Here is a 72,089-nt window from a genome sequence, read left to right as displayed (position 1 = left end):
GGAAATAGATGTTCAAAAATTGGAAAATAATTAAGATGTCTAAAAAAACTTGTTCAATAGGATATTATGAATCCATTAATACGATGACAACACATGAAGATGCTCATGAAAAAATGTGAAATGAAATGGCAAGCTATAAAACACTATATGGGTAGGATCTCATTATCTTTGGGAAAAAATTCTCTACACACTCCAGGAATTAAAAATAAAAGCCACTTGACCAAGATATTATTGATGGTGTTGATATCTAGGTGTTTGTATGATGGCTGGTATTTATTTTCATTATATTTTTATGTATTTGCGTTTCCCCCAACTTGAGTATGAAAATACTCAAACATAAAGGAAACTTGAAAGACTAACAGTGAATATCCACGTACTCTCTACTAAAAGTCAGCAAATGTTAATCGTTTCCTACATTTGCCTGATATTTATCTATCTACCTACCTACCTATTTATCCTCTAACATCAATGTATCTCTCTGTTACATTGAGTTGGTGAACTATGGCCATGGTCAAATCTGATTCATCACCTGTTTTGTACAATCCCGAGTTAAAGTTTTTTATTTTTATTTATTTATTTTTTAAAGATTTTATTTATTTATTTGACAGACAGAGAGAGATCACAAGTAGGCAGAGAGGCAGGGAGAGAGGGGGAAGCAGGCTCTCTTCTGAGCAGAGAACCAGATGCGGGGCTCGATCCCAGGACCCTGAGATCATGACCTGAGCTGAAGGCAGAGGCTTAACCCACTGAACCACCCAGGCGCCCCAGTTTTTTATGTTTTTAAGTAGCAACATTTTTGGGGCACCTGGGTGGCTTAGTCAATTAAGCGAATGCCTTCTGCTCAGGTCATGATCCCAGGGTCCTGGGATGGAGGCCCGCATCAGGCTCCCTGCTCAGTGGGGAGTCTACTTCTCCTTCTGTCTTCCCCCTCCTCCCTCCCCCACTTGTGTTCTCTCTTTCTCAAATAAATAAATAAATAACATTTTTTGAAAAAGTAGCAACTATTAACTGGCTACAGAGTTAATCTACAAAATGTCCTTGATTTTGTTTCTTGGTCTGCAAAGTCTAAAACATTTATTATCTTGTCCTTTACAGAAAAAGTTGGTCAATTCTGGATCTACACACACACACACACACACACACACACACACACACAATAGCTGAACCACTTGAAAGCAAGTTACAGATATTATAACATTTCTCCCTTAAATGCCTTATTATGAGTTCCTAAAAATAAAAAAAAATCTGACTTAATCATAACACTATTATCACACCAAAGAATGAATAATTATTTAATAATATCATAAAATATCCAACCACATGTTCATTTATGTGATTGTATTTGTCAATTTTATAAAATGAAAATGCATAATTTTATAAAAATAAAAAATTTCTGTTTTGGAAATTAGATTTGTATATTCATCAATTTTTATTATACAAGGAATTTAGGAAAACTGGTCTATGCAGCCACTCCACTGGGCATGTGAAACAGCTCATATTCTGCAAAGCATTCAGTGTTGGTGGTGCTGTTACTGTTTGCTGCAGGTGCAGACGGAACAAAGTAGGATGCTCTATAATTTTTTCTTTGTGTTTAAGAATAGAGCTGCATGATACATGGGACAGCCCATGAACATGGGAGTTGGTTATACTATTCCTCCTACCGTTTTTGTGTGTGGTTGAAGATTTCCAAAATAAAAAATACATGTATGTATAGATCACTATACCAATAGACTTGGTTCCTGACCTCCATGTACTAAGACAAAGTTGCATTTAAACTGTGTCAGACCCCTGTGTGTGTATCAACCTCTTATTTTAGAATAGGAAACATGGTAGTTATGTCAAACAAAACATAGGAAGATTGGCTTAAAAATTTGAATGGATTTGAGAAAAGGCTACTTTGTCCTTTGGGAGTTTTATTTTTGTAAACATTTCATTTTTTGTGGGATGTGAATCATGTGTTGGAATCACCTGATTTAGCTGTGGTATAACTAAGTCTGGAGGGCTTAGGGAAGACTCTGTTTTTAAAATTCCCCACCACCAATCATGATTATGGTTACATGAGATTCGTGTCTTGAAAAAAGAGATCTGTGTCCCAAAGCTTTGGAATTATTTATACCATGTACTTTGTAAGCTCATCTTTGTTCTGTTTGAGCCATAATGTTATGTCTGCTTTTACCACAATCATATGGATAAGAAATTGGCAGGTCAGGCCCTTTCCCATCATTCCACAGTGTAGAATCTGCTCTATAAAGTCAGTATAAAGATCAAACGAATTCTTCTTCTTTTGCTTTATGAAGAGTTTGGAGATAAATATTGCAGTGCACTTTTCTTTAAAAGTGGACCCAAACATGCTGTGTTATTTAGTAAGAAAATATTTAATAATAAAAAAATTGGAAGAGTTATAGTGAGAGCTTAAAAACTTCTGTGTTTCAAAAAATGTGATACCATTATATTTTTGCGGACATAAAACATACAGATTTTTAATGTGCTCAATGAGGTACAAAGGGAAAAGCTATTAACTATGGAGTGTTAAATTCAGGGCAACCAGAAATGCTTGAATTTGTATAATAAATATTCATTCTTTTGGAAAAGAAATTGTCACAGAACATTTCCTTCCCATTCACTGGAAATTTACATTTATTACCCCTTCCCTTTTGTGTGTTCTCCTTATTATATAATAATCAATTTTCTGCCTATACGACACAATCTGACACTTCTTTAGTATATCAATACAAAATTCTCTCATTATATCATTTTGGTTTCAGGTGGGTTCACGAAACAGCTTTTCATCTGTTCATTTCATTTCTCCAATGGATGTCTTCTTTCCTTCCTTTTTAAAATACACTTATTTACGACCTACTACAGTTGATTCTTATTAGTCACAGTCATCATGTTCTACAAAGTCACCATGAAGAGTGAACTAGCAGTACCAAAGCATTGCTTCTAGGGGAAAATACAGGGTCAGGTTCCTACCAGTCTTTGGGCACAATGTTTTTGTAAACCAATCAATACATAACTTGTTTTACATATGTTTTTGTGTAAGGACACCTTATTTAATACATACCGTTGACTTAATAACATTGAACTCACAGCCAACAGTACTATAACTCATGCCTGAAGGAAGCTTATCTAACACACATATTTTCTCTGGAAGACCCATCCCAGCCTTCTCGGGGTTAGGAATACCGCGCAGCACTTCAGTTCTATGCTTGTGGGCCATTTTAAACAGTGAAGCCACCAAAAAAAGGTACAAAATTGTTAAAAAAAAAAAAAAGTGGCACTATTTAGACCATGAGAAGGACCCTCGTTTACAATCTGAGAGCTGCAACAAAAAGGCAAGGAAGTGCCTTTGGCCCTCAGCTTGGAATGGGCACATGGGGTGACTCCTACAGATTTTTCATCCTCTGCGCATGCGCATGTCCACAAAAATGCACTTAATACTGATTTGGGGATGACGAGTGAATGTCAGCAAATTCTCAAGTATGGAATCTGAATAATGAAGACTGTATTTGCAGTTACTCTGCTGAATTCTGGGGACTCAAAAATAAGCATGACTTTATTCTTAGGCTTGAGTAGCTCAAAAATCCATCACATGGGGGGGGAGATGTGAAGATAACTATGATACAGAGTAATAACCATGGTATTTGAGCTTAAGGAAGATGTTACCAGAATTTTATGGAAAAAGTACTGACTCTCTTAGGACTCACTGTGGAACAGTGAAAAGACAAATCAACTTTGAAGTCAGGTTCGGGCACATATTCTGACTCTGAAACAGCTGTGTGACAATTTCCAAGTCATTGAAAACATTGAGTCTCAGTCTACTCATTGGAGAAATGAATCCTACCTTCCAGAGCTACTGTGAGGAAAGCATGTTAACACTGTGCTTGAAAAATAGGAAGTACTCGATTGGGTACTTAGGGTAGCTTAAGGAGGTCACATTTGAGCTGTGCCTTGAAGCACGAGAGAGGTGTCCCCAGGTGCATTGCTGATAGAGGGGAACATTGGGTTTCTAAGCCCCTTGTGGTTTTATATGCTCCCATCTACTCAGGTGTGGGGCTGGGGACACAATAGTTACTCAGTTAATAAATGTCAATAGATTGGTTTGGTCGAACGAGTGAAAGGTAAAGGATTTCCAGCACCCTCCTTCCCCTTTTCTTTGAAGGATCCCTTTTTGCTCTTTTTGGTGTCTGCTTCTTTGCTAAGCCATCTATTTTCATAATGAAACATATTTTGGGCACCTTGATGCCAATCTCTGGAGATTTAGTCTGTAAGTAACTGAACAAAAGAAGGTTATGTACTTCAGCTAGGAGTTGTATAATTCCAAACTGATTCTGAGCAAGAATGTGGCTGGAAAATGAAAGACCGGAAGAAAATGTATGGGTATGTGTGTGTTGTGTGTAGATAGGTGTGTGTGTGTCTGTGGGTGGGTGTGGGAAGGAGACAAGATGGGGGTCACATGCAACTGTATAGATAAATCTTAGCAATGTAACATTAAGTGAAAGAATAATTTCCCTCAAACATATATAAACCTACTGTCTGGAGATGCCAGGCAGGAATGTAACAAAGGGATCAAAGCAAATATCACCAACTGGGGGGCCTCTGGCTCTGATTTACTAAGAAAGACATGACACATAGCATCTACCAAAAATGAATAACCTGAATGCAATCAAAAGGGAACATTAGAAGAATCCAAATTGAGGGACATTAATAAAATCCCAGGTGTACATTAATGTCATGAAAAGCTCTAGAAACTTTCAGATTCAAGAGGACTAAAGAGAAACAATAACTAAACACAAGGTGTGATTCTGAACCAGACTCCGTACTGAAAAAATTGCTGTAAATGTTAATATTGGGACAATGGACAAAACTTAAAAATGTTGGTAAGATACAAGTGTATAAGTGTGGTATCAATGTTGACTTTCCTCGTTTGTGGTTATGTAAGAGAATATCCTGTACTTAGGAAATACACAGTAATGTATTAAGGGGGTAAAGAGGCAAGATATAGGAAACCTATTTTCAAATGATTCCGAAAATTTTAACCCTCTCTCCATGGAGAGATATAAACTATATATCAATAAGTCTATATGAAATTTGTGTAAGGTCCTTGAAACATTTCTGTAAGTTCAAACTTATTTCAAGATAAAAATGTCTGTAAAATAAAGCTAAAACAAAGAAAAAGCACTCATCTTTTCATTAACTTAAAAAAGTAGAAAAACTAATCTTTCATAAACTTAAAAACCTAGAATGAATTTTTTTTTTTTTTAACACTACACATAGACACCATGAATCAGTATAAAAAGAAAGGAAGAAACAATGCCCTGCATTCTGCATGGTAGCTACCTTGGTTGGGGTAGCCGGGGGTGGTGGGGTAGTGGGTTACAAAATTGTTTCCTGTAGGATATTGTTGTGATCCCCCTTTTTGTTTCAATGATTAGTAGATTCTTTGGTGCTTATTACATAAAAACAAGTAATTAGAAAAAAAAAATGAGCCAAACAAAAGAACCTCCTGAGCAAGTCATGAAACACACAATATGATTAATGTTTTTGTTTTCATCTGAGGCCAATTAAAAAGCAAAAGAAAGGGAGTGGGAGAAGAGGGAGGGGGGCCGAGGGGAAGAGAGAGAAATTGAGAAATCAAGGAGCAGGGAAAAGAAATGGACGTCAGGTCTTTTGAAGGAGAAGAAAAAAATAAGAGAACTTGGGAGAATATAATCTGAAGAAATGAGTGAGGAAAGACTGAGCATATGCCCAAGAGAAGAGAAGAATGGATTGGAAGAAGCTGAAAGAATGAGAAATGGGAATGCTGAGGCAGGAAAAAAAGCCTAAATGGTATTTTGGAGCCGCAAGAGGGACACTCTGTCTCCACAGAAGAGTGTCAGCCAAAGGGCTAGATTCCAGGAAAGGGTGATGTGGTTAAACAACACACCAAGGTTTGGTCTAACGGAAGGCTGACACTCAGCCAGCTGGGCTTTTCCAAAAACTCAGAGTGTTGTGGTCACTTCTGGCTTCTTCAGCACTCCAGGCTATTAATTAGGAGGAACCACTAGATTAACCCGTGGCCATAATCACCTATGATGAGAGTTTATGCCCAGATACTCGTGGGTAATTGAGGGTATTCCTCTGGGAGCTGCCATCTTGGTTTAGCCCTTCTGGTGCCCAGTGTGAGAATAGTGCATGCTGGGAGCACGCCAGGGAAACTGGGCTCATGCAAAGAGTAACTGCATTTATTAAGGACATGGGTCACTCCTAGTTACTGTAGCCTCTGGGTGCTCAGTGATAGCTCACCAATGAATGACTGACCTTGTCAACATTAAAATTACTAAGATACTTTGGAACTATTCAAGAGGTCTCAAAGGTTCAGTCCTTCCCCAGTTCTGCTCTGTGGCCTTTGGAAACAAAACCAACCAAAGAAAATGCCTTTGCTGGAGTGGGGAGGAAGATTCCCATATGTCAGGTGATTCAGTCTGGCCCAGGGAAAGGGGAAAACAATGCTCTCTGTGATTTGGCTCCTGTTCCTCTAGACTTTTCTGTGCATCACCTCAGGTGTGTTCCTATTGTGCTGAGCTGATCACAGCTCCCTAAACAAATGATGGTTTCCCCTCATCACTCCCTCCATTTGGAATATCTTATTTCTCTCAACCCCGGGAATGAATTTCTTTTTTTAAAAAAAGTTACATGAACACTGTGTTCTAGTGGTACTTTGTCCATAAAACTTTCTCTGATGCCCTGTATCCCTGCCCTGCCTCCCCCTCCTCCCCCCCCACCCCCCCGCCCCTGTAGGGTCTTTCAGCCCCTGGGAATCCCTCTTGTGCCTTTTGGATGTCTTTAGAACACCAGAGGACTCCACTGTATTGCTTTGTTTACAGGGCTTCCTTCTACTTCTGTCCTTCGGAGGCAGAGAATTAAAATCAGTGTGTGTTGAATGCTAAGCAGCTCGATGAATGAATGAATAATAAGCACTTTTTACAGGCCATGGAGGCGCTTTACACATCGTGCCACATCTCAGCATCTCATCCTTCAAAGATGGTTACAATTATTAATCCTGTCTTTGCAGATGAGGAAACCAAACTCACAGAGGTTAAGACATTCCCCCGGGATCATAATATTCAGCCATAGAAGTTGGATTTACACCTAGATATTCTGACTTCACAATTCTTCCTTTTACCCACTGTGCACAAGTGTTGCCTTCTGAACAGTCATGGCATGTCATGTCATAGGTCATCAAGGTATGGAGCATTTCTACCCCCACCCCCCCCCCCCCGCCGTGGATGGGATTATCTTCAGGTTCAATGTAATCACGATGCAATGTCTAGGTGTGTTGCATGTTCACGACATGTAAGACACGGGCTTTGCCTCAAGGAGTTTGACCCACTTGAGAAACTTCAACTAATATTTGGAGCAACTTGTGAACAATGCAATATTATAAGCACTCACCTCAATATATATATATTTTGGTACCTCTGTGTTCAAAGCATGTTACTATAGATTGGGTGAGCTAAAAAGAAAAATGAATATAACTATACCATCCCAATTTTCCAGAATGAGATTTTAAAAGTGACAGCTTTATAGAAATATAATTCATATACCATAAAATTCAGCCATTTAAAGTCTACAATTTAGTGGTTTTTAAGCACATTCACAGAGTCATACAACCATTACCATTATCTAATTTGAGAATATTTTCACCACCCCAATAGGAAATCCTATGCCCATTAGCAGTCATTTTCTATTCCCCTCTGACAATTCTCTGAATCCCTGATAACCATGAATCTACTTTCTGTCTCTATAGATTTGCCTATTAGCAAAATGGCATTCGTTTCTATGAAACCTATTCAATTTGCAGAATGGACAAGCTGATGATCCTAAAACTCACATGGAAATGTAAAGGACCCCAAGATAGCCAAAATAATCTTGAAAAAGAACAAAGTTGGAACTTTGTCAGTTTCTGCAAAAAGAAAAGATTTCATAGAAATGTCATTATAAAACATGTGACCTATAATATCTGGCTTCTTTCAGGTAGCATACTGTTTTCAAGGTTCCTCCATGCTGTAGCATATATCAATAGCTCATTCCTTCTTATTCCAAACATATTTCATTGTTTGTTTTGTTGATCCATTTATCTGTTGATGGACTTCTGGATTATTTCTACTTTTTAGCTATTATAAATAATGCTCCTATAAGCATTTGTGTGTAGTTTTTGTGTGGACATATGTTTTGATTTTTTGTAAGTACATACCTAGGAGTGGAATAGCTGGGTCACATGGCAACTCCATGTTTACCTTTTGAGGAACTGCTTTGGCAGTTTTTCAAAGTGGCAGCACCATGTTATTTACCCACTAGCAATGCATGCCGCTCCCAATTTCTCCACATCATTGCCAACCCTTGTTATCATCTATCTTTCTGATTACAGCCATCCTAGTGGGAGTGAAGTGGTATCTCGTTGTGGTTTCAATTTGCATTTCCTCGTTGCCTAATGATGTCGGCATCTTTTCATGTGCATGTTGGTTAATCGTCTATCTCCTTTGGGACCATGTCTGTTCAAGCCCTTTGCCCATTTTTAACTTAGGTTGCTTGTCCTTTTATTGTTGAGTTGTAGGAGTTACTTTATTGCACATTCTAGACTTTTATTTGATAGATGATTTACAAATATTTTATCCCATTCTGTAGGTTGTCTTTCACTTTCCTGATAATGTCTTTGATGGACAAAAGATTTTAATTTTGATGATGTCCAATTTATAAATCTTTTCTTTTGTTGTTCATGTCCTTGGAGTCATATCTAAGAATCTGTTGCCAAATCTGAGGTCATGAAGAGTTACCCTTAGATTTTCTTCGAAGAGTTTTACGGTTTTAGCTCTTCAGGTCATTGGTCCATTTTCAGTTGATTTCTGTATATTGTGTGGTAGGAGGTTCAGTTTTATTTTTGTGTGTGTGAATATCCGGGTGTCCAGGAGGAAGAAACTATTCTTTCCCCAGTGAATTGTATTGGCACTCTTGCCAAAAATCAGTTGGCCATAGATATATAGGTTTATTTCTAATGTATAAACCAGACTTATGGGTTTATTTATTCCATCAATCTATATATTTAGCTTTATGCCAATACCCCATTGTTTTGATTGCTGTGGTCTTGTAGGAAGTTTTGAAATTGAAAAGTGTTTGTTCCTTCTCAAGATTATTTTGACTGTTTTGTGTCCTTTGCATTTCCATATGAGTCTAAGTATCATCAGGTTGCCAGTGTCTGCAAAACAAAGGTAGCTGGAATTATGAAAGAGATTATGTTGAGTCTGTAGATCTGTTAGGGAAGGATTGCCATCTTGGCAATATTAAGTCTTCCAACCCATGAAAATAGGATGTGTTTCAGTAGGATGCTCTTTAGCCTCCATGTATTTGAATTCTTTCCAACTTTCCTCTTGTGATTGAGTTCTAGCTTCAGAGCATTGTGGTCTGAAAATATGCAGGGAATGATCCCAATATTTTGGTACTGGTTGAGACCTGATTTTGACCGAGGATGTGATCTATTCTGGAGAATGTTCCATGTGCCCTAGAGAAGAATGTGTATTCTGTTGCTCTGGGAGGGAATGTTCTGAATATATCTGTGATGTCCATCTGGTCCAGTGTGTCATTTAAGGCCTTTATTTCCTTGTTGATCTTTTGCTTGGATGATCTTTCCATTTCAGTGAGGGGGATGTTAAAGTCCTCTAATATTATTGTATTATTGTCAGTGTATTTCTTGGATTTTGTTATTAATTGGTTTATATAGTTGGCTGCTCCCATGTTAGGGGCATAGATATTTAAAATTGTTAGATCTTCTTGTTGGACAGACCCTTTGAGTATGATATAATGTCCTTCCTCATCTCTTATTATAGTCTTTGGCTTAAAATAGAATTTGTCTGATATAAGGGTTGCCATCCCAGCTTTCTTCTGATGTCCATTAGCATGGTAAATTGTTTCCCACCCGCTCATTTTAAATCTGGGGTGTCTTTGGGTCTAAAATGAGTTTCTTGTAGACAGCATATTGATTTTTTTTTTTTTTTAAGATTTTATCTATTTATTTGACAGACAGAGATCACAAGTAGGCAGAGAGGCAGAGAGAGAGAGAGAGGAAGGGAAGCAGGTTCCCCACCGAGCAGAGAGCCCAACATGGGGCTCAATCCAAGGACCCTGGGATCGTGACCTAAGCCGAAGGCAGAGGCCCCAACCCAATGAGCCACCCAGGCGCCCCTGGGTTTTGTTTTTTATCCATTCTGATACCCTGTGTCTTTTGATTGGAGCAGTTAGCCCATTGACATTCAGGGCAACTATTGAAAGAGATGAATTTAGTGCCACTGTATTGCCTGTAAGGTGACTATTACTGTATATTGACTCTGTTCCTTTCTGGTCTACTACTTTTAGGCTCTCTCTTTGCTTAGAGGATCCCTTTCAATATTTCCTGTAGGGCTGGTTTGGTGTTTGCAAATTCTTTTAGTTTTTGTTTGTCCTGGAAGCTTTTTATCTCTCCTATTTTCAATGATAGCTGGATAGAGTATTCCTGGCTGCATATATTATTCATTTAGTGCTTTGGATATATCATGCCAGTTCTTTCTGGCCTGCCAGGTCTCTCTGGATAAGTCTGGTGCCAGTCTAATATTTTTACCATTCTATGTTACAGACTTCTTGTCCTGGGCTGCTTTCAGGATTTTCTCTTTGTCACGAAGACTTGTAAGTTTTACTATTAGATGACAGGGTGTGGAAGTATTCTTATTGATTTTGAAGGAGATTCTCTGTGCCTCCTGGATTTTGATGTTTGTTCCCTTTGCCATATTTGGGAAATTCTCTACTATAATTCATTCCAATATACCTTCTGCCCCCCTCCCTCTTTCTTCTTCTGGAATTCCAATTATTCTAATATTGTTTCATCTTATGGTATCACTTATCTCTCAAATTTTCCCCTCATGGTCCAGTAGTTGTCTCTCTTTTGCTCAGCTTCTTTATTCTCCATCATTTGATCTTCTATATTACTAATTCTCTCTTCTGCCTCATTCATTCTAGCAGTAAGAGCCTCCATTTTTTATTACACCTCATTAATAGCTTTTTAAATTTTAGCTTGGTTAGATTTTAGTTCTTTTATTTATCTAGAAATGGCTTATATTTCTCCAGACAGGGTTTCTCAAATATCTTCCATTCCTTCTTCAAGGCTAGCTAGCACCTTGAAAATCGTCATTCTGAACTCTGGTTCTGACATATTACCAATGTCCGTATTGATTAAGTCCCTAACCTTTGGTACTGCCTCTTGTTCTTTTTTTGTGGTGAGTTTTTCCACCTTGTCAAATTATCCAGATAAGAATATATGAATGAGGGGCGCCTGGGTGGCTCAGTGGGTTAAGCCTCTGCCTTCGGTTCAGGTCATGATCTCAGGGTCCTGGGATTGAGCCCTGCATCTGGCTCTCTGCTCAATGGGGAGCCTGCTTCCTCCTCTCTTTCTGCCTGTCTCTCTGCTACTCTCTCTCTGTTGAATAAATAAAATGTTAAAAAAAATATGAATGAGAGAATAACATACTAAAAGCATGGCAAAGATCCCAGAAAAATGTATGCTAACCAAATCAGAAGAGACCCCAAATTGGGGGGAGAAAAAAGGGGATAAAAAGACATTAAAAAATTTAAAAATATATATATTAGACTGGTAAATAGAACAGAGCCACTCACTTGATTTTGGGTGTATTTTGGTCTCTTAGAAGAAACTACCTCCCAAAATTTTAGAGAAAGAAAAACATATATATAGACAAAAATAAGGCTAAACACAATGAAGGGATGGAATATGATTGTAAAGATGAAAATTTTAAAAAATTCTAGAAAAGAAATTGATAAGATAACTTGGTTGGAAAAAGAAAGAAAAAAAAAAGTGGAGAGAATTTGCTCATGCTGGAGATTAGGGCAAAGCCCTGTGCTAGATTTAGGGTATATTTTGATTAGAAGAAATTGTATCCCAAAATTTTTTAGAAAAAAAAAAAAAAACAAACGTATATGTATTCAAAAAATAAAGTTAGATACAATGGAGGATAGAGTATGACTATAATAATGAAGGTTTAAAAAGATTTTTTAAAATAGAAAGGTATTGTTAAAATAAACTAGTTAAAAAACATTAAAAGAGGAAAGAAGTTAAAAAAATTAGAATAAGAAAAAAATAAAATTAAAAAAATTTAGTTAACTTTGCAAGACTAAGGAATCATGGGGAGAAAGCCATGAATTCCATGCTTTGCTTTCCCCTTCTCTGAATTTCCACTATTCTCCTTGATTATTGAGCTTGGTCTTGGCTGGATGTTCTTGCTGATCTTCTGGGGGAGGGGCCTGTTGTCTCAAATGTCTTTGCCCAATGCAGAATTGCACCACCCTTGCCAGGGGCCAGGCTAAGTAATCTGCTCAGGTTTGCTCTTGATAGCTTTTGTTCCCTGAATGCTTTCCATAAGGCTCTGGAGGATGGGAATGAAAGTGGCGGCCTCCCAATATCCAGCCCAGAGGAGCCATGAGCTCAGGCCCGCACTCCTCAGTGTGCCCTTGGAGAAAAATGCTCAATCACTCCCATTTCCCTGGCCTCTGGCCGTGCTCCGAGCTCACCTGGCCTGTGACGGAGCGTTTCTGTCTCTAGCACACAGCCCCATTTGGAGTCTCCAAACACAGCAGATCCTGCCACTCTGCTCTTCTGGTGGATGAAGGTTGTCTCCCCAGATCTGCCACTTGTGGAGTCCCTGCTCAAAGAGCAGTGGCCTGATTGTGCCAGTTTAAGGTAACTCCAAGCTGAGAGCTTGTTCCTCGGCTCCATCTCTGTAGCCAGCTTCCCCATCCTGATACCTGCAAGCTCTGCCACACTCAGACACCCCCAATCCTTCTGTGACCCCACGGGACCTGAGACCACATTGTCTCCTCGAGAGTCTCCACCCCCCACTTAGCCCCTGGAGAGACAACCCTCAGTGGAACAGACTTCTGAAAGTTCTGATTTTGTGCTCCATTGCTCTACCACATGCTGGGAGCTGCCCCTCCCCCCATGGTCTATATTCCTGTCGCTTCAGATTTACTTCTCCGCACATCTTACCTTCCAGAAAGTGGTCAGTTTTCTGTTTCTAGAATTGCTGTTCTTCTTCTCTTCGATCTCCTGTTAGATTTGTAGGTGTTTGGAATGGTTTGATAACTATCTAGCCGAACTCCTGCAACCTGATGTCATCTCAGTCTGCTACTCCTCTGCCATCTTGACTCTTCTCCTGGGGCTGGGGCGGGGCTTCTTAAAAACAGCTCACTCAGAGGCAGGCAGGCAGGTGTCTAGGATGTGTTTCGATTAATTTAGGTGTTCTTTAATTTTTTTAAATGATACCTCATTGTTTTCATTGTATATTTTTTCCTTTCTTTTATTAAATTAATTCTCAAGTATTTTATTCTCCCTGATGCTATTATAAATTGAATTTTTAAAAATTTCATTTTTGTGTGGCTTATGGATAGCGTATAGAAATACAATTGACTTTTTCAAATTGATCTTTTATTCTGCAAATACTGACTCAATTATTAGTTCAATATTTTTGTTAAAGGATGATTTAAGATTTTATATATATAAGATCATGTCATCTTGTGAATAGAGATAGTTTTAATTCCTTTCCAATCTGGATGCTTTTATTTATTTTTCTTCACTATTCTCTCTGGTTAGAACCTCCAACAACATGACTAGATGTTACTAGAGCAGACATTCTTGTCTTGTTTTCGATCATAGGGGAAACGTATCCAGTCTTTCTTTATTAAGTATGATGGTAAGCTGTGGGATTTTAGTAGATAGCCTTTATTAGGTTGATGAAGATCTTCCCTTTATTCTTTACTTTCTGTGCTGCTGTTGGATGGAGTGTTCTATCAATGTTTGTTAGGTCTAGTTGGTTTACAATGTTTTTTCCAAGTCTTTTATTTCCTTTTTGATCTTTTGTCTAATTGTTCTGTCCATTATTGAAAAGGGGTTATTGAAATCTACAATTATTATTGCTGAATTATCTATTTCCTCAATTCTGCAAATTTTTGCTTCATGTATTTGGGGATTCTGTTATTAGAAGCATATAATTGTTATGTCTTCCTGATGGATTGACCCTTTTATCAACATAAAATCTTCTTTGTCTTAAAGTTAGTTTTATCTGATATTATTATATCAGATATATATCAGGTATATTATATATATTATATATAATATAGGACTCCAGCTCTTTTGGTTACTGTTTGCATGGTATATTATTTTAAACTTTTGAAAACTTTTAACCTATTGTGTTTTTGGAATTTAAAGTATATGCAATGTAGACATTATAGGGTTGGATCATTAAAAAAATCTATTCTGCCCAATGTCTGCCTTTTCTTTGGAGTGCTTAATCCATTTACATTTAATACAATTACTGGTAAGGGAAAATTTATGCCTGTCATTTTATTATTTGTTTCCTATATGTCTTGTGTCCTTTTTGTTCCTCTATGTCTCCATCACTGCCTTCTTTTGTGTTAAATAGACACTATTTAAATTCTCTTACTCTTCTTTCTTTTACTCTGTTTTTTGTTATTTCCTTAGAAGTTGCCCTGGGGATTACAATTAACATCTTAATGTAAAACAATCTAGTTAGGATTAATGACTTACTCAATTTCTGGAGTATGTAAAACTTTGCTGATAGACCGTATTTAATCTAATATTCTTTTCAAGAAAGGCGACTTGTTAAATAGACTTACGTTTATACCTTTTAAGATTTCTATAATTCTATAATATCAGCCTACTTGTTTCTTGTTTCAGAGAACTTTTAATTTAGTTGAAAAGAAAATACAGACAACTGTGAACAGTCAGATGATAGTGAAATCTTTAAATATGAACTCGAGGCAATAACAGACAATGAGCAACACATGTCTCGATGGGAAATATGTAGTGGGTTAATGACAATATTTCAGAAAATCAGAGTTGGTGTGAGACCCATCAGTCAAGTTGGTCAGAGAAGATTTTCTGGAGTTGGAATTAGACCTAGTATGTATGGATAAGAAGAAACTCATTGAGATGCAAGGAGAATGAATGGGAACTCACTAAATTGTCTTCTCTCTTTTCCGTGAAATTGGCAGAAACAGTAAATTCACAGCTAAATCCACAGTACCTAGGACATTGCCTGACAGAATATAGATGCTCAGTAAATATATACCAGATGACCTAATGAGTGAGTTTTGTTGGATAAATAGGTTCAGGGTACAACTGGGACCTTGGAAGAGAGAAGATAAACTCTCCAATGTCAACTTCGGATCATCCGCTTGGTAATAGATGAGGAGGAAACAGAGCCATTAAGCCAACTGAATAACAATTGGCTCTTGAAAGGAGCTCAGTTGCTGGTATAGACTACTGCCATTATTCCCATTCGTTTTCAAGAACTAGGGAATACCCCAGGGTTAAATTTACACTTAAAAAATATCTGCACCTCTATATTCTTTTCTGGAAGTTCAGAGAAAACAGATATAAGGACACTAAACGTGTCTGCATATTTCAGGGATGGAAGAATGGGATGGCAAAGACTGCACATGTATTGATAGGAGAGAACAGGAAATACATGGGAGGGTGACTTCAAAACATTTAGATGTTTAAGAAATATCTTTCTTTCCTTTTTTTTTTTTAAAGAAACATCTTTCTTAAACATCTTTCTTTCTTTCTTAATTTCCCTTTCTAATCTTTAACTCTCCAGGACAGAGTCATTAGAAAATTTCAATAGTTTCAGCAAATATCAGGAAAAATAAATGAACAGAAATTATTTTTAAGGGTTTAAATCCTGCTTCTATTAACTCTTTAATATGATATTTGCCAAAGGTTCTGCAAACCTTTGATTAAGATCTAAGAAACTTGCACTGTTCTTCTATTTCTTGGTTTTCGGGGAGAGGACTCTAGCTATTAAGACTGAATTATTAAGTTCACCTTTAACTGCAGGGGCAAAGCCAGTAGAGGGAGCAGTGTACCTACCTTTCCATTTCTGGGCTGGAAACGAAGTGCACAAACCGACCACTTCTCAAATAGTCTAGATAACCAAGACTTCGTTTTATCTAAAGAGAAGGGAATCTGGGAGTATAATTTGATTTTTGGCAATCATAATTCTATGTTAAGGAATTAGAGTTATAGAATTGCTTTATTACATTGGTGAATGTTGATGGGGTGCTGCATAAAGACCCTTCTTCTGTTTTGCTTCCCAGGCAAAGAGTCGTTTAAGATTTTTTGGTACCAACACCACACACACACACACACACACACACACACTGGCTTGAATAAACTCACCAACTGGATTAGATTCTGGGTATCCAGGATGGCTTGCGCAATGGGTTGGACAGTGTTTCTAACCCTTGGAGCCTTTGATGCGGCTGCAGAGTGGAGACAGTATGCATTCTATCCCCCTGACTCACCGGCTTGCACTCCAGGAGTCTCCTGCGCTATCTCCACAGCTGACTTAGCAGAGATAGGACCCCTCCTGTTCTCTCCTACTGGCACCGGACTCACTCTCACAGCATCATTCTTCCTTTGCAACAAGGTCACGGGCAGCCTCCCCATGGCCACCTCCAGCCCCTTCTGTCAATGTAGGTTTTGTGCAACATTTTGCTCATCCTTCATCAGATTCTCCTTGTGTTTCTGGTTAACAGTTCAGATTGACTTAAGTGGGAGCTGGTTGTTTCTTTGCCTTCGCTTATCTTTCGGCATTGAAGTGAATGCTTCAGTAATATTATCAGCCCATCTTGTTTAACTTTTCTCTTGGCCACAATTCCTGGGACATTCACTCTTGGTCTAGTGATATCTCTTGTATTTCTTGAGCCAGTGTTTTAATCTCCCCTTTTCACTTAGCATTTTTCTTGTTTATGCCTTCTCTTTCCAGCTAGAATGCTAATTAGCACCTGTGGTTGAAAAAAAGCTCTTTGGACCTAGGATCCTGGTCTTCTAGGAGAGTCAAGACCTTTTTCATTTGGCTGAAGTGTTTCCGAGGGAAAAAAAATAGAAATTCAGTATAAATCAGTAATTCTGCCCTCCACTTCTGGCATAAAACAGAAAGGGATTTGTGCTATTTGGGATTGGCTGATTTCCTCCTTTCCTCTGACAGGTTTTAGTAAACGTCCCACTCCAATAGTATGTTAACATTTCCAGGGTCAATATGGGTTAAAAAGTCAGTGAGTTCTGTTTTGTTCTTATTCTCTTTGGCTCTTTCTTACTCTCTCCTTTAGGCTTCTTTTTTTCTTTATTCTAAGAGGTCAGAGTCTGCCCTTTGTTTGTTTCAGGTCAGTGTATTTGGAGCAAGAAGTCCAGTCCAACATTCAGGTAATCACTAATCATGTGAACTGCATTGTGAGATAGACAAACTGTTGGCCAGTCTTAAAAGAGAGTTACAGAGGCAAAATCATGTCATACGTCTTTGACCATTGTATTCAGAAAAGATCTTAAATGTAAGAATTTGAGAAAGGTGACTTTGTCTTTTATAAAGGTGAAGCACTTCCATTCTGCTTTACTCTTATTTTGCAGTTGGTTCAGAGGTTGAGAAGGGGACAGGCGCATCAGACATCCCCGTCTCCAAGATGAGATGAGAAAGGTTGAGTTTTGAGGGTTTGGAGCAGTAGAGTAGGTTTGTGTTGGTGTTTTTGGAGAAAGGGAGGAAGCCAGAGAGTAAGGTTGTTGTGGTTAGAGATGGAAAAACTGAGAGAATTCAGAATGCAGGACCAGAGTTTGAGAGCATTCTAGGTGTGGCTTCCACGGACCAGATATGGAGACAGAAAGCTGAGGGGTTATGGAGAGTGAGCATGGAAAACGAGGTTACCATGTGTGAAGAGCTGTTACTGTTGACCTGGGAGCTTCAAAGTTTGGGGAAAGAAGTTAATTTCCTTATTTACTCTCAGCTAGAGAAATTTTACTGCCTTAGTGACCATTTTGTCTGATGTTCTTATAGCTACTTGAGCTTTTGTTTTGTTGGTATATACTTATATATTTTCCCTTTTTTATTATGTTTTATTTTGATTTAGTTATGTGTAATTTACAAACTGGATACCTTGGCTTCTGCTTTTTTAAAAAATTGAGTTTTGCTTTCATTGATTTTGCTTAGTTCATGTAGCTTTATTATAGACTTTATTTTTGTCTCTCTTTTTTTTTTTTGTCCTCCTCCCTTTCCTTTAAAAAAATTCTTCTTTCAGGGCACCTGGGTGGCTCAGTGGGTTAAAGCCTCTGCCTTCAGCTCAGGTCATGATCTCAGGGTCCTGGGATCGAGTCCCGCATCGGGCTCTCTGCTCAGCAGGGAGCCTGCTTCCTCCTCTCTCTCTGCCTGCCTCTCTGCCTACTTGTGATCTCTGTCTGTCAAATAAATAAATAAAATCTTTAAAAAAAAATTCTTCTTTCTTGGTGTGACTGGTCGCTCATTTGGAAGAGAGTGTGACTTTTGATCTGAGGGTTGGAAGTTCAAGCCCCATACTGGGTGTAAATATTACTAAAAAATAGATTAACCTTAACAAAAAAAATTTAAAAAAGTTTCTTTCTTGACATCCTTTGGATTTAGTCTGGTGGCTTGTCTTTAAACTTTTTTTCTGATTCTCTTTTTGTTTGGGGGTGGTGTTCTATTTTTAAGTCTCTTATTGTTCTCTCATAAAATAGAAGGACCTTAGGATGCTTATACTCCCTTCCCCATGAACACTATTGCAGTGTATTTTATCTCCAGAATGTTCTCTGCCATGAACAAGATTGCCATTGTTTTACACAGTGAATTTGTTTAGATTTGCCTACCTATTTTCTACTCCAGTATCTTTGCTCATCTTTTTTTTTTTTTTTTTTTTTTAACATCTAATCCTTTCTATCTTAGATAGGTTTGGTCCTTGCAATGTTTTAGTTAATCTAAAAATCTCCTTAATGCCCTTCTGTCTTGAAAAGCAGTCTTCTAGGGGCGGCTGGGTGGCTCAGTGGGTTAAACCTCTGCCTTGTGCTCAGGTTATGATCTTAGGGTCCTTGGATGGAGCCCCACCTGGGGCTTCCTGCTCAGTGGGGAGCCTGCTTCTCCCTCTCTCTCTGCTGCTCCCCCTGCTTGTTCACTCTTGCTCTATCTCTCAAATAAATAAACAAATAAATAGCTCTCTCTTTTTCCTCAAATAATAAATAAATAAACTCCCCCCCCCAAAAAAAAGAAAGAAAAGAAAAGAAAAGAAAAGTGGTCTTCCAGTAACTTATTATGAAGATTTCCAACCATATAGCAAAGCTGAAAGAATTTTTTTCAAATGACTCTTTATATTGAAATAAGACACTTATTGAATATTATTATTTTATTTCAAGTCCAATTTTGGTCCCAGAGAAGGCAGTGTTGTCTTAAAGGCTTGGATAAGGTTTTCTTTTTCTCTTATTCCAGGAAGATCACTTAACAACAAATACTTGAGGTTTCTTAAGCGATGTAAAGCAATGATGTCCTTGTCTCTGATATTCCCACATGAAATTGTTTCCATTTCCAACATGTTTTTTTTCTTTTTTTTTTTTTTTTTTGTAAATTTTTAAGTTTAACAAGTCTCTCCAAGCACTGGGCCTTGATTTAATGACACACTCATAGCATTATTTTTCCAACATGCTGTAAGGGTTCCCGTGGCCAAATGCAACGCTGGTGATATTAAGAGCTGGGGGCCCCAATCGTCTGAATCATGTATTGGCCTAGAGAGCCTGTAGGGAGGTTGTTAACAGTCCTTCTGCCACCTCTCAGGGGCCGTGGTGGTGCAGCAGGGCCCCATGGCTTACCAGCTGGCCTCACACAGCCGCGCCCCGACTGCACTCCCCACGCACTGTACTAAACGCCGCGTTCAACCAGTCCCGGGAGGACCTGCGTTCCCATGACCATGGGAGTGTCTTGAAGCCACATAGCTGCGGGAAATTTTTCCAGATAGCCTCACCTGATCTAGGCAGTGCCTGCGGGCTGGCCTGGGGGACTCCCCGGAGGGCTTCTCGGTGGCAGGCACGGGGCCCCTCCTGCCTGCACCGCTGCTTCTCTCCCGGGCACCTCTCGCAGGACCCATGCCCCGGCCCCACTTGGCTGTCGCCGGCCCAAAAGATCGGGGTGACTTGCAGCAGAGCTCCAGCCTCGGGTCCCAGGGCATCTGCAGCGTCATTCGTTGTGTTTGCGCAGGGGAGGAAAAAAGAAAGGGAGGCCGTGATGAGTAGAGGTCAAGAGCACCGCGCGCAAAGCTCAAAGGATTTTAGAGTCAACACGCACATACTCACCACCCGGACGCCATTCATTGCTTGAAAAGAACTTGCTGGAGCTAGAGTTCCCGCCTGCGGGTTATTTTCTGTCATCCAGGGCGCTGTCGCGGGACCTCCTGCGGATGGATATCAAGACTTCGGGGGTCAGACTTAACTGCCGTTTCTCTGTAGATAATCTATCTTCCTTCTCTGGATGTTTTAAAAAAATTCTTTTCATCTCTGACATTCTTTATTTTCACTATAATTTACCTCCCATATATTTGGATTTCATTAGGCGTCATGACCTGAGGACTGGGATCTTTCAGCAATTCTGAAAAACCTCTCAGTATCTCTATATTATTATTATTTTTAAAAGATTCTATTTATTTATTTTGGGGAGGGGGCAAAGGAGGAGGAGGATCTCAAGCCCACCCCATGCAGGGCATGGAGCCCTCTGCAGAGGCTTGAACCCAGTATCCCAAGATCACCAACCCATCTGAAACCAAGAGTGCCATGTTCCACCCACTGTGTCACCCAGGCGACCCACTCATTATCTCTTTAAATTTGTCTCTTTATTCTAATGATGCCTTCTACCAGTACTTTAAACGAACTTCTCTGCTTAGGTGCCTTAGGACTATCTAAGCACCAGGACTTGATCCTGAAACCCTATCGAGGGCCAGGTGGGTATGAATCCTCACAGGGAGATCTCTCCTTTCGCTTTCTTGTAGCATGGGAGTCTGGGATAGGCAGGTTTACGTGAGGTCCTCTTCCTGTGGGGCAGTTTGGTTCTCTTATACCTCTCAGGGCAGGCCTGTGGGGGACTCAGGTTTATGCTGGAATCTTCTGGCACATTCTGGCAGGCCCTGGGTTCTACAGTCTATCTGTCCCACAAGACACTCCTCGCAGACCGTGGCAACTCAACGTTTCTAGGAAGGTAGGGCAAACACCAGGTAAAGTCAGGTTTGGCATTTCCTTCCCCCTCAGGATTGTTGGCAAGTTGAATGACACATGCATGGAGATTCTGGGTGAATTTGGTTGGATGAAATGAGCAAAGCAGTGAGAGTTATTTCAAGGGCATGATCATCAGAAAAGTAAACCCGAGGAGAGCTTCCTCCAATCAAATGCTGAACTTTCTGGGGACATAGGATTCGCAGGTGGACCTCACAATTCCGTGACCCTCTCCATTGATGAGGAAACCATAAACTTTTAGCAATGACCATGAGTTCAAATGTAGTCCAGACATGATGTATCATCTTCCTTACCACAAAATGGGCTTCAAGATATGAGGTTCATTTGAAACTTTTATTTCTATGTGAGGTAAGCTGTTTAAATGTATGGAAACCTTTTTGTATCAGGCTGACTTTCTGGAGGGACCAGATGTCATCTCAAGACATTTTTCATTCTAATTGTTAGAATGATGTTTGTATTGGCTAAAACTGCATGTCATTTACAGATATATATATCAGAAATTGTAAGTATCATCTTATCATCATCAATACAAATAGTTTGTGTAATTATTTTGGGATGTAAATTAACTATCACCTGCCATTTGACTACATTTTTTATGCTAGCTTGTGCCAACTACTTTTTGACCATATCTAAAAAAAATGTTGTTGTAATCTGTTCTTTTGGGATACTATATGTATACTCTGGCAGTTAATGAAAAGAAATTTTCCTCATGAAGATTTAAGGATTTGCACCCTTATGTCATTTTAATATATGACTCAATGGAGGCACATTTGCCCAAAGAAGAACCATTAAGTGAATCTATGCTTTTCACATTAGAACAATAAAACAAATGATAAAAAAGTGAGTACATTGCTGTGCTGCTATTTATACTTCCTAAATCATGAAACTGTGGTGGATTTTCAGTATATTTCTCATGGAACAAGCCAATTATTATGAAATCATTATTTTTATAACCATTATTAATTGGCCACATGTGTATTTTGGCAGTAATATCTTATTAAGACTTTGTATAAAATTAAGTAATCCTTACTGTCATTTATTATTTCATCCTGTGGGGTGTCAGCTCTAAAATTATGTTCAATAAAAGTGAGAAACGAGGGACACCTGGGTGGCTCAGTCATTAAGCGTCTGCCTTTGGCTCAGGTCATGATCCCAGGGTCCTGGGATCAAGACCCATGTTGGGCTCCCTGCTCAGTGCAGAGTCTGCTTCTCCCTCTCCCACTCCCACTCCCCCTGTTTGTGTTACCACTCTCATTGTGTCTCTCTCTGTAAAATAAGTAAAATAAATAAAATCTTAAAAAAAAAGTGAAAAATGAGGGGTGCCTGGGTGGCTTAGTTGGTTGAGTGCTTGACACTTGGTTTTGGCTTGGGTCATGATCTTAGGGTTGTGAGATCGAGCCCCATGTCAGGCTCCATGCTGAGTGTGGAGCCTGCTTAAGATTTTCCCTCTCCCCCTCTTCTCTGCCTCTAAAAAAATAAAAATTAAACAAAGTAAACAAGTGCAATTTATTAAAAAGAAAAAGTGAGAAGTATGTGAAAAGATACACGAAGCCCACTGAACAAAGTGGAGACTTAAGATACCAACAAATCTCTTAACTATCTAATTTCTTATCAGACAGTCATTTAGGCATTGAGTAATCTGACTGAATAAGTAGTTTATATCCTGCATATTATTTTAGATTTCAGTGTAATTTCTTCCATATAAGCCACGTTTTTTCAAAACTTATTTTGAAATAAATATATTTTACCTACTGGAATCTTAGCTCCAAGGGGACAGGGACATTTTTTCTGCAATGTGAATTCCTAGTTTAGGACACCATAGTTACTAAAATTTTTTTCAACGAACAAGTTAGTAGTTAGACTAACTAATAGTGGAAGATATTCTAGTAAACAAAGAAGAATCAAATGTAGTCTGAATTTCAGTCAAGATTTCCTCAAAACTATTTACTTAATATGTTTTGTGGCTCTAAGGTTAGGGGCATACAGATTTAAAGCAAGTATATTTTCCTGGTGTATTGTTCCCTTTTTTTTTTTTAAGATTTTATTTATTTATTTATTTGACAGAGATCACAAGTAGGCAGAGAGACAGGCAGAAACAGAGAGGGGGAAGCAGACTCCCTGCTGAGCAGAGAGCCCGATGCAGGGCTGGATCCCAGGATACTGAGATCATGACGTGAGCCGAAGGCAGAGGCTTTAACCCACTGAGCCACCCAGATACCCCACGTATTGTTCCTTTATATAATGGCTCTCTTAATCTGTAATAATGATTATTTATTTATTTATTTATTTATTTTTTAGTCTTAAAGTCTCTTTGTCTAATATTGCTATGCTGGCTTCTTTCTGCCCTCTCCCCACCCCCATTTTACCCCTTCATCTTTTCCCTCTTTCCTCCTCCCCCCTCCTTTCCTCCCCTTCTTCCCCACACCTCTTCTTAGTATTTGCCTGGTACAGCCTCTTTGATCCTTATCATTGGTTTACTTTTGACCTTTTGAACCATTATAGATTCATTTTATGGAAATGGCATATATTAAAAAAAAGAAAACAACATATAGCTGGATTTTCTGCATCTGTTCTTTGAAATCCTATCTGAGAATCTGCTCTTAAATAGACACATTTTTTGCATTTATAGTCACTTTGATTATGAGTTCATTGGGCTTATTTTTATCATCTTATTTCCTGTTTCTATTTATCATGCTTTTTTTTTTTCTCCTTTCACTTTCTTCTTTCCTAACTTCTCTTGGAAAGACTGAGTTTTTTTATTCCCACCCCTTACTCCAACCACTGATTTGGAAGATGTATATTTTATTTTTGTTCTCTTAGTCACCAACCTTAAAATTTTAACATTGATATATGACTTAATATGATTTCATATTAATTAATAGCTCTATCCTCATAACCCCAGATATATATTAGCTCTTTCCTCCCATTCCAAATTCCACTGGTTATTTTAATATTCTTATTTTTTTAAAAAAGATTTTATTTATTTGAGAGAGAACGAGTGGCGGGGGGAGCAGAAGGAGAGAGAAAGAGCCAGAATCTCTGCTGAACAGGAAGCCCAACATGGGGCTCTATCCCAGGACCCCAGACATTATGACTTGAGCTGAGAGCAGACGCTTAACACACTGAGCCACCCAAGTGCCCCTAAGTATACTTAAATAGTGTTTTTATTTATTAGCAAGGTTATACTGAGATTTATAAGTAATTGTTCATCATTGCTCCTTATATCTTATATCTTCCTTCTCTTTTTTCACATATAATGAATTATTTGCTTCAGGCGTACAGGTCCATGAATCATCAGTCTTACACGACTCACAGCACTCACCATAGCACATAACCTCCCCAATGTCCATCACCCAGACACCCTATCCTTCCCCCGACTCCAGCAACCCTCAGTTTGTTTCCTGAGATTAAGAGTCTCTTACAGTTTGTCTCCTTCCCAATCCCTTCTTGTTTCATTTATTTCCCTCCCTACTCCCCATGAACCCCTAACCTGCCTCTCAGATTACTCATATCAGAGAGATCATATGATAATTTGTCTTTTTCTGATTGACTTATTTCACTTAGCATAATACCCTCTAGTTCCATCCACATTGCTGCAAATGGCAAGATCTTGTTTTTTTGGTGGCTGCATAGTATTCCACTGTATATATATACCCCATCTTTATCAATTCATCTGTTGATGGACATATAGGTTCTTTCCATAGTTTGGCCATTATGGACATTGCTGCTATAAACATTTGGGTGCACGTTCCCTTTCAGATCACTACATTTGTACCTTTACCTTTGTACCTTTGTACATTTGTACCTGGGTGTAAATACCCTGTAGTGTGATTGCTGGGTCATAGGGTAGTTCTATTTTCAACTTTTTGAGGAACCTCCATGTTATTTTCCAAAGTAGCTACACCAGCTTGCATTCCTACCAACAGTGTAGAAGGGTTCCCCTTTTTCTGCATCCCCACCAACATCTGTTGTTTCCTGACTTGTTAATTTCAGCCATTCTGACTGGTCTGAGGTGGTATCTCACTGTGGTTTTGATTTATATTTCCCTGATGCCGAGTGATCCTGAGCACGTTTTCATGTGTCTGTTGGCCATTTGGATGTCTTCTTTGCAGAAATGTCCTTTAACGTCCTCTGCCCACTTCTTTATTGGATTATTTGTTGTTTGGGTGTTGAGTTTGATAAGTTCTTTATAGATTTTGGATACTAGCCCTTTATGTGATATGTCATTTACAAATATCTTCTCCTATTCTTTTGGTTGTCTTTTGGTTTTGTTGACTGTTTCCTTTGCTGTGCAAAAGCTTTTGATCTTGATGGAGTCTTCAATAGTTCATTTTTGCCCTTGCTTCCCTTGCCTTTGGCGATGTTTCTAGGAAGAAGTTGGTATGGCTGAGGTCGAAGAGGTTGCTCCTGTGTTCTCCTCAAGGATTTTGATGGATTCCTTTCTCACCTTGAGGTCTTTCATCCATTTTGAGTCTATTTTTGTGTGTGGTGTAAGGAAATGGTGTAGTTTCATTCTGCTGCCATGTGGCTGTCCAATTTTCCCAACACCATTTGTTGAAGAGATTGTCTTTTTTCCATTGGACATTCTTCCCTGCTTTGTCAAAGATTAGTTGACCATAGAGTAGAGGGTCTATTTCTGGGCTCTCTCTTCTGTTCCATTGATCTATGTGTCTGTTTTTGTGCCAGTACCATACTATCTTGATGATGACAGCTTTGTAATAGAGCTTGAAGTCTGGAATTGTGATGCCGCCAACTTTGGTTTTCTTTCTCAACATTCCTCTGGCTATTTGGGGTATTTTCTGATTCCATATAAATTTTAGGATTATCTGTTCAATTTCTTTGAAAAAAAAAAAAGATGGTATTTTGATCAGGATTGCATTAAATGTGTAGATTGCTCTAGGTAGCATAGACATTTTCACAATATTTGTTCTTCCAATCCATGAGCATGGAATGTTTTTCCATTTCTTCGTGTCTTCCTCAATTTCTTTCATGAGTACTTTATAGTTTTCTGAGTACAGATTCTACAGATTCTTTGCCTCTTTGGTTAGGTTTATTCCTAGGTATCTTATGGTTTTGGGTGCAATTGTAAATGGGATTGACTGCTTAATTTATCTTTCTTCTGTCTTGCTGTTGGTGTATAGAAATGCAACTGATTTCTGTGTATTGATTTTATATTCTGAAACTTTACTGAATTCCTGTGTGAGTTCTAGCAGTTTTGGAGTGGAGTCTTTTGGATTTTCCACATAAAGTATCATACCACCTACAAAGAGTGAGAGTTTGACTTCTTCTTTGCTGATTTGGATGCCTTTTATTTCTTTTTTTGTTGTCTGATTGCTGAGGCTAGGATTTCTAGTACTATGTTGAATAGCAGTGGTGATAGTAGACAGCCCTGCCATGTTCCTGACCTTAGGGGAAAAGCTCTCAGTTTTTCCTCATTGAGAATGATATTTAATGTGGGTTTTTCGTAGGTGACCTTGATGATATTAAGGTATGAGCCCTCTATCCCTACACTGTCACGAGTTTTGATCAAGAAAGAATGCTGTACTTTGTCAAACGCTTTTCCAACATCTATTGAGCGTATCATATTGTTCTTTTTCTTTCTTTTATTAATTTATTATGTCATATTGATCTATTTGTGGATGTTGAACCAACCTTGCAGCCCAGGCATAAATCCCACTTGGTTGTGGTGAATCATCCTTTTAATGTACTGTTGGATTCTATTGGCTAGTATTTTGTTGAGAAGTTTTGTGTTTGTGTTCATCAAGGATATTAGTCTATAATTCTCCTTTTTGATGGGGTCTTTGTCTGGTTTTGGGATCAAGGTATGCTGGCCTCATAAAATGAATTTGGAAGTTTTTCTTCCATTTCAATATTTTGGGACAGTTTCAGGAGAATAGGCATTAATTCTTCTTTAAATGTTTGGTAGAATTCCCCTGGGAAGCTGTCAGGCCCTGTGCTCTTGTTTGTTGGAGACTTTTTTTCCCAAAGATTTTATTTATTTATTTGACAGACAGAGATGACAAGTAGGCAGAGAGGCAGGCGGCGGGGAGGGGGGGAAGCAGTCTCCCTGCTGAGCAGATATCCCGATGTGGGGCTTGATCCCAGGACCCTGGGATCATGATCTGAGCTGAAGGCAGAGGCTTTAACCCACTGAGCCACCCAGGTGCTCCTGTTGGAGATTTTTGATGACTGCTTTAATCTCCTTACTGGTTATGGGTCTGTTCAGGTTTTGTATGTCTTCCTGGTTTAGTTTTGGTAGTATATACATCTCTAGGAATGCATCCATTTCTTCCACATTGTCAAATTTGCTGGCGTTTAGTTGCTCATAATATGTCCTTATAATTGTTTGTATTTCTTTGGTGTTGATTGTGATCTCTTCTCTTTCATTTATGATTTTATTAATTTGGGTCCTTTCTCTTTTCTTTTGATAAATCTGGCCAGGGGTTTATAAATCTTATTAATTCATTCAAAGAACCAGTTCCTAGTTTTGTTGATTTGTTCTATTGTTTTCTTGGTTTCTATTTCTTTGATTTCTGCTCTGATCTTTATGATTTCTTTTCTCCTGCTGAGTTTAGGCTTTCTTTGCTCTTCTTTCCCCAGCTGCTTTAGTTGCAGGGTTAGGTTGTGTAATTGAGAACTTCCTGGTTTCTTGAGAAAGGCTTGTATTGCTATATACTTTCCTCTCAGGACCGCCTTTGCTGTGTCCCACAGATTTTGAACAGTTGTGTTTTCATTATCATTTGTTTCCATGAATTTTTAAAATTCTTTAATTTTCTGGTTGACCCATTCATTCTTTGGTAGGATGCTCTTTAACCTCCATGTATTTGAGTTCTTTCCAACTTTCCTCTTGTGGTTGAGTTCTAGTTTCAAAGCACTGTGGTCTCAAAATATGCAGGGAATGATCCCAATATTTTGGTATTAGTTGAGACCTGATATGTGACCCAGGATGCTATCTATTCTGGAGACTGTTCTATGTACACTTGAGAAGAATGTGTGTTCTGTTGCTTTGGGATGTAATGTTCTGAATATATCTGTGATGTCCATCTGGTCCAGTGTGTCATTTAAGGCCTTTATTTCCTTGTTGATCTTTTGCTTGGATGATCTGTCCATTTCAGTGAGGGGGTGTTAAAGTCCCCTATTATTATTGTATTATTGTCAATGTGTTTCTTGGATTTTGTTATTAATTGGTTTATATAGTTGGCTGCTCCCATATTAGGGGCATAGATATTTAAAATTGTTAGATCTTCTTGTTGGACAGACAATTTGAGTATGATACAGTGTCCCTCCTCATCTCTTATTATAGCCTTGGCTTAAATTTTGTCTCAAAAGGATTGCCACCCAGCTTTCTTTTGATGTCCATTAGCATGGTAAATTGTTTTCCACCCCCTCACTTTAAATCTGGAGGTGTCTTTGGGTGTAAAATGAGTTTCTCACAGATAGCATATCAATAGGTCTTTTTTTATCCATTCTGATACTCTGTGTCTTTTGATTGGAGCATTTAGCCATTGACATTCAGGGTAACTATTGAGAGAGATGAAGTTAGTGCCATTGTATTGCCTGAAAGGTGACTGTTACTGTATATTGACTCTGTTCCTTTCTGGTCTACTACTTACAGGCTCTCTCTTTGCTTAGAGGATCCCTTTCAATATTTTCTGTAGGGCTGGTTTGGTGTTTGCAAATTCTTTTAATTTTTGTTTGTCCTGGAAGCTTTTATCTCTCCTTCTATTTTCAATGACAGCCTACCTGGATATAGTATTCTTGGCTTGTTTTGTGATCTGAATATATATTGCCAGTCCTTTCTGGCCTGCCAGGCCTCTGTGGATAGGTCTGCTGCCAGTCTAGTATTTCTACCATTGTATGTTACAAACCTCTTGTCTCGAGCTGCTTTCTGGGTTTTCTTTTTGTCACTGAGACTTCAAGTTTTACTATTAGATGATGGGGTGTGGACCTATTCTTATTGATTTTGAGGGGGATTCTCTGAGCTTCCTGAATTTTGATGCTTGTTCCTTTTGCCATATTAAGGAAATTCTCTGTAATAATTTGCTCCAATACACCTTCGACCCCCCTTTCTCTTTCTTCTTCTTCTGGAATCCCAATTATTCTAATATTGTTTTGTTTTATGGTATCGCTTATTTTTCAAATTCTCCCCCCATGGTCAAGTAGTTGTTTGTCTCTCTTTTGCTTGGCTTCTTTATTCTCCACCATTTGGTCTTCTATATCATTAATTCTCTCTTCTGCCTCATTTATCCTAGCAGTAAGAGTCTCCATTTTTGATTGCACCTCATTAATAGATTTTTTTGATTTCAACTTGGTTAGATTTTAGTTCTTTTTTTTTTTCTCTAGAAAGGGATTTTATTTCTCCAGAAAGGGATTCTCTGGTTTCTCTATGCTTTTTTTCAAGCCCAGCTAGCACCTTGATAATCATCATTCTGAACTCTGGTTCTGACATCTTACTAATGTATGTATTGAGTAGGTCTCTGGCCATTGGTACTGCCTCTTGTTCTTTTTTTTTTCGAGGTGAAATTTTCTGCCTTGTCATTTTATCCAAATAAGAATAGATAAATGAGAAAATAAAATACTAAAAGGGTATCAATGACCCCAGAAAAACATATACTAGCCAAACCAGAAGAGACTTGAAACCAGCAGGAAAAGAAAAGAGGAAGAAAAGAAAAAAAATAGATACATGATTAGACTGGTGAATAAAACACTGTGTGTATTTTGGTTTGTTAGAAGAAACTGCCTCCCAAAATTTTAAAGAAGGAAAAACTTATATATATTCAAAAATAAGGGCAAACACAATGAATGGATGGACTATGACTGTAAAGATGAAAACTCAAAAAGATTCTAAGAAAGGGGGTGCCTGGGTTGCTCAGTGGGTTAAGCCTCTGCCTTTGGCTCAGGTCATGATCTCAGGGTCCTGGGATCGAGCCCTGCATTGGGCTCTCTGCTCAGCAAGGAGCCTGCTTCTCCCTCTCTCTGCTTGCCTCTCTGCCTACTTGTGATCTCTCTCTGCCAAATAAATAAATAAAATCTTAAAAAAAAATTCTAAGAATGGAATTGATAAGATATTAAGTCAATTGAAAAAAGAAAAAAGAGGAAAGAATGTGATCAGGCTGAAGATTAGAACAAAGTCATGTGCTAGATTTAGGGTATATTTTGATCTATTAGAAGAAACTATATCTCAAAATTTAAAAAAAAGAAAAACCTATATGTATACAATAAATAAGGTTCAATACAATGAAGGGATAGAATATAACAATGAAAATTAAAAAAGATTTTTTAAGAAAGGTATTGATAAGATAAAAAGTTAAAAATGCTAAAATAGGAAAGAGGAAAAATTAAAATATAGAATAAGAAAAAAATAAAATTAAAAAAATTAAACTTTGTGAGAGTAAAGAATCATGGGATTAAAGTCATAAATTCTATGTGCTGTATTCCTATAGTTCTGAAAATTTGCAGTTTTTATTTATCGGTGAGCTTTGTCTTGGCTGGATATTCCTCGAATCTTCTGGGGGAGGGACCAGTTGTAGTGATTCTCAAATGTCTTTACCCGAGGCGGACTTGCACCGCCCTTGCCAGGGGCCAGGCTAAGTGATCTGCTCATGTTCACTCTGGGGAGATTTTGTTCCCTGAACACTTTCCGTAGAGCTTTGGAGGATGGGAATGAAAATGGCGGCCTCCCAATATCCAGCTTGGAGGACCTGAGTGTTCAGGGCCCCACTCCTCAGTGTGCCCTCAGAGAAAATCTGTCAGTCCCTCCCGTCTCCCTGGTCTCCAGCCGCACTCCATGCTCACCGAGCCTGTGACCGAGCTTTCCTATCTCTGCGCATGGCCCATTTGGAGTCGTCAAACCCAGCACATTCCTGCAGCACCCTCCCATGCCACTCCTCCCAGATGAAGAAGGCGAGTCTCCCAGGACCTGGCACTTGTGGGGGGTCTCTGCTCGAAGAACAGTGGCCTGACTGTCCCTTGGATCACAGTTCAGGGTACCCCCAACCTGAGAGCCCACCCCTCGGCTCTGCCTCTGTAGCTGGCTTCCCCACTTTGATACCTGGGAGCTCTGCCACACTCAGGCACCCCCGATATTTCTGTGACCCCACGGCCCTGAGACCACACTGTCCCTGTGAGGGCTCAACCCCCGCTTAGCCTCTGGAGTGATGTCCGTCAGTGGAGCAGACTTCTAAACATTCCAATTTTGTGCTTCACTACTCTACTGCTTGCTGGGAGCTGCCCTTTCCCCCATGGTCTCTTCCGGTTGCCTCAGGTTCACTTCTCCACACATCCTACCTTCCAGAAAGTGGTCGATTTTCTGTTTCTAGAATTGCTGCTGTTCTTCTCTTTGATTTCCTGTTAAGTTTGTAGGTGTTTGGAATGCTTTGATCACTAGCCAGGTGAACTCCTGGGACCCGATGATATTTAGTCCCCTACTCCTCTGCCATCTTCTTCCTCCCAAGACCTTATATCTTTCTTCTTGATTCAATTTTCTTCTTCCTGAAGGACATACATCTTTTAGATTTACTTTGAATCCTATGAAATTTTTTTGTGTGTCTGTGGGTAAAAAATAGCCAGATAGCAAATAGTTCATATAACTCACCCTAATATTTATTCCAGGGAGGAATTATGGCAGTAAATTTTTTCCATCAGTTTACCTAAAAATGTTTTCATTTTGCCATCACTGCTGTGTAATTTAGCTTCGTGTATGCCCTACACAAATGATCATTTTCCCTCATTCTTTTTTTTTTTTTTTTTTTAAAGATTTTTATATATTCATTTGAGAGAGAGAGAGAGAGCACACGTTGGGGGTGGGGATGGAGGGGTGAGGGAGAAGCAGACAACTTGCTGAACAGGGACCCTGATGTGGGGCTTGATCCCTGAACCCTGGGATCATGACTCAAGCTGAAGCCAGATGCTCAACCGACTGATCTACTCAGGTGCCCCTCATTTTCTCCTCATTTCATTTTCCCCTCTTTTTCAGGTGCCCCTCATTGGGTGAGATAATGAGAAATTTCCTGTGATCTAACTGCCATTTATTTATGGATAATTTGCCTTTAATATCTCATTCCTTTGCTATGGATATTTTTATATATTTTTAACTTCAGTGAATTTGTCCTTCTTTTCTAGAGGTTCTAGTTGGCTTCTTTTCAAATTGGCCTGTTCTTTTCCATTGTCTCTTATTTTTACCTTATGGTTTTCATTCCTTTGTTATCTCTTTTTAAATTTTAAATAACCTTGTTTGTAGTCTCTTTCACACTGTATATAATCCCTATTTTGGGAGTGCTTATTTTCCTGTTGATTGCATTTTCTGAATCTCCCTTCTGGTGTCTTGATTTCTCATTGGGTTTAAAATGATTTTCAGCTATGTTGGCTCCCCCAGCCTCACCTCTGCCCCCATGAGAATTTCTTAAGCCCCTGCTTTTAATAAAGTATTCCCCGGAGAGTGGTTTCACATTTTCTAGGAGTCTAAGAGTATTTTTTTTTTAACTTTTTAAAGGATTTTTAAAAATTTTTTTAAAGATTTTTATTTATTTATTTGACAGAGAGAGATCACAAGTAGGCAGAGAGGCAGGCAGAGAGAGAGGGGCAAACAGGCTCCCTGCTGAGCAGAGAGCCCAATGCAGGGCTCGATCCCAGGACCCTGAGATCATGACCTGGGCCCAAGGCAGAGGCTTAACCCACTGAGCCACCCAGGTGTCCCCTAAGAGTCTTTTAGAAATATTTTTATATCAACCTCATGGTGTTGCCTTAATGGTGTGGGTGTTACACATTTAAAGCCTACACTTAGGTATAATGGGTACCTGGAGTTTTGATTTCTCACAGGTGACTTATTATTTTTTTTTAATTTAATTTAATTTATTTATTTGACAGAGATCACAAGTAGGCAGAGAGGCAGGCAGAGAGAGAGCGAGGGAAGCAGGCTCCCTGCAGAGCAGAGAGGCCGATGCGGGGCTCCATCCCAGGACTCTGGGATCATGACCTGAGCTGAAGGCAGAGGCTTAACCCACTGAGCCACCCAGGCACCCAGGTGACTTATTTTTAACGCAAGGCCCTGGAGAGGTGGCAAGCCTTCTAACTGTTTTCGTAGTTAGGTGGGAGGAGTTATTTTAGTGTTTTTATGGTGGAGGTAGTACTTCAAGGCTCCGTGCTTCACAGGGGCATAGCAAACAACATCTCCCCCCGCCCCCATCCCCACCACCACCCCTACCCCTGGCCCCTGGACATTCTCTGTCCTGTCCACAAAGAGGTATTAGATGGGGTGTGTGGCTGTCTCAGTCAGTCAAGCATATGGCTCTTGATCTTGAGGTTGTAAGTTTGAGCCCCATGTTGGGTGTAGAGATCACTCAAAAACAAAAAAACAAAAAACAAACCCCAAACAAACAACTTAAAACAAACAAAAAAAGAGTCATTTGAACTTAGCCCTGATTGATGTTTGTGATGGATGTTTGAACTGTTGCTGGGTGACCTCTCCGTCTGGCTTTGACTTCTCTGTTTATCTGTGCATGTGCGGATTTTCTCTTTTTTTCTAACATGGCTATGTGTTAAATTTGTTAGTGCTGTTTTGTTCCATTTTCTCATACTTCTAAATGCTTGTAATGAGAAGACGATTCCTTGAGGATGACATAGAAATTCATGTTCTTGAAAGTCCTATTTGCCTTGGAGTTTTTTTTTTTTTTTTTAATACTCATTTAGTTCTGGTCCATTTCTTGGTTTATCTTTGTGTTTCTATGTGTCCTTTAACTCTGGCCTTTTCCTTGCTTCCACTTGAAGCTCTGACATTCTGAGTTTATGTTTCTAAATAAGCTGTATTATTAAAAATTTAATATGACATTAATATATTATATATGATATCATATATATGTATTTCCATTAAATGTAAATTCTTACAGTTATGAAAATCCAATTTGTTGAAAATTAACCTCCTCAAGTTGGAGGAAATTCCCTAAGAAAATAGGCACAAACTTTGAAGCAGTTTTTCTTCCCTCATCCTTACTGGGAATGATGAAATTAACATTTCTGAGGCTATCAGTGCCCAAAGGCTAATGTAGAAATTTTAAGCAAGCATTCTACAGTGATCAACCATTTTTTATTCCTTTTTACTTTTTATTATTTTCTTCCATACATTTATCAAACACCAGTAAGCAGCACTCACCTTGCAGGATCATTAGGTCTTAAAGATGTTATTTTCTTGGATGAATACTTGTTATTTATTAACATAATGTTTGAACTAATGAGATTTTATTTATTGAGTCATTTTTAGATTGACAATCTATTTCTATTTTTATACCTCTTTTTAAAAATTAGTTGAAAAAACAGGTAAAGAGAATAACTTACAACACAGCAGATTGTGTCCTGTACACATATACACACATCATCATCATCAATGTCATTTTCATTTATTTTTTGTTTTTTTTGGCAACAGTGGAGCATGCCCTGACAACCCACCTTCCATTATAAATATTTTAAAAACTAGGCAAGAGAGAGCCATCCCTTAACCACAGTCATATAATGTAATGAAGGGTACACACAGCTGCAGCAACACTGTGTAATTACTTAATTTGTTTTTGACAGTTCCCATTTGCAGAGGAGAGGAAAGTATGAACCACACATGGGCAAGGATTTTATATACGTCCAAATTTGTTTGTCAGTTGTGAATAATCACACATTTTCTTGGGGAATGGCACAAAGTACGGGACAGGAAATCAAAGCCAACATTACCCCCTTCCCAGGGTAGAACGAGCTCAACATGTTTGCTGTCCATGGAAAGTTGAAGCAAAAACCCAAGTCAGTGTCTCATTATTAGATTAGCAACCACTTTCCAGCTTGTGGTGTTAGGGGGCTAGAGTGAGTTAAGAATGTAGACCTTAAAAAAAGAGGAGGGGCACCTGGGTGACTCAGTGGGCTAAACATCTCAGTTCAGCTCAGGTCATGATCTCAGGGTCTTGGGATCAAGACTCACATTGGGCTTTCTGCTCAGTGGGGAGTCTGCTTGTCCCTTTCCTTCTGCTCCTCCCCCAAATAAATAAATAACATCTTAAAAAAAAAAAAAAAAGGAACATAGGACTTGCTTATCTGATGGAAGGGCTCATTTTAATGAGAAAATGGAGTCTAAGACAGACCACTGCATTTATCCCAAGCCACCTTTCATAATAGTTATGTGGTGTGTTAGCTCTTCCTGTGGTTTCTATCATCCAGCTCTGGGGGCATCAAGGGGATTTTCAACATGCATATTCTAGGTAACTAATATCAGCCTACATAGGACAGAGGTTGACAGGGCTGTGGGATGTTCACTGGATCCTCAGAAGCATATCCTGTTATTATTTGGGACTGACAATTTATGGGGCCTGGCCTTGAGGTAGAATTAGGGCAAGATGAAACCCAGTGATCAGGGATGTGTGATTAATAATTTGAGCTCTTTTTGAAGGTAAGAGAAATAGTCTTCTACTGCAACTGGGCATTGGTGTGGTGCTCCTGAGCAACAAATCCAGATAATTCTGTGACGGGATGATGGAAGCATCACAAAGTGGGAAGCACTAGAACCAGTGGGACAATTTGAGCTAGCTCAGAATTGTCATCAGCAGTCAGAACCATGATTGTGGATACAGCAATTGGGTCTGAGGATGTCCATCACCTTAGAAAAATGGAATCCTGGCAGTTGTTATCTTATATAAATTAGAGTAGGGAATGCTACCAAAGGGTATGCCATTATTCTATAAAAATTTAATCATAAGCAAGCTAGGAAAGAAAGTAGTCAGAGCTCTGGATTGTCATTTACCTGGTTGACATCTGACCTAGTCCAGTTAAAGATCTGTCTGTGCTTTTTCTGTTCCTAATTGCCTTGGTTCCTTCTGGTAATTAATTTCTAATGATTGAAACCACATGCAAATATTATATGTAGTAATTAAAGGTGCAGTCTCATGTGGTCTAGTTAGCCCCACCTTGAAGAAAGTTCTTGGGAGAGGTTGGGGAGATTCTGTTCTTTGCAGAAGGAGGTCATGAAGGAGAGGAATTTAGCTTATGAAAAGGAGTTTGAGGCTGCGGGGTCTAGGGAGCTCCTGGGAATGCTGATCTATCTTTGTTTCTGCTCTTTTGGTCAAGTCATGGAGTTAAATATTCACATTGTCTTCATGTCCTACTCAGCAGGAAGGAATTAGGGCCTGATTGCATGCAGAAACCCGCTCTCAGGTCCGGAGTACTTTGGTCCAAGGTCATGGTCATAAGACAGCCTGTGGCTAAGATTGCTTTCCTTGCCCTTACCAGCACCCCACAGCGTCAGGCTTCCAAAATAGACGTCGTGTTGGGACTATGCCCCAGCCTGCCTCAAGGCAATGCGGGTGTGTAAACTAAAGGGTACTGAAGGTTGTAGAACGTCTTTATCCTCTCTTATTTGTATGTCATCTTATTCCAGTTTTCAAGGTCAGTCTTCCAAAGAGCATTTTAAGTTATGGTACTTAAACTGGTAATCTCCTTTCTCTACAGTCATATAAAAATGTTATTTGATGCTTTCACTAGTGGGAACATTTATATATATTTGTATCTATTTACTTGAATTTTGAAGTTATTTTACTTGATGAATCTCAGCAGTTTAGCATATTACCATAAGGATTTGTCTGGCTTGGCAAGTTATAGACGAACTTACTGAAGTCAAAGTCCTATGGTCCTATATTGATTTTTCAAATTCTCTCTTTACATTAGACACATTTACACTTTGATTGCATAGATCTCTTATCTTACATAGCATTGTTTAATGCTAGATTATTCCTGAATGCATATAGATGCTTTTTATAAAGTTGGAGCTGCTAGTTACATCAGGTAAATTTAACTTATGAAAAACATTCCTGGAAGAAGACTTCAAGGTGGAAAGAATTAGCCAAAAGATGTTCATTGCAGCATTATTTACAATAGCCAAGACATGGAAACAAACTAAGTGTCCACTGATGAATAAATGAATAAGGAAGATATAGACACAAACAGTGGAATGTTATTTAGACATAAAAAGTAGGAAATTCTGTGCAACTCCAGAGAAGGATCTATTATGCTGAGGGAAATAAGTCAGACAGAGAAAGACGAATATGATCTCACTTTTATATGGAATCTTAAAAAAAAAACCCAAACAGAACTTCTAGAAAAAGAGATCAGTTGTGGTCACCAGAGGTGCGGGGTGTGAGAAGTGGGGACTTGGAGAAAGGTGGTCAAAAGGTTCAAACTTCCAGATGGAAGATGAATAAATACTGGGGCTGTAATGTACAACATGACCATGGTTAACACTGTCATACAATGTATCTGGAAGTTATTAAGAGAGTGAATACTAAAAGTTGTCATCACAAAGAAAAAACCTTCCCCCTCCCTTTTTTTGTATCTATATGAGATGATGGATGTTAAATAAGCTTGTTGTGGTCATCATTTCATAATATATGCAAGTCATTGTGCAGCACAACTTCAACTGCTCGTGACCTCTCTATAAATAACCTGCAGTCAAGGCACTAGCACATATATCTTTGTGAATACCCACTTACTCTGAGTGTTTTTTTTTTTTTTTAAGATTTTATTTATTTGAGATAGAGAGCTCGAGGGTGTAAGCCAGTAGGGGGCAGGGGTGGAGGGAGAGGATCTCAAGCAGATTCTGGGCTGAGCATGGAGCCCGACACAGGGCTTGATCTCACACCCCTGAGATCATGACCTGAGCTGAAATCAAGAGTTAGATGCTAACTGACTCAGCCACCAGGGGCCCCAAGGGACATAGTGAATTTAATGATAATCTCAAAATTGGAGCATTACTTAGTATTCCATTAGAGCATTATTTAGAATATTTTTGCCTTCCTATGTTGTTATAGTTTATCTGTTTTGAACCCCATTTCAAGGCCTCATCTGTCTCTTATTCTAGGCACCGGTATGATACAGTGCAATAGTGCTTCACATCTGGCTGTGAAACCACTTGGCTCCCATTGATGCAGACCCTAGACGTGGTGGAGAGATACCCCTGTGGGGTCAAACCTGTGTCCCGTGCAGGGTGCAGCCTGGAGACATGCCCATTAAACAATAACTCTCCATTCCCTCCCTCCTCCCCCAGTAAAGTTTCTGCTCATGACCTTTGTTTAGGTTACTTGCTTTGTGGGTGACTCACACAAAAAGTCCATCCCACACTCAGCCTTCCTTTGTCCTTTATTAAAGTGAAGAATCAGCAAAACAGTGTTGATATGCTGAGATGTGAGTTATAATTTTTATTTGTTTACTTTTCTTCTTCCTTGGACTTGGTGTCTTCCCTTTTAAAAAAATATGCCGCCCAGCTCTTAGATTCTACGTCCTTCTTTGCTCAAATACTAGTTAAATTCTTACTGTGGGGCAGGGGACTGGACTGCTTGAGGTCGGTGCACTGTGGCCCTTGAGTCGCATCTTCCTTTGTTTGACCTTTTTATTTGGCTTCCATGGCATTTTGAAAAGATTTTGTAATTCACAGACATTATGCTTGGCCTGGAGGCGAGTAGCTCAGTGTTTGCTACCGGGTGCTCCTAGCTGCTGGAGTTTGTGATCCCTGGCCACCTTGACTGCTGTGGGGTGGAGCGGGGCTTAATCCTTAATCCCTTAATCCTAGGGAGGTTGTATGAATCCAATGTTAGGTGTAAGCACAGCCAAGGTTAATGGTGGAGCCCTGGGCTTCTCAATCACAGCTTTTCCTCTCCTTGGCCCACAGAGCAGTTTTCTTGCAGATGCTTTTATCTGTGCTGGGTTCTTCTGAGCAGTGATCTTCTATTAGCTTTCTTTTAAAAAAAAATTTTTTTTTTAAGATTTTATTTACTCATTTGACAGACAGAGATCACAAGTAGGCAGAGAGGCAGGCAGAGAGAGAGGGGGAAGCAGGCTCCGTGCTGAGCAGAGAGTCTGATGTGGGCCTTGATCCCAGGACCCTGTGATCATGACCTGAGCCGAAGGCAGAGGCTTAACCCACTGAGCCACCCAGGCACCCCGTTATATTAGCTTTCTATTGAAAAGAACAAAGCTACTGTATGAGGCAACATGCAAATGTTTCATTGATTTTTTTTAAAGATGCATGATATTTACAAATGCTGCTCCAGTGCCCATCTGTTTCCAGCCATGCCTTCAGTATCTTTAAGGGTATGAATTTACTCTATCATTAGTTTCCTTGGAAAAGTCTGAAAAGCCTCGTGTTAAGGCTCTCCTAGGCCTCCTTGCCCTTGCCCTCCTTTAGTCAATGAGCTTGAACTTGGCAATTTTCAGTCCCTTCTCTCTGACTGTAAGGGTACCTGATCTTGCCTTGTTGACCTGGGTCTTACATTTTGTGTTCTTGATCTTGCTTTCTCTTTTCTGATTCTCTCTTGCTTCAGGTTCTTATCTTTAGGTTTCTTTGAACTCTGGTTTGGCCTCTGGATTCTGTTTGAAATCTCAGCCAGAGGCACCGGGGTCCCCTCCTCCTAACATTTGGGTAAAATGAAGCAAAGGCTAAAAACCATATAGGACTTTCAGCTCCCTGGACACAGTTTCCACCTTCTTGCCCATTAGGCCTTTGCTTCTGTGCTTCCTCTTTTCTCTGTGTTTTAGATTATCTCCATGTCCTTAATTTAAATGGCTGTTTTCCAGGCAATGTTTCCATTTGAAGACGTTCCTTCCTGTTCACAAACGAGCTTTTCTTATGAGGGGCTTGTTGCCTCTATGCTAACTGACTCTCCTTTAACAATAAAATTTCTTGTTTTCCCCAGATTTTTCAAAACCCGAGAATTAACTTTCCAGGAATGCCAAACCACTACATTTCATCTTGACTCATTTGTCACATGGGCAGGCTTCCCGCTGCAAAACCAGCATGAGTTTAAGCTTTTTTTGTTGTTGTTAAAAGAAAAAGAAAGCAATAAGATTCTTTGGCAGATACTCACATTACTTTCCCAGTAATCTGATAAAAACATCCCTCCCTTCCCCAAAAGCAAATCTTGAGCTAAACTTTCAACTTGCTCTTTTGGAAAGGAGCTTAAACAAATGCACTCAATTTGGGGGAACAGATCTTTTTCTAGGCGAGGCAGGCTGAGCTACATTCCTGCATTTCTTATGCTGCAGAAGGAAAAGTTCACGAATGTAAGGGACTGCTTTTCTAAAGTTATCTGGGAAGGGAAAGGAATAATTACGTCTGTGTGATTCAAACCTGGGCACCATCCAGGTTCCCCCAATTAGCTGTAAGAACAGTGCCTTCTATTGTGTCCTGGAGAATTCCAAAGAAATTTGCTTCTCTGATCAGTGTGAATAACAGCATGGGCCAACCTGCTACTCCCTGTCTCGAAGCAAAAGAGGCCCATATGACGACAGAGATATTAAGAGGAGAACAATTGTTGTAGCATTTCAGGTCCAGGGTGTAGGCAAAAAGGGACCGGTGATGTTAACTTTTTATATATTCCAGGAAAAAAAAAATCAGAAACTTAGGAGGAGTGATTGAATATAGATACTTTTTCATGCATGTACAGATGGTAGGAGTCACAAAATATGTTTATTTTTTCTTTCTTTCTTTGTGTAACTCTGTTTTTCAGTATAACTTATATTTCTGAAGTCACACTGGACTAGGGGTAAAATCAAGGTGAAAATATGTCCCAAAGGAAGCTCTGCTTCTAAAAACTCTGGAAACTCCAGGTTCTGAAATCCTTCCTATGTAGCGCTGGGAGCCCATATGGTGACTCCTCACACAAGTTTCTTGGGTGCTACGTGACACCTGCCATTTCCTGCCTTTCCAGGTGCGGTCCACCCAGGACTCCCATACCCTCTTGTTTTCTCTGATGACCCTGAGACCTGGTACTGGGGCTCTAGGGTTTATGTTGAGCCTATCAGTCCTGATGTCCTTACCTGTCAAGACACCACTGTTAACTGAGCTGCCGTGAGGCTTTGCCAAGCTCATGCCAGGACTGCCCGTGGTTCTCGTTCATGGCACTCAGCTCCACACAGAGGTCGTTCTGAGAAAGTCATTGCCCAACGTGGCTCTGTCTGTGCTCTCAGAGCCCCATGGAGATATATCTATGGGTGTTTCTTTCCTTTTAATAAACCCGTTTGAATTGAGGATGTGTGGTCTGTGTCCCTGAACACTGACCGGGTAATCCGAGTAACAGGTACTTACTTTCTTCCCGAACAATCTCCCTCTCTTACCTGGCTTGTTATCCCGGAATGGACCTAGCAGCGACTAACCTGCGGCTCCTTTGTCCCTCACGTGCATAGCTGCTGTTCTCAGATGTTCCCAGGTATGCCTTAGTTTCCCGGTGAACACAACTGAAGAAATACAACTACCTGTACTTGGCTTCATTCCACATGAGGCACAAAGATGTGAACTAGGTTCACATTGTGAGCTTAGTTGAGGGTTTTGCAAAACTGTCCAACACACTGATCAGAATGTGGACTTTGCTCACTTACATGGACAAGGATAGGTCTTTGTTTTGTGTCTTTCTGTGTGTGTGTGTGTGTAGGCGGTTGTGCAGGGGGTAAAAATTCTAGACCCCACATCAGTACCTCTTTTGTGCAATAACTCCCAAATCTATGACTCTAATCTAGATCTTTCTCTTGTGCTTCTGATTCTCATCTTCCCAGAATCTCCTCCTGTAATCCCGTTTCCATCAATGGACCAACCAGCTTCTGAGTTACAGTCATTCTTATGTCCTCCCACCCACACACAACCAAAAACTATATTGTAAAATTAAACACTATACCTCTGATAGTTCTACTATTAGCTGAGAAGGACAGGAGAGTGGGGATTATGCGACTTGTATTTTTCTTTAGAAAAAATATATTTTGGGGGCGTCTGGGTGGCTCAGTGGGTTAAAGCCTCTGCCTTCGGCTCGGGTCGTGGTCCCAGGGTCCTGGGATCAAGCCCCGCATTGGGCTCCCTGCTCAGCGGGGAGCCTGCTTCCTCCTCTCTCTGCCTGTCTCCCTGCCTACTTGTGATCTCTGTCTGTCAAATAAATAAAATAAAAATCCTTTAAAAAATATATATTTTGGAAAATAGTATCCAGTAATTGAAACATTGAATTAATACTCCTTGTCCTAATAGGAGGAAAAGGTTTCCCTTACAAATTTTATGGGATGAGACCCATCAAAATTCTTTTTCTGTCATTTACTAATATCTCCAGTACTTAAAATAATGTAGGCTTTAACTTGGTCGTATTCAAGACCTGAAAAAGGAACATATTGTCCTAAAATTAAGCATAGTTGAGGAGCACATACTTAAGGAATCCACTACAGGTGTGTGTGTTGTCGCCTTTAGGACAAGGTAAGAAAATCAATTTGTGTAATTATTTCAAAAATGGCTTTTCTCTGCATTTAAACTCAGAATATTTTATGGGATTTGGAAGCAATGGATAACCCATCTGTGAATGGCACTTAAGAAACCAATCAATATAGAAGTTGAGGGGCACCTGGGTGACTCAGTGGGTTAAAGCCTCTGCCTTTGGCTCAGATCATGATCCCAGGACCCTGGGATCAAATCCAGCATTGGGCTCTCTGCTCAGCAGGGAACCTGCTTCTCCCTCCCTCTCTCTGCCTGCCTCTCTGCCTACTTGTGATCTCTGTCAACTAAATAAATAAAATCTTAAAAAAAAAAAAGATAAAAGTTGAATCTATGTTCTGGCTGCTGTTGAGATTGTTTAGAGGGAAGTCTCCAAGACATCATGGGCACCCTGGAGTCCTGGGCAGTGGAGACACGGCCTCCTAATCAGATGGATGCCATGTTTTCTGTGCCTGGAGGCGAAGGCTCCATCTTGTCTGAACGTTTGTCTTAGTGTGGAATTGAGTAGCGGGTGAATCCCTTGAGGAAAACCTTGCCTCACCCGAACCTGTGAATTAAAAGTTTAACTAGTTGAACACTGGAATCAACTAGTTAGACATGTAACCGAAACTATTTCTAAACTTCTGCTGCAAACACCGATGGTTCTCTGCAGGGATAGTTTTATGACGGGTACAGAAGCCTTTATGAAGTTTCAGAACTTAACATTCACGAAGGACTGACTCTAGAATAAGGTAAAAAGGCACTTGAAAATATTTGGAAGTTCTTTACTTCTAGCGCTCACATGAAAATAGATCCTTGAGTCTTAAACCATATGATGTGTTATGACTCATGCTATGGTTGAATGAGAGTTATAATTTTCCAAAAGCAAATCATCTTGAGAATGTAGTAAGGGTTTCCCTTGCTGTGGCAATATTAATTTGCTGAAGGGCTGGTGAACGTGGGTTTAATCTGCAACAAGACTTTAGCATGATCTTAGTCGAGTCAGCAGGAACGAGGAGCCAGAGCAACTTTAGGTGTTGTCTTTCCTGTCTGATGGCTATGTGATTATAGACAACTGATTAAAGATGCCTCCCCCACTTTTAAAAATTTATTTATTTGAAAGAGAGAGTGAGAGAGTGTGAGTGGGGAGAAGGGCAGAGGGAGAGGGTGAATCTCAAGCAGACTCCCTGCTGAGCACAGAGCCCAAGGCAGGGCTCAATCTCACGACCCTGAGGTCATGATCTGAGCCAAAATCAAGAGTCAGATGATTAGCCAACTGAGCCACCCAGAAGCCCCTCACCCACATATTGAAAAAAAATAACTCTCCCTTTATTGAAATTTTATTTGATTTCTTTCTACACTGTCTTATAGTTTTCTGGACATAGATTTGTACATATTTTGCTAGATCCATAACTAAATATTCCATTTTCTGTATAACTGTAAATCATATTTAAAAAAATTTCAGTCCTGGTGGTTCATTGTTGGTATACAGGAAATTCATTGACTTTTGTGTATTGATATTATACTTTCTTTTTGTTGTCTCCATCCACCATCTTTAAGACATGGGGCACTGGTTTCCATTTCCATCATATTTCCCCCCTATGACTCTGCAGATCCCTCTTTTTCTTTTTATCTTTTTTCTTAATTTTTTTCATTGTGGTAAAATTACTAAACATGATAGGTATCCTCTTAATAATTTTTAAAATGTTTTAATTTTTTATTAACATATAATGTATCATTAGCCCCAGGGGTACAGGTCTGTGAATTGTCAGGCTTATACCCTTCACAGCACTCACCATAGCACATACCCTCCCCAACGTACACAACCCAGCCACCCTCTCCCTACACCCCTCCACCTGGCAACCCTGTTTGTTTGGTGAGATTAAGAGTCTCTTATGGTTTGTCTCCCTCCCGATCCCATCTTGTCTCATTTTTTCCTCCCCTACCCCCCAAGCCCCCCACATTGTCTCTGAAATTCCTCACATCAGGGAGATCATATGATAGTTGTCTTTCTCTGATTGACTTATTTCGCTAAGCATAATACCCTCTAGTTCCATCCACATCGTTGTAAATGGCAAGATTTAATTTCATTTGATGGCTGCATAGTATTCCATTGTATATATATATCACATCTTCTTTATCCATTCACCTGTTGATGGACATCTAGGTTCCTTCCATAGTTTGGTTATTGTGGACATTGCTGCTATAAACATTCAGGTGCACGTGCCCCTTTGGATCACTACATTTGTATCTTTAGGGTAAATACCCAGTAGTGCAATTGCTGGGTCGTAGCGTAGCTCTATTTTCAACTTTTTGAGGAACCTCCATGCTGTTTCCCAGAGTGGCTACACCAGCTTGCATTCCCACCAACAGTGTAGGAGGGTTCCCCTTTCTCTGCATCCTCACCAGCATCTGTTGTTTCCTGACTGGTTAATTTTAGCCATTCTGACTGGTCTGAGGTGGTGTCTTTGTGGTTGTGATTCGTATTTCCCTGGTGTGGAGCACTTTTTCATGTGTCTGTTGGCCATCAGGATGTCTTCTTTGCAGAAATGTCCTTTCATGTCCTCTGCCCATTTCTTGATTAGATTACTTGTTCTTTGGGTGTTGAGTTTGCTAAGTTCTTTATAGATTTTGGATACTAGCCCTTTATCTGATACGTCATTTGCAAATATCTTCTCCCATTCTGTCAGTTGTCTTCTGGTTTTGTTGACTGTTTCCTTTGCTGTGCAAAAGCTTTTGATCTTGATGAAGTCCCAATAGATCATTTTTGCCCTTGTTTCCTTGCCTTTGGCGATGTTTCTAGGAAGAAGTTGCTATGGCTGAGGTCGAAGAGGTTGCTGCCTGTGTTCTCAAGGATTTTGATGGATTCCTTTCTCACCTTGAGATCTTTCATCCATTTTGAGTCTATTTTTGTGTGTGGTGTAAGGAAATGGTGTAGTTTCATTCTGCTGCATGTGGCTGTCCAATTTTCCCAATACCATTTGTTGAAGAGATTGTCTTTTTTCCATTGGACATTCTTCCCTGCTTTGTCAAAGATTAGTTGACCATAGAGTAGAGGGTCTATTTCTGGGCTCTCTCTTCTGTTCCATTGATCTATGTGTCTGTTTTTGTGCCAGTACCATACTATCTTGATGATGACAGCTTTGTAATAGAGCTTGAAGTCTGGAATTGTGTTGCCACCAACTTTGGCTTTCTTTTTCAACATTCCTCTGGCTATTTGGGATATTTTCTGATTCCATATAAATTTTAGGATTATTTGTTCCATTTCTTTGAAAAAAAAACTTGATGGTATTTTGATCGGGATTGCATTAGATGTGTAGATTTCTTTAGGTAACATAGACATTTTCACAATATTTGTTCTTCCAATCCATGATCATGGAACATTTTCCCATATCTTTGTGTTTTCCTCAATTTCTTTCATGAGTACTTTATAGTTTTCTGAGTACGGATTCTTTGCCTCTTTGGTTAGGTTCATTCCTAGGTATCTTATGATTTTGGGTGCAATTGTAAATGGGATTGACTGCTTAATTTATCTTTCTTCTGTCTTGCTGTTTGTATATAGAAATGCAACTGATTTCTGTGCATTGATTTTATATTCTGACACTTTACTGAATTTCTGTACAAGTTCTAACAGATTCAGAGTGTAGTCTTTCGGTTTTCCACATAAAGTATCATATCATCAGCAAATAGTGATAGTTTGATTTCTTCTTTGCCAATTTGGATGCCTTTAAGTTTTTTTTTTGTTGTTGTTGTCTGATTGCTGAGGCTAGGACTTCCTGTACTATGTTGAATAGCAGTGGTGATAATGGACATTCCTGCCATGTTCCAGACCTTAGCAGAAAAGCTCTGTTTTTCTCCATTGAGAATGATATTCGCTGTAGGTTTTTCATAGATGGATTTGATGATATTGAAGTACGTATTCCTACACTGTGGGATTGACATCTCTACACTGTGAAGAGATTTGATCATGAAAGGATGCTGTATTTTGTCAAAAGTATTCAGCATCTATTGAGAGTATCATATGGTTCTTGTTCTTTCTTCTATTAATGTATCATATCACATTGATCTGCGGATGTTGAACCAACCTTACAGTGCTGTAATAAATCTCACTTGGTTGTGGTGAATCATCCTTTTAATGTACTGTTGGATCCTATTGGTTAGTATTTTGGTGAGAATTTTTGCATCTGTATTTATCAAGGGTATTGCTCTGTAAATCTTTTTGATGGGGTCTTTGTCTGGTTTTGGGATCAAGGTAATGCTGGCCTCATAAGATGAGTTTGCAATTTTTCCTTCCATTTCTATTTTTTGGAACAGTTTCAGCAGAATAGGAATTAATTCTTCTTTAAATGTTTGGTAGAATTCCTCTGAGAAGCCGTCTGACCCTGTTCTCTTGTTTTTGATGGCTATTTCAATATCCTTACTGGTTATGGGTATGTTCAGATTTTGTATGTCTTCCTGGTTCAGTTTTGGTGGTTTATATTCTCTAGGAATGCATCCATTTCTTCCAGATTGTCAAATCTGCTGGCGTTTAGTTGCTCATAATATGTCCTTATAAATGTTTGTATTTCTTTGATCTTGGTTTTGATCCTTCCTTCCTTCCTTCCTTCCTTCCTTCCTTCCTTCCTTCCTTTCTTTTTTTAAGACAGAGTGAGAGGGGGAAAGCAGGCTCCCTGCTGAGCAGAGAGCCCGATCAGGGACTCGATCCCAGGACCCTGGGATCATGACCTGAGCTGAAGGCAGAAGCTTAACACACTGAGCCACCCAGGTGCCTTCTCCTCTTTCATTTGTGATTTTGTTTATTTGTTTATTTATTTATGATTTTGTTTATTTTGTTTATTTCCTTTCTCTTTTCTTTTTGATAAGTCTGACCACAGGTTTATCAATCTTATTAATTCTTTCAAAGAACAGGCTCCTAGTTTTGTTGATTTGTTCTATTGTTTTTTTGGTTTCTATTTCATTGATTTCTGCTCTGATCTTTATGATTTCTTTTCTCCTGCTGGGTTTAGGCTTTCTTTGCTGTTCTTTCTCCAACTCCTTTAGGTGTAGGGTTAAGTTGTGTATTTGAGACCTTTCTTGTTCTTGTGAAAGGCTTGTATCACTATATATTTTCCTCTCAGACTGCCTTTGCTGTGTCCCAAAGATTTTGAACTGTTGTGTTTTCATTATCATTTGTTTCCATGAATTTTTTAAATTCTTCTTTAATTTCCTGGTTGACCCATTCATTCTTTAGTAGGATGCTTTTAACCTCCATGTATTTGAGTTCTTTCCAACTTTCTTCTTGTGGTTGAGTTCTAGTTTCAGAGCATTGTGGTCTCAAAATAGGCAGGGAATGATCCCAATCTTTTGGTACTGGTTGAGACCTGATTTGTGACCCAGGATGCTATCTATTCTGGAGAATGTTCTATGTGCGCTTGAGAAGAATGTGTATTCTGTTGCTTTGGGAGGGAATTTTTTTTTTTTTATTCATTAGATTCTTTTTTTTTTTTTAAATGAACATATAATGTGTTTTTAGCCCCAGGGGTACAGGTCTGTGAATCACCAGATTCTCAGCACTCACCATAGCACATACCCTCCCCAATGTCCATAACCTCACCATCCTCTCCCTACCCCCCACCCCCTGCAACCCTCAGTTTGTTTTGTGAGATTAAGAGTCTCTTATGGTTTGTCTCCCTCCTGATCCCATCTTGTCTCATTTATTCTTTTCCTACCCCCAAACCTCCCACGTTGCATCTCCACCTCCTCATATCAGGGAGATCATATGATAGTTGTCTTTCTCTGATTGACTTATTTTGCTAAGCATAATACCCTCTAGTTCCATCCACGTTTTCACAAATGGCAGGATTTCTTTATTTTGATGGCTGCATAGTATTCCATTGTATATATATACCACATCTTCTTTATCCATTCATCTGTTGATGGACATCTAGTTTATTTCCATAGTTTGGCTATTGTGAACATTGCTGCTATAAACATTTGGATGCATGTGGCCCTTTGGACTATTACGTTTGTATCTTTAGGGTAAATACCCAGTAGTGCAATTGCTGGGTTGTAGGGTAGCTCTATTTCAACTTTTTGAGGAATCTCCATGCTGTTTTTGAGAGTGGTTGCACCAGCTAGCATTCCCACCAACAGTGTAGGAGGGTTCCCCTTTCTCTGCATCCTCACCAGCATCTGTCATTTCCTGACTGGTTAAGTTTAGCCATTCTGACTGGTCTGAGATGGTATCTCATTGTGGTTTTGATTTGTATTTCCCTGATGAGGAGTGATGTTGAGTACTTTTCATGTGTCTCTTGGCCATCTGGATGTCTTCTTTGCATAAATGTCTGTTCATTTGGGAGGGAATGTTCTGAATATATCTGTGATGTCCATCTGGTCCAGTGTGTCATTTAAAGTTTTTATTTCTTTGTTGATCTTTTGCTTGGATGATCTGTCCATTTCAGTGAGGGGAGTGTTAATGTACCCTACTATTATTGTATTATTGTTGATGTGTTTCTTTGATTTTTTTATTAATTGGTTTATATAATTGGCTGCTCCCATGTTACATGCATAGATATTTAAAATTGTTAGATATTCTTGTTGGACAGACAATTTGAGTATGATATATTGTCTTTCCTCATGTCTTATTATAGTCTTTGGCTTAAAATCTAATTTATTTCATATAAGGATTGCCACCCCAGCTTTCTTTTGATGTCCATTAGCATGGTAAATTGTTTTCCACCCCCTCATTTTAAATCTGGGGTGTCTTTGGGTCTAAAATGAGTTTCTTGTGGATAGTATACTGATGGTTTTTTTTTTTTTTTTTTTTTTTTTTTTTATCCATTCTGATTCCCTGTGTCTTTTGATTGGAGCATTTAGCCCATTAACATTCAGGGTAACTATTGAGAGAGATGTATTTAGTGCCATTGTATTGCCTATAAGGTGACTGTTGCTGTATATTGACTCTGTTCCTTTCTGGTCTACTACTTTTAGGCTCTCTCTTTGCTTAGAGGACCCCTTTCAATATCTCCTATAGGGGTGGTTTGGTGTTTGCAAATTCTTTTAGTTTTTGTTTGTCCTGGAAGCTTTTTATCCCTCCTTCTATTTTCAATGATAGCCTAGCTGGATATAGTATTCTTGGCTAGATCTTTTTCTCATTTAGTGCTCTGAATATATCATGCCAGTTCTTTCTGGCCCGCCAGGTCTCTGTGGATAATTCTGCTGCCCATCTAATATTTCTACCATTGTATGTTACAGACATCTTGTCCTGGGCTGCTTTCAGGATTTTCTCTTTGTCACTAAGACTTGTAAGATTTACTATTAGTTGATGGGGTGTGGACATATTCTTATTGATTTTGAGGGGGTTCTCTGTGCCTTCTGGATATTGATGTTTGTTCCCTTTGCCATATTAGGGAAATTCTCTATAATAATTCACTCCAATATACCTTCTAACCTCCTCTCTCTTTTTTCTTCTGGAATCCCAATTATTCTAATATTGTTTCATCTTATGGTGTCATTTATCTCTCAAATTCTCCTCACATGGTCCGGTAGTTGTTTATCTCTCTTTTGCTCAGTGTCTTTACTCTCCATCATTTGGTCTTCCATATCACTAATTCTCTCTTCTGCCTCATTTATCCTAGCAGTAAGAGCCTCCATTTTTTATTGCACCTCATTAATAACTTTTAAAATTTCAGCTTGGTTAGATTTTAGTTCTTTTTTTTCTCCAGAAAGGGCTTATGTTTCTCCAGACAGGGTTTCTCTAATATCTTCCATGCCTTTTTTGAGCCCAGCTAGCACCTTGATAATCGTCATTCTGAACTCTGGTTCTGACATATTACCAATATCTGTATTGATTAGGTCCTTAGCCTTTTGTACTGCCTCTTGTTCTTTTTTTTTTTTTTTTTTTTTTTTGTGGTGAGTTTTTCCGCCTTGTCATCTTATCCAGATAAGAATATATGAATGAGAGAATAAAATACTAATAGGGTGGCAAAGACCCCAGAAAAATATGCGTTAACCAAATCAGAACAGACCTCAAATCAGGGGGAGAAGCTAGGGGGTAAAATGAAGTAAAAAAATTTTTTTTTAATTAAAAAAAATATATATATATTAGACTGGTGAATAGAACAGAGCCACCCACTTGATTTTGAGTGTATTTTGGTCTCTTAGAAGATACTACTTTTTAAAATTTTAAAGAAAGGAAAACTTACATATATACAAAAATAAGGGTAAAAGTGATGAAGGGATGAAATATGACTGTAAAGATGAAAATTTTAAAAAATTCTAAAAAAGAAATTGATAAGATAAGTTGGTTGGGAAAAGAAAGAAAAAGAAAGTGGAGAGAATTTGCTCAGGCTGGAGACTAGAACAAAGCCCTGTGCTAGATTTAGGGTATATTTTGATCTATTAGAAGAAGTTCTATCCCAAAATTTTAGAATAAAAAACCCTACGTGTATACAAAAAATAAAGTTAGATACAATGAAGGATGAAGTATGACTATAATAATGAAGGTTTAAAAAGATTTTTTAGAAAGGTATTGTTAAGATAAACTAGTTAAAAAACATTAAAAGAGGAAAGAATAAAAGTTAAAAAATTAGCATAAAAAATAAAATTAAAAAAATTTAATTAACTTCGCAAGACTGAAGAACCATGGGGAGAAAGCCATGAATTCCTTGCTTTGCTTTCCCTCCTCTGGAATTCTGCTGTTCTTGATCATTGAGCTTGGTCTTGGCTGGATGTTCTTGCTGATCCTCTCAGGGAGGGACCTGTTGTAATGATTTGTAAGTGTCTTTGCCTGAGGCAGAATTCCGCTGCCCTTGCCAAGGGCTGGGATAAATAACCTGCTTGGGTTCACTCTCGGGAGTTTTAGTTCCCTGAATGTTTTCCGTAGAGCTCTGGAGGACAGGAATGAAGATGGCAGCCTCCCAGTCTCTGGCTTGGAGAAGCCAAGAGCTCGGGGCCACACCCCTCAGTGGGCACTCGGAGTGGCACTCCGAGCGGGCACTCAATCACTCCCATCTTCCTGGTCTTTGGCTGTGCTCCAAGCTCAGCCAGCCTGTGACTGAATGTTTCTGTCTCTGGCACACAGCCCCGTTTGGAGTCTCCAAACGCAGCAGATCCTGCCGCTCTGCTCTTCTGGCAGATGAAGGTTGGTCTCTTTGTCTGCCACTTGTGGGGTCCCTGCTCAAAGAGCAGTGGTCTGACTGTGCCACAGATCACAGTTTCAGGTAACCCCGAGCTGAGAGCTCACGCTTCAGCTCCGTCTCTGTAGCTGGCTTCCCCGCTCTGATACCTGTGAGCTCTGCTACACTCAGACACCCCCAATCCTTCTGTGATCCCATGGGACCTGAGACCACACTGTCCTCATGAGGGCTCCACCCCTGCTTAGCCTCTAGAGTGATGTCCCTCAGTGGAGCAGACTTTTAAAAGTTCTGATTTTGTGTTCCATTGCTCTACTGATTGCTGGGAGCCGACCCCATGGGCCACCACTCCCCCTGCCATGGTCTATATTCCCCTCTCTTTGGATTCACTTCTTCATACATCCTACCTTTCAAAAAGTGGTTGATTTTCTGTTTCTAGAATTGCTCTTCTTCTTCTCTTTGATCTCCTGTTGGGTTTGTAGGTGTTTGGAGTGGTTTGATACTATCTAACTGAACCCCTGCGACCTGATGTTATCTCAGTCTGCTGCTACTCTGTCATCTTGACTTCTACCCCTCCCAGTATTGTTAATCATAAGAACAATGTTGTACAGCAAATCTTACTGGTCTTGCAACTGGCACTTTATACAGTTTTATTGAACAGCAAAGATCTGGATATTCTAAACTTTAGTTCTTTTTTCAGTATCCATAATGTTTTCTTGGAACACAGTGATGCGCAAATCTCTGGTGGCTTTTGCACTGCAAGGCAGATTTCTCACCCCCACCTCTTTATTGAGATACAGTGGACTTGTAACACTGTGAAAGTTGCTCTCAAGGCCATTCCATGTTGGAAAAGGTAGATTTGCAAATTTTAGGAGATGCAGTGATTTTTTTTTTAAAGATTTTATTTATTTATTTGACAGAGATCACAAGTAGGCAGAGAGGCAGGCAGAGAGAGATAGGAGGAGGCAGGTTCCCTGCTGAGCAGAGAGCCCGATGTGGGGCTTGATCCCAGGACACTGGGACCATGACCTGAGCCGAAGGCAGAAGCTTTAACCCACTGAGCCACCCAGGCGCCCCAGGAGTTGTAGTGATTTGATACACTTATATATTATGGAAGGATTGCCACAATAAGGTTTCTTAAGACCACTATCACATCACATAATTACCATTTTTTTAAAATGGTGAGAACATCTCAGATGCACTTTCTTAGTAGCTTTCAAGTATATAACACAATATTGTTAACTGTAGTCACTATGCTGTACATTAGATCCCTGGAGCTTATTCATCCTATAACTAAGTTTTGATTAACATCTCTCCCACCTCCAAGGCCCTGGCAGTCCTCTTTCTACTCTTTGCTTCTGTGACTTTGTCTGCTGTAGATTCCTCGTACAAGTAGGGTCTAACAGTATTTGTCTTTCTCTGACTTATTCCTGTTTGTACAATGCCTTCAAGGCCCCTCCATGTTGGAAAAGGCAGATTTCCTTCTTTTTAGTGATGGAATAATATTCTGTTGTATATATGCCACATCTTTTTTATCCATTCATTTGTGAATGGACACTTAGGCCATCTCCAAGTCTTGGCTAGTATGAATTATACTACATTGAACATGGGGTGAAGATTTTGCTTCAAGTTCGTAATTTCATTTTTCTGGATAAACACCCAGAATTTCTGGGTATTGTGGATTTCTGGATCATATGATAGTTCAATGTTATTATTATTGTTATTATTTTTAAAGATACATTTATTTAAGAGAGAGAGTGAGCAAGCATGCATGAGAAGGGGAAAGGGCAGAGGGAGAGGGAGACAAGTGGACTCTTCACTGAGCAGGGAGCCTGATATGGGGCTCTATCCCAGGACCTGGAGATCATGACCTGAGCCAAAAGCCAAGAATTGGATGCTTAACCAACTGAGCCACCTGGGTGTCCTGGTGGTTCAATTTTTAATTTTTTGAGGAAACTCTACACTCTTTTCTATAGTGGCAGTAGCAGTTTGCATTCTTACCAACAGTATGTAAGGGGAAACTCAGTATTTCTTTTTTTTTTTTTTAAAGATTTTATTTATTTTTTTGACAGAGGGAGAGAGATCACAAGTAGGCAGAGCAGCAGGCAGAGAGAGGGGGAAGCAGGCTCCCCGCTGAGCAGAGAACCTGATGTGGGGCTCGATCTCAGGATCCTGAGTTCATGACCTGGGCCAAAGTCTGAAGCTTAACCCACTGAGCCACCCAGGCATCCCAAAACTCAGTATTTCTTATCTGGGAGGTAGAACAAATAATATTTATCTGAATTATTGAGGTTAGGCTTAATGTAATGTTCATGAAATGTTAATGATAGCTTTCCATGCTTCCTGTGCATAGAGAAGCTATTATCAATTCTCTGAAAGTGAGGAGAAGACTAATGGAGTTGTTGGTGGAGCTGGTCCTGGAGCTAGCACATACAGGTTTTACTATTTGATGTTGCTGTGTCATTTTATCCCTCTAGACTCTGAATTCCTTAAGGGCAGGAAAGTCCCTGTTGGTCTCTAAAATCTAGTAGGCTCCTTCCCAATGCATGTTCAGATCTCTTCACTTCAGAGCTGCTTAAATTTTTTTCAGAAACAATTTGAAGAAGTCTAGATACCAGAATATAAATTTTTTTTTTCTTTTCTTCCTCTTTTGACTGAAAAGCAAGGAATGCATTATATATGGACACTTGGCCTGAGGGAAATTTTGGTAAAACAGCTATCTAGAGATGTACTATTTAATATTAAACTCACTATAAATTAGCATGAGTCTGTCTGGTGTTTTATGGGAGAATTCTTATGTTATTTTTTTTTCAAGAGTTTTCTTTGAAACTGTTTTAACAATTTTCCCAAAGAATAGTTTGGGTTTAGTCCACTTACTGCCCTGGGTTTTTTCCTTAGAGGTGAATGGTTTTGTTGACTAAATTTCACTAGCTCCATATCAAATCTACAATATGAGATTGTTGAGTGTGATTTTTTTTTCCTTTCTAGTCTAAATTGGAACCTTATGGACATTGAACCTAGAAACATATGCTGATGTGATTTATATGTAGAAAATCTCTTTTCATATTATTAACAAAATCACTATTGTGTTCCAATCTTTGTTCTCTGGGGATGAATCTTAGAAAATCACTTCCTGCCATTCAGATACCTCAGAGCTCCAACTGCCTGAAGCTTGACAACAGATTCATCGGAAAATACGATTCAAAAGTCCAGAAGGTTATGATGACAGGAAAAATGTTTCCCATTCCTCCTGGAAGGGTGGGGAGGGGACAGGAAGGAGAGAATTTTAGAATCTGGTTCTTCCATGTCTGAGAAGAGACAGTTCAGATTAATTACAAGCGCCTTAAATAAGAAACAAGACAGTATCCTCCATGGAGAGTCACGTTAGCCAGCCATAAACATTTGGTACTCATCCTCAGGCTCCAGGTGCAAAGAGAAGTTTAGACAGGTCTGAAAGAAAATCAGGCCAAGCATGTCTTTAAAAATGAAAATTGGAAATAAAACTCTGTGCTCACACGGTTCCTCTTCAGACCTATTGGCCCTCTCTGTATGTTGAGTCTACCACTTCAACAACGCTGGGAAGTTCAAGGTTTCGTGAGTACACGTATCTCTACTATTCTCCCCCTCCGCCCCCCCACTACAGAACATATTTTTCCAATTTAGTTTACAAAGAGATTTAGGTCTTCCCTGTTGTGCTTTATTCACCTATAACGTGGGGGATCATAAATATATTTCCATCTCCTGGGGAACATTCTCCCACATTGCATTTCCGAGCCATGCTGTCCAGATGTGAAAGGTTAAGTTACTTTTAAAATTTCTTCAGAGCAGGGAATCTCTTAATGGAATCCATTATGTTACTCATGCAATGCCAGGTTAGTCAAGGGTGCCTTTTGCTTCGAAAAACAAGATGCATCTGAGCTTGTCCTTTTTCTGGAGATGTCCATCACAGCAGATGCGATAGAGAAGAGTCTGAGAGTTTGGAGGGTTGGGGAGAGTGGCAAATTGATTCAGATCTATGACTTTCCAATTCCTAAACGCTCAGTTTTTATGTGCTTGTTGGTGACTGTGAGCCTCAGTTCTTGGGAGGCAGCCTACAGATGCTGGCTCTGAAGCCACTGGTGCGTTGCTGGAACCAGTGGCATGTGTGGGTCAAGATCAATGAGAATTTCTTTTGAATGAAACTCACAGAGGCTTGATCCAGGCTATGATTTAGATGATGCTGGCTTTTTTTTTTTTTTTTTCCTTTGAAGAATTGACCCTGTCTTTATATCAGTTCGGCAGTAATCCATTTTTGAAAAAGGAAACACTTTGAAGGGAAAGCAGATGGTCAGGGAAAGCATGTTCCACGTGTTGATTCCACCCATAAAGGCAGGATTGATAGCCAGGCCGATTGAGGGCACAATAGGAACCTTTATGTTCCTTCTGCTTCTCTTTCCCTTCTCTTCATTATGGCTTCCCAAACTTAAAACAAGGAAATCTTAGTGGTTCTTGGGCTTGAATCTTCTTCTTGGAACACCTCAGGTGGTGTAGGGAAAAGAGATTGTTCAAGAAACTAGACATTCAGGACGCCTGGGTGGCTCAGTTGGTTGGACGACTGCCTTCGGCTCAGGTCATGATCCCAGAGTCCAGGGATTGAGTCCCGCATCCGGCTCCCAGCTCCATGGGGAGTCTGCTTCTCCCTCTGACCTTCTCGTCGCTCATGCTCTCTCTCACTGTCTCTCCCTCAAATAAATAAATAAAATCTTAAAAAAAAAAAAAGAAACTGGACATTCTGCACAAGACACCTCAAAAGCCCTGAGCTATGTGTTGCATTTAACACATTTTAGTGGGAAAAATAATGTGAAACCAGTAAACTTGGGCCCCTAAATATGGGGCATGTGCTTCCTGAATGTTTTGTACCAATGTCTTAACCTTTCTGAATCTCAGGTTAATTAGTAAAACAGAAGTAATCATATCTTCCTCACAGTGGTGGTAGGGACCCAGTGAAATAATTACATTGAACCAGAGGAAATTGCCAGTATTCAGTTGGTTTTGACCTTCACCAACAGCTCTCTTAAACAAGAGCAAACTCTTAAGCACCATTTTGTAAGTTGTAAAGTACATGTAAATTTTAGTTACAATAAGTGAAAAGTTACCTTTTCTTTTCATGTGTGAGGGAGAAGTGGAACTGTCTTAGGAAGCAACTGGAGAACAACGTGACAGGAAGCTGTGTGCAGAATTTGAAGGGAAAAGATGAGGAAGATTAAAATAAAAAGATGGATTTTTACCTCGTGGGCCACCTTGTGCTACCTTACTGTGGAATGGGAACAAGGTTGTTCTCTTTAACCCACCTTTTTTTTTTTTTTAAGATTTTATATATTTATTTGACAGGCAGAGATCACAAGTAGGCAGAGAGGCAGGCAGAGAGAGAGGATGAAGCAGGCTCCCTGCTGAGCAGAGAGCCCGATGCGGGGCTTGATCCCAGGACTCTGGGATCATGACCTGAGCCGAAGGCAGAGGCTTTAACCCACTGAGCCACCCAGGCGCCCCTTAATCAACCTTTTTAATGAGCTGTGTGTATGTGAAATATTCAGACTATTCTTTGTTAATAGTTTGGAGAGTGAGTTTATTAATATCAAGCCTAGCTTGATAGTAAATAAACTATTGTCTTTTTCAAAGGACAAAACACTTCTTATTCAAGCCGCTCCATCAAAACTCTCCAATTTAATAATATGATTAATAACGTCACTTGAAATTTGGATGATATTCACACACCACATAAAGGAAGAGCAACTTGATCTAACAGGTCATCTGGAATAGATGATCCATATAATATTTATTTTAAGGAAATAATGCAGAGAAACATAACACTACCATTTTTTTTGGGCAGTGATTATAGTTCAAGGTGCTGTAAGACTTAGTAAATAAGGCTAATGAGGGTCAGTGTCACAGTTGATATGTTTTCCTCATCTCTAGTTGAGATATGGTAATATATAAAACATATTTCTGTTTCCCATCTTTTGGACTGATGTTCTGAAGCCAGAGTTAATAGCTAAGGCTTAAATCCTTGAATAAAGATGTGACAGTCAGAGTGGAAGATTGAAAACAGTGCGATTCTCTATCTTAAGAGAAAAAAATTAATTAGCAAGACTTAGCATTTTCCAAAGTTGCAGGGATCCTATCATCATGTGGTTTTGTGTAAAAATCAAACGAAAGTATTCTCATTGAAATCCCCAGACAAGAATTTTTGTCTTGGTTTGGCAATGAATTTTGCAGTGGGTTAAACCATTTGCCCTTATATTTTCATGGATAAAAATGTCTCATTAAGTACTTGGGTTTTTTTTTTTTTTTCCCCTTCTTTTTCCTTGGGTAGAGGGTTTCCATATGTGCAGAATGTGCACATCTGTGAATATTTGGATGTTTTGAGGGTCCTGTAAAGATAACTTAGAAACCCTAAAAAAGTCTCTGCTCTCTATTATTTTAATTCTAAACCATGAGAAACATTTAGAAACCCAGGGAAGATTTCTCTTAGGACAAGACCTGGACTTGTGCAGAGGTATGCGAAATGATCATTCTTACCATGGGGGTAAAACCCCAGTGGAAACCAAGAACCCAAGTGGCCCACCAGTACAAGTGTGACTGTGCGTTCAGGCATGTGGCCGGCCCCCACGGATAGGTGACCCGTCTGCACAGACTTTGTCAGAGGCAAGGAGGGAAAGAGAAGTTCTCTGTCCCAGCATAATGATCCTTAGGTCCTCCTACTGTGTTCAGAACTGCCTTAGTCTGGACGACGAATGATATGGTCTCCAAAGATTCAACAGTCTTACACTCAGAATATAAGCTGGGCACTCGAATATGCCAGAATTGCCATCTGCCTCCTCAGGAGGGTACCAGGGCTAGAGGAACACTTAGCGTCCCCCAGTTTTTGTGGTGGTTGCTGATGTTCCACTGTTTCCCTGAAGCGTTTTGCAGCCTGATCTTAGAGCTTGTGCACCAGTCTTCAGGGTCAGCAGAGAGGTGGGTGGAAAAGACTGCCCGTGTTGGGGGAGAAGAGCAGGAAATAATGAAGCTGGCGGTGGTCTTGGGAGGTCTGCAGGGCTGAGTTACATAGAGACCTCCAGGCTCTCCCAACAGTATTTTATGGAATTCGCTTGGTCATGATCATAGCATTTCAGAGCGGAGAGTGGTCTAAGAAGTTATTCTAGTTTCTCCTTTTGCCTCAAGTAGACGTAGGCTGACATTTGGATGGCCTTTGGAATCTTGTTCTAGAAGGTTTTGTACCACACTTCCTCCTGGGTGATGTGTTCAGCAACAGATTCACCAGGAGAGTCAAAGCAGCCTTGGTCGTAGATGTTTCGAAGAAATTGGTGGAATAGGTTATTTTTAAATCACTGAACACGCAGTTAGAAGTGGGAAGTGCATTATTAAGAACAGACAAATAGTAGATGACATGGTTCTGGGTTATTGTCTAGTCCTGCCTCCATGTGAGTAGTGAAGTGTGGTGAAGGGAAATGTCTTCTTCACCGTTTCTGGACGCTCTTCTTGATTCGGGGTCTAGGGGTCTTCTTTATGATTGTTCTGGGTTCAGTTTCTGTTATTCTTAAGACTCATTTGGTGCTTCCTCAGTCATTTGCAACCCAGTGAAGGTTCATGCCTCGACAGTGTTGGGAGACTGATTTGTTCAGCTGTCACTCTCCCCCTTCCCACCAAGGAGCCCCATGCATGATGCTGGTGGCAGGGGGAGACCCCTGTCCCTGGAGAACTGACTGATGACACCCACAGGAGACTCTGGATTTCTCATGAGCTGCCTGGGAGCGTTGAAACCAGATGGTGGAGACTGGGAAGTGGAGGGAAGGGCAAGCAGATGCATTTTCCATAAAAGAGTCTCAGGAGCCTGTCTGGAGGTCGATCACAAAGACTCAGCAATAAAAGACTTGTTGTGGAGCCTGACCTGCTTAGAATATTTCCTTGATAGATCATCTTCCTGCCTCCCTGCCCCTCCTTTGTAGGGACTTTGCTGGGGCTTCTTCTTTCCTTGGGAGGCTCCCTTAAGTGTCTTTCTTTATTGTATTTATTCAGCAAAAGGATGTATATATTTAAAGATTTTATTTATTTGTGAGAGAGGGAGAGAGAGCATGAGCATGGAAGCAGGCAAAGGGGCAGAGAGAGAGGGAGAGAGGGACCCTCAAGCAGACTCCCTGCCCATTGCAGAGCCTGAGGTGGGCCTTGACCTCAGGACACTGAGACCACGACCTGAGCTAAAACCAAGAGTCAGAAGCTTAACTGACAGAGCCACCCAGCTGCCCCCAGCAAATGTATCTCCAATATTTCCTATGTGCCAAGATGATGTTAGCTGCAATTCCTTGTGGACTGTACTAAGAAGTTTGATGTGAAAGAGTTTTTGTTTTGTTTTTTAATTAAGAAAAAAATAGCCAGGAAGCGATATGACCTAGTAACAAGACTTTACTTTTTATTTATTTACTTATTTTTTTTTAAAGACTTTACTTATTTATTTCACAGACAGAAGTCACAAGTAGGCAGAGAGGCAGGCAGAGAGAGAGGGGAAGCAGGCTCCCTGCCGAGCAGAGAGTCTGATGCGAGGCTCGATCCCAGACCCCTGGGATCATGACCTGAGCCACAGGCAGAGGCATTAACCCACTAAGCCACCCAGGAACCCCCAAGTAACAAGACTTTGAAAGGTACCCTACCTCCTGCATGGAGCAGAGATAGCTGTTGGGCAGACGTGGAAATGGGAAGAGGGCTTGGGGCTGCCCTGAGCATGGGTGGTGTTGGGCTGGAGCAGGGTTAGGATGGGGAGGGGTGGATGGATTGATAATAAATTTAGAGATAGAAACGATAGAGTTTGGCAATGGATTAAAGAAGGAGAGGAATGAGGAGAGAATTAATAATGACTCCTAGGTTTGTGACATGTGGAAATGGGAGTTATACACCGAGATGAGGAAGGTGGTGGGGGTGGGGTCATGGGAAGATGACCAGTTTTGTGGGGTAAATAAGAACCTTTCAAACTTTTCATGGATGTGAAGGCATAGCATTAATTCACTTCTTAAGACTCCCTTTTTCAGCTAAACAACTCTACTTACTTAACAAGATAAATTTATTTTAATATGTCCATACTGGATCATGGTTGACCATTGTGTGAAGACAGTCATTAAAAAATCCCTTGCTCTTGAATGTTGTGGCTCTCTGCCAGTGTTTCTTCCTTACCCATTAAGGAGTTCTGCTGTCATAATATATCTTTGGCTCATTCAATTTAAACAACGTATTCTGTTTGACTTTTTATAGTTGTGAACTAAACTTGATCTTTTATCACCATGAGTTGTATGTCTTCTAGATCCCACAGTTTTATTCTTCAGTACATAGCCACTGATCATGGTTATAATTACATGTTTTTTTTTTTTTTCCATTTTAAATGGCCATTTTCCTTTATTCCACAGAAAAAAAAGCGCAGAACCAGGGACAAAGATCTTTAGTGTAAGCGTGTTGAGGGAGATCTTTCTGGAGGAACTAAAGGAATAATTCAGAGGGAAAATTGCTCTGGAAAATTCCCAATCTCTACTTCTTTAAATATTAGTTGTCAAGGAAAGTGTCATAAATCATTGGTTAATATTTGAAGACAAATTTAGAATTAGATCAAAATGTTTTGCCCCCGAATATCCCAGCTGTTCCCAACAGAACCTCAGAGTCTCACTTTCAATCAGGATCTGGATCGAACAATAGTCATTTTAGGACAAATGTTCCCCAGTGCCAAGATTTTTGTGGCTGGAAAAGTCAAAAGAGAAATTTAGACCGGCTTTATTGTGCATGGTCAGTAATTTTCAGTACTTGTTTGGTAATCACGTTGGAAGATAACAGCAGAATTCTGTTTCAGAATATCCTTGCAAATAATCATTTGTAATTTAATCTTAGAATTTCCTCTGGACCCCACTATATTTTCATGAATTTATATTTTTCTGGCTTTCTGTGGGTATTGCTTGTCTGAGCCTTATATTCTTGATAAGTCCCATTTTTAGAATAAAAAAAACAAGGGGCTCCTGGGTGATTCAGTTGATTAAGCGTCCAACTCTTGGTTTTGGCTCAGGTCATGATCTTGGAGTTGTGAGACTGAGCCCCACATGGAGGCCTGTCTGGAGGCCAGAACTGGGCTTGGCACTTGGTTGGGAGTTTGCTTGAGAGTCTCTCCCTCTGCCCCTCCCCCTGCTTGTGCTCTCTTTAAGATAAATAAATAAACCTTAAAAAAAACAATCAAAAAGCAAATCAAGACTTCACTGATGTTGAAACTTTGCTGGTGAGGCTTATATTCAGTGAAAATAAGCACTTGGTTGGAAGTTCAGCTTTCCTGGACCACCACCCCACCATACCACCTTCTTTTTCCATTTATAGTTGGAAAAGCAGAGTGGCAATAGTTTTCGTTAGGTGAATTATTAATGTTTCCTTTTGACATAAGCTTGGTGTTTGGAACATGGAGCCAAGATCTTTGCTTTTGGGTTTGAAATTTACTCTGTGATCAGCAATTCATATCTAGACTCTAGGATTCTGAGCTTTAAAATGAGGATGGTAATTCCCTTCTGCCCTGGGGTGGGGTGGAGGGCTGTTGTGAAACTTCACAAATTTATAATTTGTAATATGCTTTGGAGAATAAGAAAACGTCATAGAAATAATAAACACTGTTATGACAACAACTTCTGCGTTTGTAAGCAAACTATTAACACAAATGAATCTTTGTATGCGTCAAAAGGTAAGTGAAGACTTGACTTTGTTTCGGTTGGTTTAATAAATGTAGATATCTGAAAGATGTACTTCATTACACAAAGTAGCCGTTTTTTTCCTAGAGGAGGAGGTACATGTGAATAAACCAGTTTCTTGTTCTTCTTATTCAAATGAACTGAAAGACTATTAAATCTTTTATTTAAGTAGACTTTATTTAAATTTATTTTAATAAATTTATTATTTATTTATTTAAATAGATGCAATTTCTCCTAGGGTAACAAATAATTTTAGTTGGTTTATTTATTTATTTTTTAAAGATTAAATAGCCTCTACACCGAACATGGGCCTTGAACTCATGATCCCGAGGTCAAGAGTCACACACTGTACCCACTGAGCCAGGCAGGCATCCCTGTTTTTGGTTTTTAAATAAAGTAGGCACTTCTACCGACAGTTTTAAGTGTTGGCAAGGATTATGGCTGCCAGAAAACAGAGTAAAATTGGAATTTCGGATAAGCAAGGCATCATGTTTTAGTGTAGGCACATCCCATGCAGTGATGGAGTGGAGACATGAACTGTGTTTTCCTACAGCAGAACAGTAAGGATAGACAACAGTGAGAATAAACAAAGTGTGGCTGTTTGCAGCAACAGGGATGACTTTCAGGCACAGAATATTGAAGGAAGGCAATAGTCACAGAGTGCATTCTGCATCATCCCGTTTCTATGGAATTTAAGGAGAAATAAAGTTAAACTATGGAATTAGGTCAGTCCAGCAATTAGTTTTGGAAATCTGTGACTGGGCCCGGCAGGAGTGGGCCCTGGGGTGCTGGTTGTGATCTGTTTCATGATCTGGGTGCTTCATTTTATGAAAACTCATCGGGTGGTGGGCTGGGTGGGTCAGTTGGTTAAGTGTATGACCATTGGTCTCAGCTCAGGTCTTGATCTCAGGGTTGTGAGTTCAAGCTCTGCCTTGGGCTCCACCCTGGGCTTGGAACCTACTTAAAAAAAATGCATAGCTTTAAAAAAAATTCATTGAGGTGTTATGGTCTATGTGATTTTCTTTATGCATGTTATATCTGAATGCAATTTATAGGAGAAAAATAGCATGCTTTAACATATTTTAACAGATTTCTTAACTTTAGAAACTTTCAAGAGAAATTTGAGGAAGTAAAAAACTTGACAAATATTCATGTAACTGTGCATTTATTACTATAGATGCCTACCGTATTTATACTTATATATTTATACTATATTTGTTACTATAGATTACTATAGATTTAATCCAGGAAATGAAGATAGCTATTTCAGTTTAAGGTGACATTTACTATGTTCCTTTATTAGGTGGTGACACTAATAGTCACCATTTCGAGATAAGCAAGTTTTATAAATGGTGAAAAAGTGTTCTCTAATGCTCTAAATCACATGGCTGAGGTTTCTGGGAAACCTACCTACCATTCGGGTAGAATGGAGGGATTAAAATCGTAGGTAGGCTTCAGGGGCACCTGGGTGGCTCAGTCGGTTAAGCGTCTGCCTTGGGCTTAGGTCATGATCTTGGGGTCCTGGGATCAAGTCCCACAATGAGCCCACCTCAGGCTCCCTGCTCAGCAGGAGTCTGGCCCTCTCTCTCCCTCTGCTCTTCCCATCCTGCTTGTGCTTTCTCTTGGCATCTGGCATTCTCTCTCTCTCTCTCTCAAAAAAACAAAACAAAACAAAACAAAAAAACAACAAACAAACAAACAAAAAAACAAAAAACAAAACTTAAAAAAAAAAAATCAAATCATACATTGGCTTCAAAAACAGACCTGGCCGTGAATCTTGCTAAGGTCCTCTCCAGCTTCCTTGGCAGTCCACTTCACTTCTGTGAGCCTCCTTTTCTTCATCCATAAAATAGGGACAGTAACATCTCAGAGCTTTAAAGAGGTTGTTGTATATGATAAAGACAGTAACAGTGGAACATGGAGTGCAGTGCCTGTAGCGAGGAAGGTACTCGATACAACAAGCAGTAGGTGAAGAAAACCAGCAAGTCAACAGCTTGTCTAGGTCTACAATCCTCACGCCTTCCTCTGGTTGGCAGTTTTAGCTATGGATGTCGTTGCACTCTGGGTCAAGTAGAGGCTCTATTTTACAAACAGGGCTGGGAAAACAGAACATGAGTTTGCTGGTGCCAGGCTCTAAACGTATTCATGCAGCGTGGTAAACCAGTGTCTTGCTTTGATTCAGGCGCATGTGCCTGGCTGCAGCTAGGACGGAGACTCTTGCCTTTGGTCCCGAATTGCATGACCTGGAAAAACCAGACCGCAGTGGGACCCAACTATCCTATGGGACTATCATGGGCGGGTCTGTCTCTGGTGACCTGTCTGCGCTCTTTCAGCTTTCTCATTTCTGATCATCTCAAGATCTGCCTTTCAGACGAACCTGTATGTGGGGCCGTGCATATTGTGTATGTTGATGTTATGTGGTGTGAGGCCAGGATCTTCAAAGGTGGGTGACTCGGATGCACCCCAGCAGTGGAACTGCAGCGGTGTTGAAGCAGGAGGGGCAGGTGTCTTTGTGAAGAAGCCTTCATCCTCACCCTCGTGGCCAATGCTGCACGGTGAGTTCTGGCTTTCTCAGAACGGGAGCATGAAACTATTGTTTAAAACCAGTTGGTTCTGGGGCACCCGGGTGGCTCAGTCGGTTAAGCATCTGACTCTTAATTTTGGCTCAGGGTCACGAGATTCTGAGCCCTGCATTAGGCTCCCCATTAGGGAGAGAATCTGCTGGAGATTCTTTCTCTCTCTCTCTGCCCACCCCCATCCCATGTGCTCTCTCTCTAAAGTAAATCAATCTTAAAAAAAGTTAAGAAGGGGCACCTGGGTGGCTCAGTGGGTTAAAGCCTCTACCTTCGGCTCAGGTCATGATCCTGGGGTCCTGGGATTGAGCCCCGTATCGGGCTCTCTGCTTGGCAGGAAGCCTGCCCCCCGCCCCCCACCTGCCTCTCTGCCTACTTGTGATCTCTGTCAGTCAAATAAATAAATAAAAAAAATTAAGAAAACCAGCGGTTCCTCAGTGGTTGTAGAACAAGGACGCCCTTTACACATCAGGCATTTTAATGGGCCCCACATGCTTGTGCCTGTACCTTGGACTTCTGTTGCTTGAGAAGATAACAAAGTGATGCAAAGATGCAGTAAATTCAGCGCCACGTTTATGAATGTATATTTCACCAGTCATGAGCATTGAAGAGAACGAGCATGGCATATTGTCTGCTTTGTCTACAGATGATACCGGGGGCACCTGTGATGTCGGGCACCTTGCACGGCCTCTGGAGTCCCTCGGGGGTCTCCCCTGTTGGGAGCACAGCTCTAAGCTCCCTCTGGGAAGCAACTCTGGTGGCCAGCCGTCGTACATAGAGGATTCTACTGAGTGGACTCTACACTGTGCAGGGGCCCCTCTGGCTGCTTCCTCGAGGGCAAACCAAGTCATCATTTGCAAAGTGGGACGAGCAGCTTACTTCCTGGTGTGGTTGAGAGCAAATTAGACAAGCCTAGAATAGTGTGGCACAAAATGCAAGCTCAGGAAATGTGGGTTCCCTCTAGTGGCCATCCTCCTCTTTTGAAAATGCAAAGGAGATCATTTTACTTTCCTACTTAAATCTCTCCAGAGGTCTCCCGTGGGTGTTGCTGAAGTCAAAGTCAAAGTCATCCTTTCTGGCCTTCCTCACTGAGCCCCGCCCTCCCGGGGCTTCAGTCCTCCGTGACCTGAGTCCTTTCCTGCAGGAGGAGCTTCTGTGCCTAGGAGCACCCCCAGCATCTTCGGGCTTATCTTTTCTCTTGTGGGTCAGCGGAGGAGTCATCTCCTCAGACAGGCTGGGTCCGAGGCACACTCTCCTGAGTACCCCTGTCCTCTGCTGGTGTTGGTTTCTATTTCGGCATGGATCATAATTCGTAATAACTAACTAACTAACTAGCTAACTAGCTTTCCTGTTTATTTTCTGTCTCCCTCAGGAGAGGGACTTGGCCCGCTGTGTTCACTGCCATCTACTGTGCTCCTCACAGAGCCTGGCACTGAGTAGGGGACGAAATCGTATGTGTTGAGTGACTGATGGCGTCCAGCACGCAGTAGGTGCTTCTGAAGTGTTAGCTAATTGTTTTATGGCAGAAATATCCTACCGAACAATCGGATGTGGCATGTCAAGATATTGTCAGCTTTTACTGAAAAAGTATGGTCATGAACCACATTTACCCTGGTCCTTCTCTGCGGTAGAAATACAGAAATCTGACTGTACCCCACTCCCACAGTGTGCCCAACTTCTCTCTGAGAGTCTCTCATGTTGGTGTCATCGTGTGACACGTGTGTGTGTGTGTGTGTGTGTGTGTTTACTTAGAACGGTAACCGGCACATAGTAGGTACCATTTGATGTTAGCTATCATCATCACCATCCCCAATATTAATGTGTGTTGGAGTCAAATTCCTCAGTACTTTTCTCCAGTCTTCTAGACATGTTTCCCTGTGTCTTTCTCAATGGCCACCTTTGGCTGAAGGGTGGTAGGCCTTCCTCCTTCCTCTGGCTGATGTTATCACTGCTCCCCTAACCTTAGGGGAACGGTGTGCTGTCCTGACCACAACATCTCAAGTGGAGAGTTTTCCTCACGCTTCCCTCAAAACAGAGTCCAGGCCACAAGTTTTGCCAGGTCCTTCTCACGCCCAGGAATAATTGACATGAGGACCAGCAGTGAAGGTGACTTGTGGAGCTCCCAGCAGTACCTCTCCTACTAGCCCAGGAACCTCAACTTGCCTTAGGTCTTTCTCAGTTGCCCCATTTCACATCTGCCCTTGGGCCATGCTGGAGGGAGACAGAGAGAGAGAGAGAGAATTAAGTTTTAGTCACTGAGGAAAGCAAGAAAGCCTCAGAGTCCCATCTCTGACTCAATTCTGTGTAACAACTGACATTTCCAAATCAAGGCTTAACTTCCTCTCCTCAAAGTGCTGAAATAAATTAGAGTTTTTTTTTTTTTTTTTGTCCTCCCCTAACAACCACTGGGAGTGTTCTTGATTTGTATCAATGTAATCAAAGGGCATATTTTGATGTTTTTCCTAAAATAAGGTAAAAATCACCTGGAAGGTGAATTCAGTCATCCTTTGAGGAGGCAGAAAACTGCTTTTAAAGGTAAGGTTTTCTCTTTTCTCACACTGGCCAATGCCCTCTTTGTCTTCCCGCTACAAGCTTCAGGCACTCATTGCCTGAACATAAGGACTGTGTCAACACTCTCCTGTCCACTTCAAAGAAACAAGCATCCTCCCTCCCTACTGCAGGTATGTACCAGTCAGGATGGCCTATGGCATTCTGCTGTAACAAACATCCCCCAAATGTGTGTGGCCAGAATGAGTAAGGTTTGTTTCTCACTGACATTACATGTTCGGGCCAAGTGGCTGTGCTAATGGCATACTCTCAGAGACCAAGACGGCTAAACAGTCACCCTCTTGAATTGTAGGCCACTGTGCCATAGGGAGTGGCAAATGTTGTCTTACATCTGCAATTCAATGTCCTGTTCCAGAAGTGACACATGTCATTTCTGCTGTCTACTCATTGGCCAAAACAAGCCATGTGGCCCCACCCTACCAGCTGGGAGCCGGGAGGTGCAGGTCTCCCCCCAACCCAGGAGAGCCGACTGCTTTGGTGGAGAGTACCAGTGCTCCTCACACAGATTTCACTTCTTTCCTCAGAAAGAGCTCGTTGATCTTATATTTTACTTCTGCTTGGGATTCTCTTTCATTTCTCTTCTTGAGGACCTAGTGATGAAAAAATGAGGCCTATCACATAGTATCAAGAATGCATTTTCTTTTTCAACCTGCTATTCTTTTAAACCTTATTTTCCTCATGTTACTTCTTCCATTCCTGGGTTGAAGGAATGTGTTTTGTCCTTTTGATGTGTTTTGTCCCCTTCTAGCTTTGACATTACTTTGAAAATTTGAGATTGGAACTTACAGGGCTCCTGACCAACACTGGGAAAGGATTTAGCTTGGCTCCTTTTCTGAGTCCCACCTTGTATCTCACACTCTCCTCCCCACCCCCCAGATATTCATGTATCAGTATTACCAGATTCCTGAGCATTCCTGAGAGAGCCTCACATCCTCCTCTCTCCACTCTCCTGAACTTCCAACTCCAGAACCTCTTAGACCCCATAAAGGGAATTGTGCTGTGAAAATCACAACAGTGTTATCACTACAGTCAAGTGTTTCTTCCAGTAAGAGAAAGTAGGTTTCACAAGAGAAAGAGCTTTGCTGCAAGACGGTTCTAGTTGCTTCTTACATTTTGTCAGTTCAGATGCCGTGTCCATGTTGTAGGGTTTAGTGACCCTGGTGGTGGTTCAAGTCAAAGCGGCAGTTATGTGAATTATCTACTCAGGTCCTCGAAATAGTAGCTGGTAAAAGGAATTATACAAAGCCAGCTTCTTCTGAGTGAAAAAGTTACATAATTTTTTAAAAACAGAGACATTGCTCATAATCAAGCTCTTTGAAAATGTTGGTGTATATTTAACAGACTTTAGCTTTTCCCATGACGAGATAGTTCACTCTGAGGTAAAACAGACAGATGTGTTTATCCAAACGTGGGGATAGCCTTACTTCTAAGCCCTTCCCTTAGAGCCATCTATAGAGATATACAGAGCTATGGAAGTATCTTTGCGACAGGAAAATGCAATGGAAAATAATCCAGACCATGCTTTGCATTGAAAGCAAACGGTATGATATATTGCAGGGCAGGCAATTTCAAACACTTCTCTTAGGTCAGGCTAATTTTCTAGTCTAAGATCAGAATGCAAACATGACTAAGCCAATGTATGTGGATTTCTATACAAAACATATGTGAGTAATATTATTTTTTGGGAAGATTATGGGCAGGCCCTTTCTTGTAAATATAATTATTTAGGATTATGGTTCAATTCCTGGCACTGTCTGTGAAGCTTAAAAGCTTTCTAGGGAATGGAAGTTTTTGCTCTCTGTGGGTCACAGCTCTGTTTGACTGAGAATAACAGGACATGAAGCAAGCAGGGCTGTTTTTTCCCCTCCCAGGTGTGAGATGCTCCGGTAACATGAGCAGCAGAAACTCCTTCCCAGAAAAGAAAAAGTGATCAAAAATGAGAAAAAAAAAAATCAAGTGTGGCAAAAAAAATGGAATAGAACAGGTTTTTACAAACACGGTAGTCCATCCCTTATCATCTTTTTTTTTTTTTTAAGATTTTATTTATGTATTTGAGAGAGAAAGAGAGAGAGCACGAGCATGAGTGGGGGTGAGGGGCAGAGGGAGAGAGAGAAACAGACTCCCTGAGGAGCAGGGAGCCCGGTGTGGGGCTCTATCCCAGGGCCTTTGAGATCATGACCCGAGACAAAGGCAGGTGCTGGACAGACTGAGCCACCCAGGCGTCCCTTATCTGCAGTTTCTTTCCAGGTTTCAGTTACCTGCAGTCAGCCAGGGTCTGGGAGCAGATGGCCGCCCTTCTAAGGTAGAATCAAAAGGTCAAAGTAGCCTAAGAGTAGGTCACAGTGCCTACATAATTCACCTCACTTCACCCCATCGCACAGGCGTTTTACCATCTCACATCATCACAAGGAGGGTGAGTACAGCACAATAAGATATTTAGAGAGAGGGCAAGACCACATTCACATCACTTTTATAATCGTTCCACTTTATTATTGGTTATTATTAATCTTTTACTATGTTTAATTTATAAATTAAAGTTGATCATAAGTATGTATGTATAGGAAAAAGAACATAGTCCATATAAGGGTCAGTATTATTTGTGGTTTCAGCTGTCCTCCCCCTGGGGTGGGGGTGTGTGTGTGTGTCTAGGAAGGTATCCCCTGTGAATAAGGGGGGGGGGGATAACTGTAAGTCTGTCTCCAGTCCACAAGATGGCGGTAAAGATATTCCTAAGTACCACCTGGGAGAAGAATGAAGCCCCTAAGTGGCAAAGTATTATTTCAAGAGTGTGCTGTAGGAATCGATGCTATTGAAACCAGAGGAAACACATTTAAAGCCTGGCTGAATGTTGTTTGTGAGAAGCTCCCTTTGCCCTTAGCTCTCAGGAGGGAAACGAAGGAGAAACAGAGAAGTGCAGCTTGACATCATACCAGGAGTTTTTGTCCCCCCGAAGAGGAGACCTCAAGCTGGAGACCAGAAGTTGCTTTCCCTCTTCTACAGTCTCGAGCTTTCCTTGAAGTGAGATGATAAACAAGCCATTTGTTGACTTTCAAGGCTGAAAATAAAGTCGACAACTAAACTGTGAATCAGGCAAAAAGAAGGTCAGACCAAAAACACTGTGCTTTGAGCAAGAGGTCATGGAATGATCCAAGGACATGGACTTTTGCTTAGTTTTTTTTGTTTGCTTAGATTCGTTTGCTTAGATTTTTGCTTAGATTTTTCTTTTGCTTCGTTTGCTTAGATTTTTCTTTCTTTCTTTCTTTTTTTTTAATATGGAAAGACAAATTCATCTGTAACTCAGAAGTAACATATTAAAATAGTTAAGTTAAAACTTCTTGGGACACCTGGGTGGCTCAGTCGGTTAAGCATCGACTCTTGATTTCTGCTCAGGTCATGATCTCAGGGTCATGAGATCGAGCCCTGTCTTGGTCTCTACACGGAGTGTGGAGTCTGCTTGAGATGCTCTCTCTCTCTCTCCCCCTCTGCCAGTTCCCCTGCCTGTGTGTTCTCTCTTTAAATAAATAAATGCAGTTTTCAGAAAAATTACTTCTTCATCACTGTGTTTTATTGATTTCATTAGTACTGGAAAAAGAACACGCGAGATCTAGGTTAGATTAAGTAAGTTTCCAAACATGGGAATTGAAGAAGAGCCTTTTCTGTAGGTCTAGCCAAATGGGATGATTTAGTATGAATGAGTCACAGCCCTGCTAGTCCTAATCTGTATCCACATCTCTGCCCTGGAGGGGAGGATCTGGCACTTGGAAGCACATGTTGGGCCACTCGGCACAGGGCAACAAACACTGGTTGAGCAATCACGCTGTTGCATTCAGATCCCGAAACTCAAGAATGAGAGAGGCACATAGTCTGCCCTTGAGGAAGGGAGGAAAGTCTTGTCTTTTCTGTCTCTTTGCAAAAATTGGTTAGTAGTCTTGTTTATGAGCTTTGTTTCCATATAAAACTTGGGAGGACGTGTGAGGAAGAATTGATCTGAAGTTTCATTGGGCCCCGAGTAGGCGTTTGGCTGCAGCTGGTGCCCAGTGGGGTCTTTCTCCTCAGCACAGCGTGACTAGTGAAGAGATTCTAATACTTTTCCTCAGCAGGGGCTACAAAGTAGGTTTATTTTCCTCTCCGGTCAGGGGATGACCCATAGCTATTAAGCAGCATTCTCTTGGGACAAAGGGAGGGAATGAAGTCTAATATTGAATACAAACATTACATTCTGGGAGAACTTTCTAGTGAGCTGAGTCTGCTCCTAAAACAAGGCTTAAACATCGAGAAACGTTATTGTCCCCATTTGACAGATGGGCAGGCTGAGGCAAGGACAGATTAAGAAATTCATCCGTTCTTATGTCATCTGTCATCGATAGAACTAGTTATAGGGTACACCGGCCTGTTGATATCTGACCATATGTCACTTCTCCTGCACAGGACCTCTGTTTGACTAGAAAATGCTTTTTTTGTGTGCATTTGGGAAAGGGGCACCCTTTGGGCCAATGCAGCTCCACAGGTGCCTGGCTTGGCAAAAGGGTCATGGGCTTCATTTCAGTTCCTGCTTACTTCTATGCTTGGGTGCCCTTGTGCAGTAGACAACCTGCACAACTTTGTGTCATCCCTGGCTCTGTTATTGCTTCATACATGGGAATCAGACTCTTCCATGATTTGGTGAGAAAACTGAGAGCTGGAAAAGTCAGCATGGGAGATCTGCCA

Source organism: Lontra canadensis, unplaced genomic scaffold, assembly GCF_010015895.1.
Source record: "Lontra canadensis isolate GAN:19392208 unplaced genomic scaffold, GSC_riverotter_1.0 scaffold113, whole genome shotgun sequence".
NCBI lineage: Eukaryota > Metazoa > Chordata > Mammalia > Carnivora > Mustelidae > Lontra > Lontra canadensis.
The sequence above is the reverse complement of the archived record's forward strand: the minus strand, read 5'-3'. Positions refer to the sequence as shown.